A 71,463-nucleotide genomic window follows, 5' to 3' on the forward strand; every position below is an offset into this window, starting at 1 on the left:
ATTTACTGCCATCACCTCTTCTGGGAGTCCTGATGGAAAAATCCACCCAGAGAGTTCCAACCATGCCCACCACATTCAGACCAGCCAGATTCTTCTTCCACCTTCTGGATTTTTCTCTTTGAAACAGCCAAATAGAAATACTAAGTAAACAGGACTCAAGAAACAAAGGGCCTCTTTTTAATTGGTCGCATCACTTTTAGATGCCTCTAAGTACTTGACCCCACAATGGTAAATACATGTTCCCTCAGATGAGGGAAGCTAGGAGGAGGGCACAGAATCAGCTGGAAACAAGTGAAAAAAATACAGCAGAGGGTCCCATCAGCTGCACTGGACATGGATGAAAACGAACTAAGCAACTCAGGGAAGCGATGGCAGGGAGGGAATGAGAGAGGTAGAGGGAACAGCTAACACTAAGCAAAAGGAAAAAAAAATGTGCTTATCACCCGATGTGGAAGACATAGTTGTATTGTCAAAATTTGTAGAGTTCACAAGCTTTATAGACCATGATAATGAAAATTCGCCTTGTGAAAGTTAAAATGTGTTTGTGATTTTAGCTAAGTATCACTACCTCACAATACTGTGAAATTTATCTAATCACTTAATCTCAATAAAGAAATTTTAAAAAGGAACACTAGGAAGAGGACTTAGCCTCTTAAATCATTTCCTGTGTCCCAGACAAACCTATCTTCCTTCACTTTCTGGCAATAAGCCAGGAAGTGATAGACAGAAAGGGAATTGGAATGTCACCTGTACTAAGTGTCCTGTGTCTGGGGGGACTTTCTGCCCCTCCTAAAGGTCTCCAGTGAGCATCAGGACTCCCTGTGTCTGTTACTGCTAGTTCCCAGGCCTTTGTACACCCACCTCGAGTTTTCCCCGAGGACCTGGCTGAATGTGCCTTCCTCCCCATGCCAGCCAGCCCTGGTGTTCCCTTTAAAGGCTCTGCACTGAGCACAGCCATCTCAGAAGGGACCAGGGAGGACCAGTCAGGCAACCTCAAGCCACTTCCCAGCCTGCCTGGGAAACTTCATTTTCTATTTGCAGAAGCACAGATGTTGACCCTTGACCTCTTCCTCTCTCCCCCAGGGCTCCAAATCAGTGATGACAGCTATTTTATTTCTTCTTTTTTTTTTCTTCTTCATTTTTTTTTCTTTTCCCTATAAAGAGAAAAGGTCAGGGGGAATCAGAAAGGTTTTGAAAATATTGGAAGAGTTCCAATACCAACTACTGAGATGAGAAAGAAGAAGTCTCCCTGGGAGGTTGGGGGCAAGCATTCTTTAAGATCATGCGTCTTCCCTTTCAGTACCTTTGTAAATTATCCAGCAATCTTGTGATGGTGCAAACCAGACTCAGCATCTAATGAGCCCCAGATGAGATCCAGGCTGTTGCTCTGGGTGACACTTAGAGAAGCAGGGGTTGAGATTCTCCTTGCCACTACCTCACTGGATCCTGCAGATCCATATACCCTCTGTACCACGGTCATGCAGCTGGGTGTGTGCAGGTAAGCTGCAGGCCAAGCAAACTGTTCTTAGCAAACAATGCCATCTCATTTAAATCCACACCTACTTTCTCCCCAAGGGGATAGAACACAGATGAAAGAGAATTGTAATGAACTACAAGGCAGATGCTTGGCTCTTAAGAGTTGAGTCCTAGGTAGAAAGAGCAAGGCTGTGAGTGGCCAAGGTGTGTGGGTTTCCAGAAGATGTGACACCTTAATTCAGGAATGCAAAACCTTCACCAGTGGCAGAGGCTGAGCACAGATGGTGTTCAGTAGCTCCTATGCCAAAACTTCAGGTAACCAAAGTCAGTCTCTAGTTCTTCCTTCTTCCTCCTCCCCTCCCCCCCCCCCCCCCCCCCCCCCCCCCACTATATTTCTCTGGCCTTGGAATGCTTTGTCCCAGATTCCTTCAGGGAGATTTCCTCCCCTCTCTACCTCTCTCCAGGTGCAGTTCTGCCCCCTGTGCTGCAGGTGGCACTCAGTGGACTTGGATCTCCTTGCAATGAATAGCAGAGCGTGGCTTTAGAAACATAGCACTGGAAGATGAGAATCTGATACAACTGAAGGAGGAATTCAGGAAATACAATAAGAAATGCAAAACCTACAAGTACCAGTCTAAATGAATCCACTGAAGAGTGAAATGAGTGCCAGGCCTAATGGTACACACCTGTAAGCCCAGCACTTAGGAGGCTGAGCTAGGAGGATGGTGAGTTTGAGGCCAGCTTGGGCTACATAGTAACATTCTCTCTCTAGAATAATAAAGGGGGGTAGGAGCAGGTGAAGGAGGAGGAGGAGGAGGAGGAAGAGGAGGAGGAGGAGGGGGAGGAGGAGGAGGAGGAGGAGGAGGGAGAGAAAAACCAAAGAAAGAAAAAGAATTACAGTTGGCTGTAAAAAAGAATTACAGTTGGCTGTAATTTTGACATCATATCCAAGATATACTTGCTAAGCTCATTGTCATGAAGCTTTTTTGACATGTTTTCTCCTAGGATTTTGTAATTTGGGGTCTTATGTATAGATCTTTAACTCATATTTTGAGTGCATTTTCATATGTATGTGGAATAGGGTAAGGATTTGTCTTCATCCTTTTACATATGGATACCCCATTCTCTGTCAATACTGTTTTAAGACTGTCCTTTCCCTCATTTGTCTGTCTCTATGCTAGTACCATGGTGTTTCAGTTACTGTATTTTTGTAGTATGTTTTGAAACCAAGAAGTTTGGGTTCTCCATCTTTTTTTTGTTTTTTGTTTTTGTTTTTGTTTTTTTGTTGGTTGTGGGGCCTGAACTCTGGGCCTGGGTACTGTCCCTCAACTCTTCAGCTCAAGGCTAGTTCTCTACCACTTGAGCCACAGCACTACTTCTAGTTTTCTGACTGGCTTATTGGAGATAAGAGTCTCACAGACTTTCCTGCCCAGGCCCCAGGCTGGCTTTGAACTGTGATCCTTAGATCTCAGCCTCCTGAGTAGCTAGGATTACAGGCATGAGCCATTGGCACCTGGCCACCTTTGTTATTTTTTATCAGAATTATTTAGGATCCCTTAAGGTTCCATATTAAGACACATACAGCTTACTTCTTTTTTCCTTTAGCTTTTTTTTTTTTTAGAAATTTTCTCTAAATTACATTATTATTATTATTATCATATTATCATTATTATTATTTTGCAGGCCCTGGAGATTTGAACTCAGTTCCTGAGCTTTTTATTCAAGGTTAGTACTCTGCCACTTGAGCCACAGCTCTATTTCTGGCTTTTTGGTGGTTAATTGAACATAAGAGTCTCATAGACTTTCCTGCCTGGGCTGGCTTCAAACCACTGTCCTCAGATCTTAGCCTCCTGAGTATCTAAGATTATAGGTGTGAACAGTGGCACTGGCTTTCCCCCTAAACTCTTGAATTGAAAAATTAACAACTGGGCTGGGAAGGTGGTTCAGTGGTAGAGCGCTTGCCTTGCATGCATGAGGCCCTGGGTTCGATTCCTCAGCACCACATAAGCAAAAAGAAAAAAGCCAGAAGTGGCGCTGTGGCTCAAGTGGTAGAGCGCTAGCTAAAGAGCAGAGAGACAGTGTCCAGGCCCAGAGTTCAGGCCCCACGACCGGACCCAAAAGAAAGAAAGAAAGAAAGAAAAATTAACTACAAGAATGTTTCCAAAAGTGATTTGGGATAATCCAACTGAAACCTTAAATAATTAATAGTCATTTTCTATAAATTTTGTTTGTCTGGATACAAAATGCTAGGCTCTGGTCACATGCCTCCCATCTGACCTTAGGAGAGTGCCAGGCCCTGAGGTCACATCCAGATCCAGTGTGACCACAGCTTTCCCCCACCTGGCCATACCTCTTCTGTCCCTGGCCTAGATAAGTCCTAGCCCAGGGGTGGGTCGCCCCCCCATTTTTCAGCCATGCCTCTCTACTATGCACAGTGAGGGCAGCAGTTGGGTAAATAAACTTCTTTTCCTGTCTGAATAGTGCATGGTGTTCTCTTCACTGGCTACCTAATGAAACTTACCTCCTTAATATACCTTACACTAGGGGTTGTTTTTCTCCTGCTGGCTCCAAGCCTTTGCTCCTACCATATGGTCCTCCCTTGCTGAAAAGAGAATCAGCCTTTTCCTGTGGTTGTCTGCTCAGGTCCAGCCTCCTTCTACTGCACTGAAAGGCAGGGAAAGGCCCTACTTTATCTTTGTATCCCTAATTCATCAGTGGCACTGTGCACTGAGTGAATGAATGAATGAATGAAGACAATGAAGGAGGGAGTGAATGTGACCACAAGCAGGAGCAGGAAGAGCTCAAGATGTAGCAGGAACCAAGCCTCCAGCCTGTACTGTATTGTGAGCCCACACCCAGGTTCATGACCTCTATCAGGGTGGTAACCCCTGTAGAAGACCCTCCCAGTAGGAGGGAACACTTGGGGCTGCCACCTAGCCCAGCCTAGCCTAGTCCAGCCCAGCCCCACCCAACCCAGAGTTAAGGACCTGAGGAAGTGCTGGCTTTTTTCACTAGGTTTCTGTTTGACATCATGTATCATTCTGACAGCTAGGCCTAACTTATCCTCTTCTTGAGGAATAAGCGGTTTTCTTAGAGAACAAACCCATTGCTTTGCCAAACTCCCAGGGGCTAAGGGGAAGCAAATGAGACCTTTATGTATTCTATAAATGCAGAGTGACACACAATAGGGATAACTCTCAACACCCCTATGCCAGTGTGCAGTTTAAAGGCCTAAAGAGAAATCCTGCATGCTGATGTGGAGTCCTTGATTTCATCCTGCATCCTGACCCATATTGATCTTTGGAAAAGGCCTTTCTGGATCCCTGAGCCAGCTTTAAGTCAGATGGAGAAGTAACTCCATGGCTGTGATTCAACTCACTCTTTTCCCATCCTCCCAACAGCCCCTCTTCTAGTTTCCCTGGGCCTCCCTCTGGCCTTCCTGACTTAACAAGTTTTTCCCTTTCCCCATTGTTCCCAGCAGAAAGTCTTGTGCTACACTCTACCTTATAACTGGGCTCTCAGCTAGGCCTAAGCCAGGGGATTTAAACTAAGGGCCTCCAAGGTAACAAGGACCTACTCCTCAGAAGATAATTTTTATTTTCTTTTCAATAGGGACATCCAAACTCCTAACCAGAGGGGCCATCAATGGTGGAAATTGAAGCCGGGCACCAGTGGATCATGCCTGTAATCCTGGCTACTCAGGAGGCTGAGATCTGAGGATTGTGATTCAAAGCCAGCTCAGGCAGGAAAGTCTATGAGACTCTTATCTCCAATTAACCACCAGAAAAACCAGAAGTGGTGCTGTGGCTCAAGTGGTAGAGTGTTCACCTTGAGCTGAAGAGCTCAGAGACAGGGCTCAGGCCCAAAGTTCAAGCCCCACCACCTCCACCACCACCACCACCACCAACAAAAATGGTGGAAATTGTTAGGTCTCCTAGGTGCCGAGGGTAGGGATGGGGGACCATGTCCCAAGCACCACAAGTAGCCAGTTAGTAATGTAGACCAATGAGAAATAGTTCATGATTGCTAAGCCAAGGTTCAGACCTTTCTCTGGTAACTCTCTTTAAGACCTCCCACTATCAGCTCTCTAGAAACTTCCTCTCTTGGCTTCTCTTAGCCACTCCCAGCAACCTTTGACCTTGCTTTGTTGATTCATACTATTTTCATCTCCTCAGTTTTTATTTTTCTTATTTATTTTTTGGCCGGTTGTGGGGCCTGAACTCTGCCTGGGCGCTGTCCCTCAGCTCTTCAGCTCAAGGCTAGCGCTCTACCACTTGAGCCATAGCACCACTTCCGGCTTTTTCTGCTTATGTGGTGCTGAGGAATTGAACCCAGGGCCTCAGGCATGCAAGGCAAGCGCTCTACCACTGAGCCACCTTCCCAGCCCTCCTCAGTTTTTAAAGGTCTGATAATCTTTCAATATTCCTCCCTTTCTGATTTTTTCTTTTCTCATTAAAACCCTCCTTTTCATAGATGCTTTATGTTAAGAGGTTTCTAGCATGTAGTGGGATATTGAATTGGGTTACCTCAAGTGTCATTCCACCTGGAGCAGCTATATTGTGGGAAAATGTGAACATGGTTAACACTAACATAACATCTTTTTAGATCGCTAATTATTAGATCTAATATGGCAAGCATGATGCCCTTCTGCTTAAGGAGAACACACAACAGTAACAAGCAAGTTTCTTGTCTAGTAGGAAGATCAGTGCATAATTCTGAAATCCAGTTTGAACATTCAAGCTAAGTATTTTCAGCATGCTTTAGATATCCATCTCACTAATGACAGAGAAACAATACATTGGAGACACCTACAATGAGTCAGACACTGTCCCAAGTACTTTATACATATTAACTTATTTACTTCTCACAATGATTACGAGATAAGTAATATTTTCTGCCCCATATAGTTGGATGGAACTGAGGCACAGGGAAGTTATATAATTTACTCAAGACCAGGACTATGAAAGAGCTGGAATTCAAATCCAGAAGGCTACATGCCAGACATTATGTGTGTGTTAACCACTATACATATTTTTTGTGTGTGTGTGTGTGTGTGTTTGCATGCACGTGCTGGTTCTTGGGCTTGCACTTAGGGCCTGTATGTTATCCTCAAGGCTAGTGTTCCATCACTTGAGCCACAGCTCCACTTCTGGTGTTTTGGTAGTAAATGGGGGTGGGGGTGGGGATAAGAGTCTCAGGGATTTTTCTGTTTGAGCTAGTTTTAAACTGTGATCCTCAGATCTCAGCCTCCTGAGTAGTTAGGATTATAGGCATGAGCCATCAGTACCCAGGCACGTATGTTTTTAAAAAATTTTTGGCACATACGTTTTGAAGCTCAGAAAGGATTTTTTGTGTACCTCTCATGTGTAACTAACTGCCCCTTATACCCTTCATAGGAGACTGCCAGAATGTTCTCCTCCCCTCCCCTCAGTATGATGCATATCTGGGCTTTAGCTTTTGCATACCAAGAATGGTTAGGAGAATGAGGAAACTTTTTAAAGACATTGATGTTGCCATAAAGAAAGATGTTGAAGTTACAATAAGCAATAAAACGTAATGTTTCAGTTGAAGTAATGAGAAGGGAGGAGAGGAAAAGGAAAAGAGGGAAAAGGAGATGAGAGAAAGAGATTAGGAGTCTTATGGAGCACTCGGAAATTATAAGCACAAATTACATAAAAGAAAATAATTAAAGGAAAGGCTCAAAATAATTGTGATAGCATTTCTTCTCAACTTAAACTATAGATTAAGTACAAAGTACAATAGGGTCTTTGTCTTACTTTGAACTGGACAATCTGTTCACAAAATTCTCTTGGAAGAGCAAAAAGTGGCCAGAAATAACTAGGAAATTAATTTGAAAAAGTGCAAGGCCAAAGAACTTGCTCTATCAGATGTCAAAATTTATTCTCAGAATATGTGGTAAAGAAGACAGTACAATTCAGGGACAGACAGACAGACAGACAGAATACAGAACACAGCCCTGGCCCACCCATGCTCTGAAAACAATGTAGGGCAGAGATGATGTTATAGATTAGTGTGGAAAGGAGAGACTATCTGATCCACACATTCTAGGAACAGCTGTGGTCTGTACAGAAAACATAAAAGATCTATACATTAGATCAATCCTAATCAAATGACAAAAATTAAAAAGTAAAATTTTAAAGCATCATATGAAAGTATTAAACATGGGGCTGGGAAGGTGGCTCAGTGGTAGAGTGCTTGCCTTGCATGCCTGAGGCCCTGGGTTCGATTCCTCAGCACCACATAAAGAAAAAAGCCGGAAGTGGCACTGTGGCTCAAGTGGTAGAGCGTTGGCCTTAAGCTGAAGAGCTGAAGGACAGCACCCAAGCCCAGAGTTCAGGCCCCACGACCGGACCCCCCACCCCAAAAAAAGAAAGTATTAAACATTTTCATGACCCCATAATAATTATTTCATTAAAAACCACAACAAATCAAACAATCAAATAACAACAAAAACCCTCAAACACATAAACATAGAGAAATAAAAGCTTCAAAAAGTTGATAATCTTGATTATGTGAAACTTAACTTGTTTCTATTAAAAGCCACTGTAGCAAAGTGGATTTTTAATTATATAGCTGGGAGAAGATATTTGCAATGAATATGACATATATACAAATCTCAAATTAATAAAAAAAGATGACATAGAAGGGGAATAAGCAAAGAAACTAAACTATAAATTCATTGGAGACAATAACATAAAAAGATGTACACTCTCACTATTAATCAAAGAAAAACAACTCAAAGCAACAGTGAGATACTTCACACCCACCAGATCAGCAAAAATGTGTGTCACTCATGCCAAATGTTGGGAAAGAGCAGTTAAATCATGGAGTCTCATTCATCACTAGTGGGATTGTAAGTTGATCCAAGCATGACAGAGAACATTTTGGCAAGAACTAGCAAAGTTGAAAGTGATTGAATCCAGAAATTCCACTTCTAGATCAACAGACAGAAAGACATTTATGAAGGTGTTCACTGCCACACTGAAAACAACCTAAGCATCCATCAACAACAGGACAGATAATGACATTGTATTTTGGTAATACAATGGAATACAACACCAGGTGTCAGCAGAGATAAAAATCTCACTATTGTCAGGCTAAGGGAGAAATTGCACACTGTAGATTATAATACTCTGTATGTATATGATTATGTGTTATGTCATATGAAGTATTATGAAAAGTTCTAATAGTTTTTGTATAAAGTTGAAAAGCTTGCGTCGTGTTTTATAATGTCTGTGAATTCATAAAATGCAGTAATAAGATACATGCAGGAAGGTGATTCAGAACTGTGCTTCGCTATGGGAAGTGAGGGATGGGATGAGGAGGCCTAGAGACAGTCACTCAGCTGTAATTCCAATATTTACTTACTTTCAAGTAAAAGCAATGAAGCAAATAAGGTGATATGTTAATATTTGCTAAATGGATGTTGCCATCATGGATACTACTAATAAATGTTCCTTTCAGGAAGAGGATTGTATCTCCTATCCATTTGGAAGGTAGGGGTAGCCCAGAAGCTTCCTTTGGCCAGTGAAATATAAATGAAATGACCTCAAGAGCCAATTCCATACTGACTGATGTCGCTCAGACGGAAAGCTTAGCCCTGCTTCAGAGAAATGTAAATGGAGTTGTGAAGAATGCAACTGTTGCTGACTCTTGGTGTGGTTTTTCGAAAGCTCATTTTACATTCTCTGATGTGTCTGACCAGCACCTGCTCTCCAATCCCCACTGATCAACAACTGTTTGTCCCACCCGGAGCTCACCTCCCCAGAGAGTTGTCAAGAAAACTTTCCCACACCTGCTAGCCAGCCCAGGTTCCTTTTCAGAGCTGCCTGCAAGTCTCTTCCCCCCCACCCCCAACCCCACTCCAACCCCCAGGGACTAAACGCCCTGGCATGGGAGGGGTAGGGCAGGAAGAGAAGAAAGAGAAACTTGCATCCTCAGCCAGTTTTGTTGTGTGCCCTGTGTAGAGAAACCTAAGTAGAGCCTGACATGCGATGCCTTTGAGAAGTTCTGTGGAAAAAATGACATCATCACCAACCCCTCCCCCCCCCACCCCACCTTTTTTCCAGTGGGAGTGTGAAATAAATAGACTGACACATTTTCCAGTCAGGGAGCGATTCTGGAGAGCAAGTTTACCTTGGCATAAGAGCTCAGGTGGGGCTGTGAGAAACCTTATCTGTGCCTGCCCAGTAAACCAGGAGCTGTAATCTCCCCAGAGCCTTGGCCACCGAGCAGGTGACACAGAGAGGCAGGTGAACAGGGCAGGTGAGCCAGCTTTGGACTGGCCAGAACCACTGTGGAGCCAGACTGGCCCAGGATCACTTGGGTTAGGTCAATATTGTTTTTAATTTGATGGGCAGAACTGAATACTAGTTGCCAAGTGAAACGCTATCAAACATTCCTGTCCTTCAAATAGAAGACTTTCAAACATGTGCATATGGGAATCTCATTGAAAATGTGGGCTCTGATTCAGCAGGACTGGGTGGCCAGAAATTGCCTTCCCATCAAATTTGCCAGCACTTCAGGTGCTGATGGAGGGATCAGTGTGTGGGTCACAAGGAACCAGCAAAGTTGTAAAGACTGTTCAGATGACTGGATTTTGCATAAACGAGTTACCCTTTAGGCTGCACTGAGACAGGATACAGGTGCTGGACCAGGTGTTTTCTATCTTCTCTCTCTGTTAACTCTTCACATCAACTCTGTAAGGTGGCTGTTGTTAATCTCGCCCCCTTGTTGGCAGGCAAGGGGATGGAAGAGGTTAGTTCATGCTTTCTACATGTCATTTTTTGACAGATTTCATTGCTATCTTTATTCCCTTCCTGGTGATCTGAAATAACCCAAAGACAAAGGATAATAGATACTCTGTGGTAGAGATGGGCGTGGCCTTCTCAACACCTGGGCATGAATAATTCCTTTTGTACAGAATCATCAGGGCCAAGCACAGAGATTCAAGGATCCTAGTATCAGCATTTGACTTACCAAGGCCTAGCATCAAGAGACAGTTGCTCAGAAAGGTGGACCTGTCTGTTTTTCAAATGCCTGGTGCTGATGTATTTGGCTCTAGGACATACAGTTGGAGAAAATTCTTAATACCAGGAAGAATCTCTTTGATGTGTCAGCTTGGAAAGAATGCCTGGTGCAGGCCATTCAGGACCACAGGAGAGCAGCAGCAACAGAAGCCTCAGCTTGTGGAAACACCAAAAGAAGGCCACGAAGAACTGACTGACCCATGTGGAGGTATTAAAGTACTTTGAAGATGCTTGTCTCACATGCATGAGGCCCTGGGTTCGATTCCTCAGCACCACATAAGCAGAAAAAAGCCAGAAGTGGCGTTGTGGCTCAAGTGGTAGAGGGCTAGCCTTAAGCGCTGAAGAGCTGATGGACAGCGCCCAGGCCCAGAGTTCAGCCTCCCACAACTGGCAAAACAACAACAACAACAACAACAAACCTTGAAGAACTGCAATATACCTTGCAAAACTCATCAGCTCTCAGCAGGAAGCTTGCATCATTTCTGGACTACAAAGGGGCAGGGGGGAAGGTAGCCTGGTTGGCTGATCCTAGCCCTAGGGTACATTCAGGAAAACTCAGGGAAAAAATGTAAGACATGCTTCCTCCAACCACTGCCCCTCCCCACAAGATCTGGGAAGACCTGAGCTTTAATGACCACTTAGCAAATGGAGCTGTTCTGAGAAGAATTTGCACTGTGGGCTTTGTGCAATACCTCCCCACCTACACTGGCCAAATCCAAAGCTCCCCCCCCCCCCCGCCCCCAACAAAAAAAGGCATATTAATGTTGCATTGTTCCAGAATGGCTTTGAGGCATTCTATATAAAATAAAATATATAAAATAAACAAAGGGATTTTTTGTTGTTGTTGTTTTTAGGGTGTGTGTGTGTGTGTGTGTGTACTGGTAATGGGCCTTGAACTCAGGACTTGGGCATTTTTCTTTAGCTTTTCATTCAAGGCTGGCATCCTACCACTTGAGCAATACCTCCCTTTTTGGATTTTTGTTGTTGTTGTCTTTTGTTCGTTTTTCAACGAGAGGGTATAAACAGAAGGGAAAATAAAGGCAGAGGAGGATCCTAAGTGCTTGCTGCCTCCCAGCATGCTGTGAGCTCCTGTGCACCTGGCACATTAAATTGAGCTTGGATGTCTTGACCCTATAACGCAACCCCTGATCCTCTGACTCTATAAAGCAAAAGCTCAAGGAAAGGAGCTTCAAAGAAACAGGTCGATTTTCAGTGCTGAGACCCCTATGGGCCTCTTAAGGGAGAATGAGAAGACACTTCAGAAAGTTCCAGGGCATGTGCTGCGGCAGCCCTACAGCAAAGCCTAGAGGGAATTATTTTCATGGGATGCTTCCTGTAACTCCTTCAGTGCAGGCAGAAGGTGGTGCAGATGCCCATGTCCAGCAAGAGCAAGTATGAAAGGCTTCAGAATGACCTGCTTTGAGACTCTGATGGTCCCCACCTTTCAGGGAATCTGAACCTGGTTCTCCCCAGGTCTTGTACTGACCCCACTCAGTGCTTTTGAAAACAACTTGCTAGGGCTCTGAGCAAAGCTGCAGACATGGAAAACGGGCACAGAGTAGTTTCCATGGTGGAATCAAGCAGGACTAGCAGGACCCTGAGCTGATCCTGGGCTTGCCATTCACTGACCGTGAACTTAGCAGCAGTTCTCCAAGTTGCAATGTTCTGAGACGCACAGCAAACGAAAGAGATGCAATGAAGGAATACTGCAAAGTTCGGGGTCTGTGAAACACACAAAGGACCATCTAGAACCCTAGGCCCAGCTGTGGGCAACTCTTCTAGCTGGCAGCCTTTCCAAGTCTGCCTTGGTGGCAGAGGACTGCCTCCCTAGCTCAAGCTCATGTCCTCCTCTCCTCTCCTCTCCTCTCCTCTCCTCTCCTCTCCTCTCCTCTCCTCTCCTCTTCTCTCCCCTCCCCTTCTCTCTCCTCCTCTTCTCTTCCTTTCCCTCCCCTTAAAAAACATTTGTGTGTGTGTGTGTGTGTGTGTGTGTGTGTGTGTGTGTGTGTGTACTGGGGCTTGAACTCTGGGCCCAGTCATGGTCCCTTAGATTTTTTTTGCTCAAGTCTGGCTCTCTACCACTTGAGTCATAGCTCTATGTCAGCTTCTGGCTGATTAACTGGAAATAAGCATCTCACAGATTTTCTTGCCCTGGGTTGGCTTCAAACCATAATCCTCAGATCTTTCTTAGCCTCCCAAATAATGAGCCAGTACTGCCTGGCTACTTTTGCCTTTTCAACATAGCCCATACTATGGACTGAGTGAGGCAAGGGGAGAAAGGCCCAAGTATTGCATCCAGACAGGTACTGTTTGCTCCAAACCTCTCCAATGATCAAGGTTCATTGGCCTGCATCTCCAGTGGATCCCTTTATCACCCCAGCTGGCCTCTTTCTTTCTGAGAGGTTGATCCAGGTCCTGCCTCCTCAGCTCCTGCTTCTTCAGAGCCAAGCACCCCCATCACAGGCTTCCGACGTGACCTTTCAACAGAAGCCTTAGCGCTTGAGAAGCCATGGATATGATGATGGTTTGGCCACACGGGTTGCCACGGCTACTGCACTGTATGCTGTCACACATGGAAGTCCCGTGGAGCTCTACCATAGGTGTCACCCTCTTCTTCTCAACCTGCCCTTCCAGACAGCTTTTCCAGCTGGTGATGCTCTTTTCCAGTTACTCCAGATCAAGATCTCCAAGCCTATTTCCCTTCTGTCTCCCTCTGGCTCTCATCCCTACAGTTCAGAAGCATGGTCTCTGCCTTGTCACTCACCCTCACCCTCACTCCCCTCTCCTGGACACTCCCTCTCTTGGGGTCATGTAATGGGCCCTTGGTAGACCCTCCTTCCTCCCTAGTGGCCAGTCCTGTCATGTGATGTCCCCTCTGCTGTCTGCCCTCCTGGGGTCACTGCTCTCTAGAGGGAAGAGCATGCCGTATTGGAGGCAGGCCCATCCTGCATACCCGTTTCATTGGCGGGTGTTGGTTGTTGCTTGCTGGAAACACCCAAACAAACATAAGGTGGTAATGCAATTGGAAGTGTAGAAGTCTCTGTTTCAGTGGAAGGCCATGTTCTTTCCCTAGCTTCAACAGAGAAAACAGCACTTCTTCATGAGGTGAGTCTGTGTGGACATGTGAAATGCCAACAGATCAGGGTGGCCTGTTGACTAGCTGGCACTCCATACTAGGGTAGCCTTTCCTTTTCTCTCATCGTATTTTCCTTTCTTTTCTTTCTTCTCTTTTTTCATGGTTTGAATTCAGTGTCTCCAGCTGTCTTGGCACACTTGCTCACTGAGCCATACCTTCAGCCCAGACATTTGCTTCTTTTTTTTTTTAAATTTTATTTTATTTGAGAGCATACTGTACAGAGGGGTTACAATTACATGGGCAAGATAATGCATACATTTCTTACCAAGCATTGCAGCCTCCTCCTTTGTTTACCCTTCACCTCCCTTCCCAGCCTCCCCCCTCCCGCCACCCAATCCTTCCCCCCTCCCCCCCCACACCGACATTGTAAAGCTCGTTTTTGACATGACATTTTGTACTTCTCATTGTTGCAACAGGTCCACCTGAATCCTTAAATGACTTGTTTGTCCCCATCTCCTCCACAAGTTATACTGACATCAAATATAGTGAAAGCGGGGGTTACACTGTGGGGGAGGGACATACAAAGCAACAAAGAAATAATCTTATAAATGCGTTAGAAACACATGCATGAAAGAAAAAAAACATTAAAATACATATCTAAGGGTTCATTTTCCTAACATCACATTATCTGACCTTTTCCACTTGACTCATACATATACTAGATATTGCAAATAAGGGAAACCATGGGACCAATGTTTCTTTGGGCCTGGCTTACTTCACTTAATATAATTTTTTCCAAGCCTTTCCATTTCCTAACAAATGGGGAAATGTCATTCTTTCTGATGGAGGCATAGAATTCCATTGTGTATATATACCACATTTTCTTGATCCATTCATCTACTGAGGGGCATCTGGGTTGGTTCCATATCTTAGCTATGGTAAATAATGCTGCAATAAACATAGTTGTGCTGGTAGCTTTAGTGTGGTCTTGTTTGTAAGACATTTGCTTCTTAATGGGAGGTGGGATCTTGCAGACTGGCTTCAGATTGTGAACCTCTAGACCTCAGCCTCCTGAGTAACTAGGATTGCAGGTGTGATGCTCCAGCAGTCAGTTTAGGGTATTTTGTTAATATTCCTATTGAACCAACTTTAAGATGCTGAAGGCAATACCATTGGCTACATGTACAGAAGGGCAAGCGGTGAGGGTGGAGACTTCAAGCCTGCCATCAAAAATCAGTGTCACCTCCCTGTACTGCCATACACATAGGTCAGCTCTCACTCCTGCGGGCTAGTACACAAGGTGTCACCAATGTGAGACAAATACACCCGATGAAGTACAGTTATTCTACATGGCATCATTCTCCTCTACAGCTGATTTGGCTTCCTGTTCAGAAATCAAGAAAGAGGGCTGCTTCCTTTGCCCTGTTTGCCTGCTAAGCAGCAAAATGGAGCAGCCAGTGTGGCTTTTACTTTCCCTCTTCCTCTCTCCATATTCAAGTAGATCCAATCAAAGGAAAGTTAGTGCTGCACCTTAGTGCTGCACCTTAGTGCTGCAAGCTAACACTGGTCATATTGTGCCTTAAGCTGAGGGTGGGGAATATCAGGGCCATTTTACAGACGATGACTAGGTAAGGTCTGAAAAGAGAAGGGAACTGCTGTTTCTTGTTAAGAATGAAAGGTATGGTCTGGAGGCATGGTTTGAAGGCAAACTGAGCAAGCACAAGACCCTGATTTCAAACCCCAGTAGAACAAAATACAAAACAAAACAAAAACCAAAAGAAGAATGCCAGGAAATACCCTGTCTTCTATGCAGCCCTTTATTTTTTGGTAGTACTAGGGTATAAACTCAGCACTTTTTTGCTTGCTAGGCAGGTGCTCTACCACTTCATCCACAACCCCAGACCTTTTTCCTTTATTTATATTAGGAATAGAGTCCTGCTTTTTCCCCAGACTGACCTGGATTTTGGTTTTCCTATTTTGGCTTCTGATTCCTGCACAGCCGGGGTGACAGGCATGCTCAGCTTTTTATTGATTGAGATGGGATCTATCTGAATTGTGATTATGGATTGAATCCAAACCTAGACTTTTTCATTTTTTTTTTTTCCCATCGGTCGTGGAGCTTGAACTCTGGGCCTGGGCGCTGTCCCTCAGCTCTTCAGCTCAAGGCTGGCACTCCACCACTTGAGCTACAGCGCTACTTCCGGTTTATTGAAGATAAGAGTTTCATGGACTTTCCTGCCAGGGCTGGCTTTGAACCTCCATTCTCAGATCTCAGCCTCCTGAGTAGCTAGGATTACAGGTGTGAGCCACTGGCACCTGGCTGTGACCTTATCATTTCTTTTCTTTTTTTCTTCTCTGCCTCTTATATGCTGGGATTACAGGTCTGTACCACCATGCTCAGTTATATATATATATATATTTTTTTTTTTTGGGGGGGGGGTCTGGTCGTGGGGCCTGAACTCTGGGCCTGGGCGCTGTCCCTCAGCTCTTCAGCTCAAGGCTAGCGCTCTACCTCTTGAGCCACAGCGCCACGTCTGGCTTTTTTCTTTTTGCTTATGTGGTGCTGAGGAATCGAACCCAGGGCCTCAGGCATGCAAGGCAAGCGCTCTATCACTGAGCCACCTTCCCAGCCCCTATATTTTCTTAAGTGGAGAAATGAGGAGGGTTTCTGGAGATGAAGACAGTAAGATGAAAATAACACTAGGAATGTGCATGAGGGACCCTCAGCAGGATCACGACTGTCACTGGTGTACTCTGCGGCCACCCCAGATAAAAAAGAGCTGGTGACTACACACAGGAAATGACGCCACCCTGGAGAGACTTGTGCACACAAGTTGCTCCTGCTTTTCCAGGACTAACATCAGAAGCGTCAGAGCTAAGGTCCTGGGGACATCACTGTGCTTTCCTACTTTTCCTTTCCTGAGGAGAGCCAGCAGAAGAGTCTAGTGCTCTGTAAGGGCAGGGCCAGAATCCTGAGGGCAAGTACCCTCTGTAAGGGTGGGAGGTGTACATGGCCAGTGGCCCCACCATCCTCAGTACCTAGGGCCAAGAATATTAAACAAGCCCCAAAGGTATTGCATTACTCCTCTTGTGAGTCTGCAACCTGTGCAAAGCCTCTGTTGCCTCCTCAAGCATGAGAGATGCCAGGTGCCTTTTGTTCAGTTGTCACCCAGCTTTCATGTAGGCTGGTGCAGCAAGGCCAGGGCCTCTTCTGCAGGTACACACCTGGACAGGGTAGTAGGCTCCCAGGAAAAGCACTTGAGAGAATCACCTTAGGTCAAAAGCTCCTCCTCCTCTTCCTTTCCTCCTCTCCTCCTCTTCTCCTCCCCTTCTTCTCCCACTCTCCTCCTCCTCATTATCTTCTTCTTTCTTCTAAGAGTTGTTCCCCTCCTCCTCCTGCTCCTCCTCCTGCTCCTCCTCCTCCTCTTTCTTCTCCTCCTTCTACTTGTGCTGGTATCAGGGCAGCCTGGGTGCTGTCCTTTAACTTTTTCTGACACTCTACCACTTAAACCACAGCTCCAATTCTGGCTTTTAGGGTGGTTCACTGGAGATAAGAGTCTCATGTATTTTCCTGACTGGGTTAGCTTTGAACCCCAATCCTTAGATCTCAGCATCCTGAGTAGTTAGGAGTACAGGCATGAGGCATTAGCACCCAGCTGTTTCATTTGTTGGTGGTGGTCATGGGGCTTGAACTCAGGGCCTGGGGATTGTCCCTGAGCTTTTTCTCTCAAGGCTAGCACTCTCACGCTTTGAGCCACGGCGCCACTTCCAGTTTTCTGGTGGTTAATTGGAGAGAAGAGTCTTATGGAATTTCCTTCCTGGGGTGGCTTGAAACTGTGATCCTCAGATCCCCATGCTCACCTGGCCCAGCTGTTTCTTCTTAAAATGAAGAAACATATTTTTTCAGCCCCCCTTTTCCTCTTTAATCTTTGGAGCTAATACACTGAAATATTGTTATCACATTATTGCTAGGGTTAAGGGATCTAATCATCCCTCTCCAGAAGGGCCAGTGACCCATGAAGAAAGTCATCTCCTCCTACGTGTGCCCACTGATGGTGCACATCCCAGACTCTCTAAGGAGAGCTCCCTCCTTCCTGTCTGTCATCACGGCCTATCCCGGCTCCTGCATTGGACAGCCCTCCCCTCTCTACTGACCCTGCCTGAAACCCCACCTTAGATCAAAGCTTTGAGCCAGTGCTACATGTCACTCATTCTCATAATAGTGTGAACTTATTTGTTAGATCTAGTTCTCCACCTAGCAGCTTCAGGAACCCAGGGAGCCACAGGATGGAAGTTTCAGTGGAAAAGCAAAGGGGTGTGGGGGAAGCTTGAGAGGCCGCTAGGAAGGGAGGAACAAGTTCCTGAGGTTATGGTCTGCAGAGAGGTGTGAAACCAGTGGGGATTCAAAGGGAAGTCTCAGAAGACACGGGTCATATAAACTACAGTTGACCTACTTAACACTTCTGCCGAGGCCCCTCCCAGCTGGGAACAAGGCGCTGACATTATCCCAGTGAAAACAGGTGAAAGAAGTGAGATTGGCTGGACTAATAACAGCGACAGATCTTTTTCGGCTCGTAAGAAATTTTTCATATTCCCGTACGCAGAGCACAAGGCCTCTTCCTACCACTAGTTATTCAATTGTGGCTGCAGGGGGCTCTAGTCCCTCTTCCCAGGGTTCTCTCTGCTCTCTTCTAGTTCCTGGTATGCCCCTGGCCTTTCCTACCCATGAGCCTTCACTCACTCCATTCTCATCAACAGAATGGTCCTTCTCCGACATCTACCTATCCTTCTAGGCCCCTCAACGGGCACCCTCCTCCTTTAACTGTTCCTGCTACCATTCACTCAATAGCTATGATGGAGCAACTACTGTGTGCTGGGTAGTAGAGTTACAGCAGGATGCAACCAGCACAATTCTTTCTCAGACAGAGCTTACGACCTTGAGGTCAACACCCCTCTTTCTAGCCTCTCTTCTAGGCAGACCTAACCATGTCACATGACCAGGGTCTGGGTTGTGGCAGTTTGCAGACAGTTTGCAGCTAGCTAGCATCTCTGTCCTGTCTCCCCAGTGTTTGACATTCTGCCAAGAAACAGGGTCAGCTCTTCCTTTCTTTATAACAGGAACTCAGGCAGCAATCCATGGGAAGCCTAGAGGGTGTGACTCAGCTGCACCCTGTACTTGCGTGGTGGCTGTGCCGCTTCTTCCGAACTTCATGATCTTTAGGCATCATTGGAAGCCGTTGAGGGAATTTGTTGTTGTTCTTATTCATGGTGGTGGTGTTTTATTGCCAGTACCAGGGCTTGAACTCAGGGCCTCACTGACTTGGCCTTTTTTGCTTGTGGCCGGTGCTCAACCTCTTGAGCCATGCTTCCAGGACTTTCTGCTGGTTCATTGGAGGTAAGTGTCTCACAGACTTTTGTTGTCCTGACTGGCTTTAACTAGAGATTCTCAGATCACAACCTCCTGAGTAGCTAGCATATAGACATGTGCCAGTGATGCCCAGCTATGATGTGGGTTTTTGTCATTGTTGTTGTTGTAATGTTTTGAGACAGGGCCTTGCTGGGAAGCCCAGGCTGGATTGAAATTCACTCTGTAATCTGCATGGCCTTGAACTCCCTCCTGTCTTAACCTGAATGCTTATGCAGACTATTTGCTTCCTTGGGCTGGGTTTGCAGGTGATAAAGATGGGAGAGAATAAAAGTCCTCCTAACTTTATTCTTTGTCAGCACCGCCTCCTGCTTGGCAGACAGTAGGCACTGATGGATGCCTCCTGGAATTGTTGAAAGGGCAGGGAGGTGTATCAGACACCCAGCTATCTGATTCCAAGGCAGGCGTGTGTGGTGTGATCCACACCACAGACTCCAACAGGCTAGGCAGGCTCGGGTTTCTGTCCAGCTTGCAGGCAGCGAGGTGATGCTCAGGAGGAGCCCTATGTAGGACTGGCCACTGCCTGCTCCTCCAAGGAGGGGCAGGGGTATGAAATCGGCAGAGACCAGCTGTTCCTGGAGGAAGCTGGCTGACATCCTGTCTACCCGAAAAGAAAACTGAAAGTGGGTTTCTCCAGGGGAAACTGTTGGATTGTTTTCTTCTTTCTTCACATCCCCGCAGGTACAGTAGAGTTCGTAGTTAAACGCAGGATGTAGAGAGCAGGTGACGGTGTCTATGTTGTTCTGTGAGCGGGCATACCCATCTAATTTGAAGGAGCTCGCAGCTTTGCTAAGGGGTGCTCTGCTATGTGAGCATGTCCGGTGATAGTAAACCTCTCTTTTCTGGCTGTGGAAACACATTCCTTTGCGGATATGGAAGGAGAAAAGGCAAGATAGAGCCAGAGCTAACGCAGGAATGTACTTCCTTAATTGGACATGAGAGCCTTGAACTGGTTCCAGATGGAGTGTTTTCTTTTAGGGCCTGGACCCTTAAGGTTCCATAGTTTTCTTTCTCAAAAAAAAAAAAAAAATCCCTTTGGTTCAAAGGCCCCTTGATAGACATAAAGAAAAAGTCAGGGCTGAATTTCTTTGATATTTGGGAAGGCAAGAGTTTATGGGCAGTCAGATTCCAGGCTTCTTTTAAGGGCAGGAGGATTCTAGATGGAAAGAAGAAGGCGCCTTCTGAGATGGCCCAGAACAGGGAGCCCCCCAGACTTTGTACTGAGTCCTGAAGCAAACCACTTTTCTGGGCAGTTATAGAAGCAGTTCCTCTCAGCAACCCTATGACCTAAAAAGAGAGACTTCCATTGCCTGCTTTGATTGCGTTAGGAATCCGAGATACAGAGAGGTCAAGTGTATTTATTGCTTGAGGACAAACAGCAAGAGAAGTCAAAGGCTGGCTGGTTTTTGTCCAGTGGGTTTTGGCTGCTTTTATTTATTTATTTATTTTGGTGCTGGTACTGAACTCAGGGTCTGGAACTATCCTTTAGTTTTATCTTCTTGAGACCCGTGCCCTACCACTTGAGCCACAACTCCACTTCTAGCCTTTGCGTGGTTAACTGCAAATGAGTCTCATGGACTTCCTGCCCAGGCTAGCTTTGAACTGCTTTTCCCAGATCTCAGCTCTCTGAATAGCTAGAATTACAGGAGTGAGTTGCTGGCACCTGTCTGCTTTGTATTTTCATCTGCTCATTTTCCTATGGCACAAGATCACATTTTGAGGTCTCTGTATTCATTGTGTGCCTAATACCCAGCTGGGTACTTCCTGGGAGGTACTGGTGGAGGTACAGTACGAAGATGGTAGGACCAGAGCAGTAGCCTGATCTGGGCAGAGCCTCACATCAATCAGTGGAACTGAGAGGTTTGTGTACGAATGAGCAAAAGCCTGAAGTGGATGCAATTAAATCTGCTAAACTCCCCCTTCTCTCCCAAACACTTAAGCCCTACATCTGCTCAGTGCTTTCCCATTTACCAAGTGTTTTCCCATCATTGTCTCATTTCGCCTTCTCATCAACCCACCCACATACATTCTTGCCTTTCACATTTCTTATGTACCCAAATGAGTTTCACCAAAAAAAAAAAAAAAAATTGGACAGAAACTCTTCTTCTCCTACTCACTTCAAAACCAAACCAAACCAACCCCTAAAACTTCAACTGATATCCCAAGAGGCTCCACATCCCCAGGCAGGGTGGCAAACTTGTTTACTGTGCCTGCCCTGCTCTGCTGAATGGAGAGTAGGAGTCCTTAGTCTTTGCTATTGGAACTAACACTTTTGTAATTCACTTCATAGTTGAGCTGTTAAGACACACACACAAAAGCTACAGAGACCATGGTAAGTACAGTAGTGTGTGTGTGTGTGTGTGTGTGTGTGTGTGTGTGTGTGTGTGTGTGTGTGTGTGTGTGAAACAGACTTTGGAACCAGCAAGTCAAATTCTGATCCAACCATTTGAGGGCCATGTGGCCATAGTTAAGTTACTTACCTTCTAAAGTCTTGATTTCTTCCTCTGTGCAATGGAGTAATAATGCCTACCTCTAAGGTGTTGTGAGGCATGAGGTGGCAGCAGATCAGATCAGAAACGCTGTCCCTTTGCTTCCTCTTTTTTCCTCTTTGAGGTCAAACAACCACTTTGTGAAGTTCCTTATAACTAAACCCAAAGTACTAGCGAAAGTACCAGTTTCACCACAACTAGGCAACCTAAACACAACATTGTTTTCTGCAAGCCACAGGGAGATGTCATGTAGGTATAAATGTTGCTGAATGAATTTAGATAGAGTCTTTCTTAACTAGGTAAATAATTAGCTACATAGTTGTAATCACTGCACAGCTGCAACTAAAGTAACTGACAAGTTCTTTAACTTATTTATTTATTTATTTTGTGTGTGCTGGGCTTGAACTCAGGGCATAGGTGCTGTCCCTTAGCTTTTTTGCTCAAGGCTGACACTCTGTTACTTAAGACACACATCTAATTCCATCTCTCTGTGTAAATAAGAACCTCCTGGCCTTTGCTGTCCAAGTTGGCTTAGAACTTTGATCCTCAGATCGCAGGCTCCTGAAGATTACAGGTTATGAACACCTGTGTTTTGGTTGCCTTTATTTTTTAAGCATTTCTTTTTAAAATTTTTAGGCAAAGGGGAGAAGAAATTGCGAAAGTGGATTTATGTGATGTTGGAAAACAAGACAATTCTATCTGGATTTTTACTGAGGCTGAAGCACAAATCGACCCTATTATTGCTCCCCAGTAAAAACAGGTGGGAAGAAAGAGAGAATTGAGGGCTCTGACTGGGTCGGGGGAGGGGTTAACTCAATGGTCTGTATGTAATAGATGAAGTTCAACAAATATTGGCAGTAGAAGTTTAGCAAGACTTCATCTTGGCCTTGATCTATGTTGCTGACTTCTTGGCAAATACAGCAAGCCACTAGTAATTATAGTGGAAAGAACATTTGGCCATTGGTCTGAAGGTCCAACTTCCAGCAATCCTACTTCATAGCCTGGTGACACTGGATGTGCTATTTAATCTCTCTTAAGTGTCTTCTCACCTGTAAAATGAGGAGACTGGACTGGGCTATTTGGAAGGTTTCTTTCAGCTCTAAGGTTCTGGGGCTCTGAGTCACTTCACTCGCTTGTTTCTATTTCTTCATTTAGGGATAGAAATAGTCAGTGCACTTCTTGAAGTCCCTGTAGCTTTAGAGGTATAAGGAATGATGTGTGCAGAGCAATGTAACAGAGGAGAAGACTGAGTGTGAGTACCTTCCGGTTCCAGGCCCAGCGTAACTCATCTAGCCATGCAGTCTGGCAAGACGCCTAATTAATTTCAGCCTCTACTTGCACCTCTGTAGATTAGGCACCAGAAATTGCGCTGCGTGAAGCTCATCATCTTTCAGAAGCTGAGTTAATAAAAGTGCTTTGAAAATTTGCAAGGCACCAAGGAAAAGAGTAAACTGAGAATGGGCATGCTTGGGAAATGCTGTGATAGCTTCCTTCAGCACCGCTCCTCCAAGATTTTCACATGAATGAGTCTTGTGATCCCAGAGGAAAGACTAAGTGTAGATTGGGAGGATCTCAGCCAAGGCTGATTTTCACTGTAATTACTAATAAGTGATAATGCAGCCAAAACAGGACCCCATATAGTTTTCCCAAGGTTAGGCAGCAGATAATTACCTCAGTGTACTCCAGTTCAGGGGTTTATCCTGAGGCCAGGTCACTGCTAGGGGATGGGAGGCCTTAGGAGATCTTGCCAAAAGGAGCTCATTTTGGCAGCACCAGAAATCCTAGCTATCCAGGAGACTGAGATTTGAGGATTGCAGTTCAAAGCCAGCCCTGGCAGACAAATTTAAAAATGTTTATTTAACAAACAACAAGCTGTAAGAGGAAGTATATAGTTTAAGTGATAGAGTGTTAGCCTTGAGTGAAAAAGCTAAAGGATAGCACGTAGGCTCTGAGTTCAAGCACTAGTACTGGCACAAATAAAAAATAAATAAAAGAAACCCATTTTGACTCAAGGTGTGTGGTGGGGGGGACTGAAAGGAAGTGAGGTAGCTTTCTAAGTTTTGAAAGTTTCACTAGGTCAAAATGACAAATATGTAAAAGGTGGCTTGCTCAATGTCAAAGTGTCACGGCAGCTTCTCAACTGTAAGAGATTGGTTGCCTCGATCTCTGGCCAAAAATGTCCTCCTGTTCACCCCGAACCTGGCTCAAACTCTCCTATGGAGGGCCCTGGAAAGCCCCAGCCTGGGATCCAGCTTTCCAAAGACTGGCTTCTCCTTTGGCTCCTCAGATGACAAGTCACACCCAGCAATGACACTGAGAAGTTCCCCTATTCCCTCAGAAAATTCACATTGTCCCTGCCTGTGAAAAGCATGGCCTCCACCTGTATATGGTCCTGTGCATCACACATCTATTTCTGGCTTCACCTGAGTAGTAAAGGCAGGCTCCTGAATTTTTCTGAGTGGAGGAGTCAGCTTATCCTAAGCCTATAATTTATTAGGAAGTATGCTGTTTCTATTCAACTTGTATATGTGTAAATGCAATTAAAAATAGCAATTATTGCCAGGCGCTGGTGGCTGACACCTGTAATCCTAGCTACTCAGGAGGCTGAGATCTGAGGACCAATGTTCAAAGCCAGCTGTGGCAGGAAGTCTGTGAGATTCTTATCTCCAATTAAACATAAAACAGGAAGTGGAGCTGTGGCTCAAAGTGGTAGAGTGCTAGCCTTGACCAAAAGAGCTGACGGACAGTGCTCAGGCCTTGAGTTCAAGCCCCATGACTGGCGAAAGAAGGAAAGAAAGAAAGAAAGAAAGAAAGAAAGAAAGAAAGAAAGAAAGAAAGAAAGAAAGAAAGAAAGAAAGAAAGAAAGAAAGAAAGAAAGAAAGGAAGGGAGGGAAAGAGAGAGAAAGAAAGAGAGAAAGAAAGAGAAAAAAGCACAATTATTTAAAAAATTATTATAGCTTTTTGGTGGGTCATGGGGCTTGAACTCTGGTCCTTGGTACTGTCCCTGAGCTCTTCAGCTCAAGGCAAGTGCTCTACCATTTCTCTTCTTCAAAGACTAGGCCTCACTATATGGCTCAGCATAATCTGGAATTTGCTAGATAGCCCAAGCTACCCTGGAATTTATGAGCCTCCTGTCCCAGCCTCCAGACTGCTAAGCTATAGGTGTGTAATCTTACCTGGCTTTATAGTTCCATTTGCTGCACATATACATGAATTCAATACTCAAGTCTTTTTTTTCTTTTTTTTCAAATAACGGACTTCAAAGCAAATTCAATTTGGTTTAGTTTTTGAGAAGCCCTATCCGATTTCCGCAGCTTCCTTTTCTTCCCGTAGGTCAAGGTTATAAAGCTGTTTTACAGGAGTAATTGAAGCCGAGGCCACAGAGGGGCAGCGCTGGGTGCCCAGTGAGACTCTTCATCATCCGGCCCGGCTCTGGGGGCTGCGCCGCTTCACTGCCTGGAGCTGCAATCTCGGGGCAGTGTGTGCGGCTTGAGCCTGAACCTTTATTTCTGCGGTGAGAGAACGAACCCTGGGGAGCAGCAGATCTGGGGAGCAGCAAAGGCTGGTGGAGCGTGTGCGCGTGTGCGCGTGTGCAATGGAAAAACCCTAGTAAGACGCCACATCCTTTCTCCCATAAACAGACCCCCGCACGGGTCGCAGGGCTGCAGATGTCCCCTCCCCGCGGGCGCCGCGGGCCCGCCTCTCTCCACCTCTCCGACCTTCTCACCGCTTCCTCCCCAGCTCCGTCTTCATCTCCACGCAGAGCATCCCGGGGATGCGCGCTAGGCTCCCGGGCCGTGGAGGGGGTATCGCGATGACGTTGCCCCGGACAACGATCGCGGGGAGAGGCCTAGTTTGGAGGATGAGTGCTGGGGACAGTGAGCGGTGCCCCAGGGGGCCGCGGTGCCAGGCGCCCCCCCCCACCGGGGCGAGGACCGGTCCCGGCCGGGCCCCCGCGGGCCCCCGCGTTCCCTGCGGGGGTGCGCAGGCGCCGAGCGGTGCCTCGGGGCTGGAAGCGGCCGTGTCATTGAACTACAAAGCGGGGCCGCGGGCGCGCGAGCGGGCGGGGGTGACGGCTGGCGCTCCGGCGCGGCGAACCTCGGGCCGCGGGGAGGCCGGGCCGAGCGCGCTCCCAGCCGGCTCTCCGCACACCTCCGGCCGCGGCGAGGCCCGGCCGAGCGCGCCCCCCAGCCGCCGCCCGCGCGAGCTGCGAGCGCGCGCCGCTGAAGCCATTCATGATTTTGGTGACGTTATTCCAGGAGTGGGCGAGGGGGCGGGGCCCCGCGGCGCCAAGCCCCGCCTCCTCCGCTATAAAGGCGGCCGGCCCGGCTCTTTGTGGGACCCGGAGCTCGGTGGAGAGCGAGGCGCGCCGCGTGCTCCGCCGACGCCGCTGGCAGCAGCAGCAGCAGCAGCAGCAGCGGCAGCGGCAGCGGCAGCGGGGCGGTCTCGGGAAGGCGGACCGGCGATCGCGCAGTGCCCGCGCTCGGCTTGCCCGTCGTGCCTGGCAGCGCCCGTGTCCTCCTCATTCGGGACGCACAGACCATTTAAAACCCCCAGGGCGTGGGTCAGCCTCCCCTAGGACTTCATGTCTGTGTATTTCCCCATTCACTGGTGAGTATCCTAAGCCGGTGTGCCGGGCTGCGGGTTCGAGGTCAGCCGGTGGCACGGACACTGCCCGCCCCAGCCCCTGCGGGAGTCACATCGAGGTGGCCCAAGGTGGGGGGGGGGTGGCCCGAGGGCCAGCCAGATAAAGGAAGTGAGCTGGGAGCCCTCCCTGGAGGGATGGGAGGGCTGGGGTGGGGTGCAGGAGCCCAGGGTCCTGCCTGAACCCCCACCCTCCGGGGGGACCCCCTATGCGGAGACGCGTGCCGCCCGACGCGGGGGGGGGGTCTGCTCTCCCCTCCCCTCCCCCCTTTTTTCCTTTTTGTTTGCTTGCGAGCCTCGACGTGGAGGCCGGACGTGGAGGCCGGCTGTCTGCAGCGGGGCTGAGCCGCTGCAGCCTCCGGGTTTGCAGAGCTCTGGGGAAGGGGGGCGGGGGACGCTGTCCTCACACCGAAGCCACCAGCTGCAGCCCGGCCCGCGCGCACCCTCTCCACCCCTGTCCTCCCAGACCCCCTGTCTCCTAGGGGCCGGGCTGGGGAGAAGCCACCCTTCCTGGGCCAGGTTGCCGGGAGCGAGCTGGGGTGGGTAGACGTTTGTCCCTAGCCAGCGTGATCAGGCAGAGGAAGGATGGGGGAGAGAAGGCTCCTGGTCGCTGGGACGTGCGCGCAGGCGGCTGCTTCTTCCTTCCTGAGCTGGGCAGGAGGAGGGGCTGGGGGGGCCGGGGAAGAGGAGGGGGCGGCCGAGGGGGACCAGAGCCGGCCATCTCCCGCGCATGCTCTCAGGTGCCGGCACAAAGAGCTCAGACGGGATGGGGACAGGGGTGGACTGTAGGGAAAAGCCCCCGTCCCCCACCCCGGCAAGTTCATGCTTCGCGCTTCAACTTGTGGGACCTGTTCCTCAAATCCAAGAGAGGACGGAACACCCCTCCACCAGACCACGAGAGCCCCGAGGATGCTCCTCTGGCTATTCGTTTGTTTTGGGGGGATTTTAAGGACCCAGGGGAAAATTGCCTTGCAAGTCCCAGTTCCTGAATCTAAACTTGTTCTCCAGCCCAGCATCTTTCCCTTAATCTCCCCTCCCATCCAACAACCTGGCTGTTTAGAGAGGGGACTGAACTCTCACAACGAAGTAAATTCCCTATCCCTGAGACTTTGGTACCCCTCTTTTCTGGGAGGGGGGGTCCTTAGTTCCTTCCTCCTTGGTACACCATTGGTAGGGTGTCTTGAGGGTGAGGGTTTGAAGGCTGGTAGAGATTTGTGTCTCTTAAAATTAAGTAAGTAGCTGGCATTTAGTAAGTAGATGGCCCCTCAAATATATATATATATATATATATATATATATATATATATATATGTTAGACTTCAAGAAATTGGAAGTTTAAGGTTCTTCTATTGACGAGCATTGGATAGTCTGTAACACTTCCTTTCCATAGACTATGTCTTTAATACAATCATGCCATGCATTAAGATCAGCCTCTTAGTAACAAACAGGGCACCTGTGGCTCAGTGGTTGTACCACTGTTTTCAAGATCACACAGCTCTTGAATGGCAGAGTCTAGAACAGAAACTCTTGGCTTCTGTTTCCAAACCTGATGCTAACCATCTCCCTCCTTCCCTCCCTCCCTCCTTTCCTCCCTCCCTCTCTCCCTCTGACTCCCCCCCCCCCCTTCTCCCTCTCCCTCTATCCCCTCTCATATTTCAGTTTTGGAGGCTTGAACTCAGGGCCTGGGCATTGTTCCTGAGCATTTTTCTCAAGGCTAGCATCCTTCCTCCTGAGCCACAGTGCCACTTTCAGAGGTGTATGTGTGTGTGTGCGCGTGCACACACAGGCACACACACGCACGCACCACACATGCTTAATTAGAAATAAGAGTCTCATATACATTCCTGCTGGGCTGGCTTTGAACCTCAATCCTCAGATCTCACCTTCCTGAGTAGCTAGGATTACAATGAGCCCTGGACACCCAGCTCCAATGCCATTTCTATGTACTCTATGTAGTAACAAAGACAATGAAGAACCTGCTGTCCCTGTTTTCTTAGCTATCATCTCTCTAATGCCCACCTCACCTTTTTCTTAAACAATTTGCACAGACATGATGGTGAAAATACTAGGTGTTACGTAGCTGGTACCTGGATTTGATGTGTTTGGCATTGCGTGTTATGGGAACCCTGTGTGTTCCCGTGGCTGTGCGAGGATAATGGGACATTTGTATCCTGCTTAGAGAGTACAAAGCACTTTCACATGCCGGCCATTGGTGGGCCGGCTTAGCCCCTCTGGAAATTTCCTTTGCAATCAGAGTCCTGGTATCCTTAAGGCTTTTTAATCCAGAGGGTGTTGTTCAAACTATGAGCATGCAGCTGCCCACGCTGAGGCGAGGCGAGGCGAGGCGAGGGGAGGGAGTTGGATGGCAGATAAGAAGCTGGCTGAAAAGCTGACCCCTTGGGACTCTAAGTGGGACAGTTTGCTAAAAGGAGCACCAAACAGACGGCCATATAGGGAGCCAGCATGACTGGGCTTTGTTTCCCTGTGGCTGACCTGTTATTGTTATTATGTAATAATAATGATATGGACTTTCTCTTTGTAAATTTATGTGAGATTTTTATTCTAGGTAGTGGAATGAAGGGTGACCTGGAGGAATTAGCTTTTATATGGACACACAACTCAGCTACCTATTGCTGTGGATTTTTTTTTTTTAGCTCATCAATGGAAAGAAAATCCAGGGTCACCCTTTGTGGGAGGGGATTACAGTGTAGAGGAGAGTAGGGAAAAGGAGGTTTGCAGACCATGGGCTTTGCTAATCCATGGTACTGGAGGCCTGGAAGGTGCCTCCTTCCATGTAAGCTTGTTTTGCTGCTGTGAGGTCTGATTTGGGCACCTCTTTTCCTGTCTTCAGACAGTGCCCTGTTCTCAGAGCCATAAAGATGCTGAGAGGAGGAATGTAAGAGTGTGCATGCGTGCATGCATGTGTGTGTTGACTTTTGGTCTGGGTTTCTTGGCAGCCCTGACTGTCTGAGATCGGCCGAGATGACTGAGGTGATGATGAACGCCCCATCCATGGAGGAGATTGGCCTCAGCCCCCGGAAGGATGGTCTGTCTTATCAGGTAAGTTCAGTACTAGGTTCCCTCTGATTGCTTAGAGCCTGGTGGCTTTCATTGGGATTGGAAGAAGACTTGGTTTTGTGTCCCAGTGACACCTATAAGAGCTATGTGACTCCAGGACAGTCCTTGAATATCAGTAATCCTGGGCTGTACACACACACACACACACACACACACACACACACACACACACACACACACACACGGTAAGCATGCAATGTCACAGGAGTGTGGGATTAAGACATAATGCCTGGGACACATAAGGGTCCAGCAGACATTAGCTGTCATTATTAATTAGCCAGCTTGGCTCTGAGAAATCTCATTCCCATTGGCAAAGGTGTACTCAGTTCAGACCAGAACTTCCCTCGCCAGCCATGCCTGGGGAGGAGGAACATGGCAATGGGAAGGCCCATGGGGGAGGGCAATCTGATGGGAGAATGACTGTCAGACCCTCTCTGCCTCCTCAGGGTTGTGAATGAGCTGCTTAAAATAACAAAGGAAGTTCTCTCAAGGTATGCTGCTACTGGAATCTAGCAGAGAGAACATCTTGAATGCCAGATCCAAACTGCAGAAAGATCACAAAAAGGGAGTAAAGTGACTTCTCCACACTCCTTTTCCAGTGCTCTTTCAGGCTTGCCATGCCTAGCAGGCGACAGGGCACTTCAGTCATCTCTGGGGTAGAGAACTGGTTTTGGACTGTCAAGGAATGTTTTTTCCAGGTGCCAGTGGTTTATGCCTATAATCCCGGCTGCTCAGGAAGCTGAGATAGGAGGATCACGGTTTGAAGCCAGCTGGGGCAAGCAAATCTGAGAGACTCCTACCTCCAAGTAACTAGCAAAATTATGACCTCTCATCCTGCGATGAGGACCTAGACCCAGCCCTAGGGAAGAACATGGGTCTTTCTACCCTCAAAGCATTGTTCTTCTGCTGTACCATGCACCTGCACCTTAGATTGGTTCTGATTGTAGTCTAGAGCTATCTGGTTGGTTATTCCCAAAAGTAGTTCCAGGGGCATTGATTTCATAAAGATAGAAACAAGTAGGAAACCTGGAATGATAGGAAGAAGGGACTCAAAAGGAGCAAAGATGAAAACTAAGGTTGGGAACATAACTTCAGAAATGCTTGGGAGGATCAAGGAGGCCCCTTTGTTTTGTGTCAATATAGTCAGTCTTGCTGGTTGCTAATAAGGATCCCATGAAGCTATAGAAGTAGGAAGCTGAGGGTGCTGCTTTTTCCTGGGCTGGTTGCATATTCTCCTCCATCAAAGTAGGTCAAGAAAGACAGTCAAGGGCCTCCTGGCCTAGGGGGAGGTACAGGACTTTCCTGGTCAACCATCCAGTGTGTTTTTGTATAGTAATTTCCAAGCCTCTGAGTCACATTGAATCTCTTAATGGTTATAGGTGAGGTTTTTTTTCAGTTCTGGGTTCTAGATTTCCATCACAGAACCTTTCCAGACATAGTCATCAGTAAGTATTGCATGTACTTCTTGTATTCTTTACAACATCAGCCAGACACTGCAGGGTAGTCTTTTAGAACTTTAAGTCCTTCAGGCCCTTCTTCTAGATCTGAGGGTTATTAGCGCAAGTGACCAAGGAATTAGAGGAGTTGAGTTAGGGCTGCAGTGGCCAGAGAAAAATAAGATCATGTCTTTCTGGCCTCATGATGCTGGCTCTAAATCCCATTCCCACAGTCCCCAGGAAATCTGTCCCTGTCCTCTGAGTGGGGACCACTGCCCAGTACCATAAGACCTTACCTGGAACTTTGGATCACTATTTTCATGAGAGGATTTCAGAAAGGGCTCTTGGTTACCTTGATGTGGCATGAAGCAACACTTATTGGGCCTTGTCCATGTGAAACTTGCTCTGTTGGCCACTTCCACAGAGTCTAGGTTTGGGTTGGGGAACTAACATGCACATGAACTTACCGAACACAGGCAGTGTGGTCAGTCATTCAGGGATGGGCTGTAGGAAGCTACAGTCAATCTCAATAGAAGCCGTGCTGATGCAATTTGATGGACAGAAGCTGAGTAAGTGTGGGGCAGGGAAGTCAGGGTAGGGCTTCAAAGGAAAATGAGGACCTGGGAGGGATACTACCACCTTTTCTGTAATTTTGTTGAGGCTTCAGATCCCTCTTGGCTAGCTCCTGTTTAGGCTAAATGAGGGGCTCGGAAATGAGCAGGTAGAACAACTTTTAGTTGACTCTCTGGGCCCCTTCAAGCTAGTGATATCCAACTAAAAGCTTTTCCACTAACGTTCTGGGGATTGTCTGGGCCGCCTCTTGAGCTAAGTCTATCACCATGAATACTTGGGCTTGGCTCATGGCTAGGAGTCTCAGAGCTCTGTTCTTGGCTTTACTCCTGAGGATAATAATAGTATGTAGCTTTTTCTGAGACCTACTTTTCCAAGGAACTGAGAGAGGCATTAATCCTGACTTGGCATATGAACAGAATCTCAAGCTTGTGATTTGACCTTGGAACAAGGTCATCAGATATATATGACCCATTGGAATTTGTCAATCCTTGCCCCCACCATCTAGCCCTACTGAGAATGAAGCTTTTCTGATTTCTTTCTCCTGGGCGTGACCTGTCTATCAGTACCTGTGGCATTTTGTACTTCTCAATGATACCTCACCGTCTCCTTACCTGGTCATTGAGAGCAAGGGATAACTTACTGTTATCTTTATCCCTCTCCCTCCCTCACCCTGGATGCCCAGCATCTTCACATGGCAGGTGCTGGGCATGTAGGCACCCATTATTACTTCTTCGCTAGCCTCAGACCTATGTCTGTCCAGGTTACTACAGATAGATGCATGTTTATGTCCTGAAAGATTTAGGTCGGTCTACTACTGTCCCTTGAAAGTTAGTGCCATATTGCGAGCATATTTAAAAGTCTACAAATCCTCTGCCTTGTTTTGTCTACATCTCCCGTGAAACAAGTGGAACCTATGCTTGCACATTTACTTGGCACAAATTGTGACACCTCATGGAGTGGGTGAGTAAATGGTTACTAGAAAGTCTGAGGACATGTTGAGCAGGCTGCAGGCAGCAGCCAGCTCTCAGAGATGAGTGGGAGGATCATTTGTGTCCACCAGAGCCGTAGCATTTTCTTCTGCAGTCTCTATCTGTCTGTCTGTCTGTCGGCCTGCCTGTTTGTCTCTCTCTCTGCACCTTGTTCCTGAGTACCAGCCTGGGAGACAGGATGTCTACATCCATCCCATGCAAGTCACTGGTTTCTTGGTGGAGCCTGCTCTTTCCACGGCTCTAGGACTCTTTAAGAATATGGTGATTGGGGCTGAGGTAGAGTCTTGGTAGATTCTTGGTCTAGGATGCCCAAGCCCTGCATCCAATCCCTAAGCACTGCAAAAAACAAATAAATAGAGTTTGGGAAATTGTCTCTCTCCGAGGGACTTTTTCCATTCTATACCCACATTGGCCTGGGCTCTAGACAGAGAAGAGTCCTGGGGATTTGTCTGTGGAAACCCAAGGGGCCCTGGGATGCTGGCCTTGCTGCCTAAACTCCCCTAGCATGGCATGCGGAGGCTTACAGTTTTATGCCCTTGGTGATATCTGGTTTTCATTTCTGTCTGTCCCTTCCTTTGTATCTGATACTGTCATCCTTTCCTGGGCTCTTTAAATCCTTCCCTTAGCAGCACCTGCGTGGCTGCACTTGCCTTCCAGCCACCATTACTCTTGGTCATGTAGAGCTGTTACTCTGGGTCAGGCAGGAATCGGGTCTCTCCTCCAGGAGGCCCCATGCAGGGCTCCCATGCCCAGTGTATGGAACAGATCACAGATCTCCCTTTTGATCACAGAGCTAGTGCTTCCTCTGCTAAGATAGGAGGGAGAGAAATTGGGCAGGAGGGAGAGTGCTGGGCTGACCTTTCTTTATGTCTGCCTATTATTTGCTTCTTCCCGTACCAAGAACCTCAGTTGTGGCTGTGTTCCTGGGGACAGGACTGAAGGATTTGTGTGGCCTGAAGAGCAGCTTCCCAGTACCAGGTCTTAGAGTCAGCTGCTGCCTTCTCTGCCCCCTTACTCTATAAGAGTAGTGGCTTCTCTCTAAGGAGAGGCTCCCTGTTATCACAAACTTTCCTCCCATCTTTGTAAGTCTGTCTGCATGAAGTCTTTTTTTTTTTTACCCTAATGTGCTGGTACTGATGCTTGAACCCAGGGCACGAATGCTGTCCTTAGTTTTTGATTTTTTTTTTCCACTTAAGGCTGGTGTTCTACCACTTGAGCCATACCTTCACTTCTAATTTTTGGGCAATTAATTGGAGATAAAAGTGTCACAGACTTTTTTTGTTTGTTTGTTTTGGCTGGCATCACACTGTGATCTTCTGATCTCTGTCTCCTGAGTCACTAGGATTATAGGTGTGAGCCACACCAGTGCCCAGCAGTAGGCATGAACTCACTGTGCATTATTGTATCTGGAGCAGCAAAGTTCAACACTGTTATCTTCCCCCGCCCCCCCCACCCCCTTAGTCATGGGACCAGAATTCTGGGCCTGGGTGCTGTCTCTGAGCTCTCTAGCTCAAGGCTAGCACTCTATCACTTGAGCCACAGCGCCACTTCCGTTTTTTTTTTCTTATGGGGTACTGAGGAATAGAACCCCGGGCCTCATGCATGCTAGGCAGGCACTCTACCACTGAGCCACCTTCCCAGTCCAACACTGTCATCTTATAAGTGCCCCTCTAATCCCACGCAGCACAGCCGGGCTGCCTAACAGTAGAATCTGCTTCCTTTATCACTGGTGAAGCCCTCAGGCAGGTTCTTACTCACCTTCCTGTCCCCACCAGGAACTCCTCCTCCTCCAGACTGGACACAACTTATCAGCTACATTTGTGTCCTCCTCCCCACTCCCCTTGTCTCCTTGGTTACCCCCAGCCCATCATACCCCACATGGAGTCCAGAGTTTCTCGGAGGCTGCGATGAGCAGCTGTGCACACAAGTCCCATGGTCGTCAGGAAATCGTCTTTCACAACACCAGACTTTAAAAAGCCTTCGTTGTCCCTAGGGAGACATAAAGCTAAAATTCCAAAAGCCTTGGCAGGAGAAGGGCAGCCATAGACACGACAAGTTACTGGAATTGGGACAAGTTTTCTTTCTCCTATCCTCCTTATTCCCTCCACCCCTCTCCTGGGTAGAAATCATAGTGAAGGGAATACAGCAGGCAGTTAGGACCATGGGGGTCAGAATCACAAGGTGCCTACTTCTCTCAGTGGCATTGGCCCTTACAGAGCCATCGCCTCTCTTCTTTCTACCAAGTCCATGTTGTCTGAGGATCTAGCATCTTCCCTCCTGTGCTGAAAGCCTCAGCACAAAGTCATGTTCATTGCTGTGGATGACCCCTGGATTAGGGCCTATGGAGGGCTGGGAATTGGTCCCCTAGGAGACTTCTCCCTCTCCCCCTGTCTCCTGTGCACACAACCGTGGGTCTGTGCGTAGCCAGCAAGAGAACAAGCGTTCTTCACTCTCCAGCCAGTCTGCACACTGGAGCTATACAGCTAGCTGCTCTCAAAGAGCCTGTGTTGGACCTATCGCCTCCCTCTCGCAGTGGCTGTGCATCCATCCATCCCGCTGCAGAGCCAGGGGCTGTGTCTTAGACTCCACTTTGTTCCTACAGTGTTGAGAACACAGTCCCTTAATGATTAGGTCCTTCCCCTCTCCCTTTCCTGTGCTGAGAACGATCCGGTACTCTGGATATCCCATGGCAAATGTTTTCATAGAATCAGATATTTTTTTCCCCTCCAGTTCACCCAGTCTCTTCCATTGGATAAGAAAAAGGAGGATTGTACCGTGAGGAAAAGGGATGCTTTTGGGTGGTGAATCTTGTGATGGAAGCCAAGTGCTATTCCTGGGTGTCTAGCAAATGTCCTGAGCTGATCTTTCAGGGCCAAGTGCTGAAACAGTCCTCAGAGGATATGAAGACAAGCCCTCATTCATGCAGGGTGGAGGCTTGTGGGGGGTTTCCTTCTATTCCAGTCTTCTGCTAGCCTCTCCCCTGTGTCCATAAATCAAGTCCAGTGTCTACTGAGTGCTTCCCTCTATAGTCTGAAGATGACTCCTTGTGGCTCAAGCCCACCTTGGACAAAATGTAAATGTGCCTACAATTTCCCCAAAGTGTTGTCAAATAAGCATCCTGGCCTCGAGGGGAGTAGGCTGGGTGTGGGGACTTCACTGAGTTCCCTGTGGCTTGTTCATTTTGATAAGTTGTTTTTAAAAGGCCCTTAAGCATCTAGCTATACACTGGACATTGGCCTCTCAGCCAGGAGAAATGATGGTATCAATGGGAAGGAAGGTTCTGGATGGACCTGAGCAAAGAGAGTGTGATGAATGTCACCCAATCATCCAGAGATGGTTGATCTCCAGGTCTGCTTACCGTGGTTCAGGGGGTAGTTTTCTTGGTAAAGTATGTATTTTATTTAAGAAAATATTTGGTAGTACTGTTTTTTTAATTCACTGGCTTGCTTGCTCTGCTGGTGCTCTCCCACTTTAGTCATGCCTCCAGCCCTCATTTGCTTTAGTTTTTTTGTTTTTGTTTTTGTTGGTGGTGGGGCTTGAACTCTGGGCCTGGGCGCTGTCCCTCAGCTCTTCAGTTCAAGGCGAGCGATCTACCGCTTGAACTACAATGCCACTTCCGGTTTTCTAGTGGGTTTTATTGGAGATAAGAGTCTCACAGACTTTCCTGCCCAGGCTGGCTTTGAACTATGATTCTCAGATCTCAGACTCCTGAGTAGCTAGGGTTACAGGCGTGAGCCACCAGCGCCCAGCTTGCTTTAGTTTTAAGATGGGATTTCTTAGTTTTGCCCTGGTCAGCCTCAAGCCAAGATCTTCCTGCCTCTGCCTCTCACATAGCTAAAATTTCAGACCCTTGCCACCATGCTTGACCTCAATTCATTTTTTATGGCAATTAGAAAAGCATGCAGTAGTTCAAAGAGAAGAAGAAGGAAAAATAAAAACACCGTGTATTGCTCTCTGAATACCAAAACATTTGTACATCTATTTTTTACATTTTTCTATTTTTAAAAATCTGCTGTAGTGAATCCTTATTTTTCATTTAATATAATATTGTGACTGTATTCTTTGTATTTTGTTTCCTTTGCAAAATAGTATTGCATCTTGTTACATGCCTTTCTAATTACTGAATATTTAAGTTGTGGCATATTTTGTTCTTACAAGAAACAATGTTTTGAACACTATTTTACATAAATTTTTTGCACAGGCTTGGTTTGTTTCCTTGAATAAATTCCTGGAGGTAAAATGTCTGATTCAGAGAAATTCAACATCATTAAGCCTCTTGATTATGTATTACCTTAAAAAAATAAAAGAGCATATCAAAACATTAAGCTCCTAGCATTGAAAGCTCTAGAAAACAACAGCTCAGGGGGGTAACATCTACTGAGATAGGGTAATGATTGAGGAGCACTGTGTACTGAGTCAGAAAGGTGCTTGTTTTTGCAGTGTGTTTCAACATTATTTATCTTTTCCTGTAGTTCATTATTTATTCCAAGCATGATGATAATGATGATGTTGAAGCCAAATTTAGCCATGATAGGCACACTCTGGATTACACATGTCCATGGGCTGGCCATGGCTCCAAGTGTCCTTTTTATTCCATTAACAGCATTGGAGTACTATATGACCTTGGACAAAACCAGGAAATCCTTTTGACTTAGAGACCTATGAAGCTGGGCCAGATGCATGCTTAGTCCAGTAAACTACTATGAGGTCCTAGGGGTTCTTGGCCTGGGTCATGGAATGGTCACATTTGAGAGATACTGCTTCCCTGGCAGTAAGGCTCAGCTGGATGCTTAGAAGTAGATTGAAACATAATGGATATCTTGAACTCAGAATCCAGGGGCCTTCTACCCCAAGTCTGCTGGACTCCAGGTGCATACAGACAGCCTAGCCAAGCATTTGAGTAGAGGCTACAATCCTCTTATTGGTTTATAAAGTAAATTCAGGCATTACACAGACAACTTTAGAAATGTTAGTACTATTCTGGTTACTATCTATGACACCTACACTAGTTTTACATTTTTGTGGTCATGGAGTTTGAGTTTTACACACCTATGCTTTTCAACAAGTGAGTAAAAAAAAAAAGCAGGTATCTGGATATAACAAGAATTTGGAAGGTTGATACTTCAGCTTCTTGAACTGTGAAATTATACAGTACAGTTCTTCTAGGGGACAGTACTGCTGATATCACAAGGGAGTTTGCTTTCTTCAGAAGTTGCTTCTATCCTCTCAGACAGAAGCATTCAGAACAACAGCTACTATGCAATTATGATTTCTGTATTTGTTTGGTCTTTCGCTCCCTTGGAGGAGGCAGTTGAAGCATCCGGATCCTTTCTGGCTGTTTTGCTTGGCACGTTAGTTTCAGAGAGTTTCATGCCAAATAACTTCTTAATAATGCTTCTGTGAATACACTACTCCGCATTTGAACAGTGTTAAACAGGAAGATGGCTGGCCCAGGGATTCATAGAAACTTTCCAAGAGCCATGTCAGCAGGAAGGGTTCTCAGGAAATTCATATCCTCATTTTCAGCTTCCTTCTGTGACTTTTTCAAATTACAGTTCCTGAAGATAGGCTTCTGTGATTTCCTTTTCCTACCTTTCTGTCACGACTGCCCTCCCTCTCTTTCTTTCTTTCTTTCTTTCTTTCTTTCTTTCTTTCTTTCTTTCTTTCTTTCTTTCTTTCTCTCTCTCTCTCTTTCTTTCTTCTTTTCTTTCTTTCTTTCTTCTTCCTTCCTCCCTCCCTTCCTCCTTCCCTCCCTCCCTCCCTCCCTCCCTTCCTCCCTTCCTCCCTTCCTCCCTCCCTTCCTCCTTCCCTCTCTCCCTCCCTCCCTCCCTCCCTTCCTTCCTTCCTTCCTTCCTTCCTTCCTTCCTTCCTTCCTTCCTTCCTTCCTTCCTTCCTTCCTTCCTTCCTTCCTTCCTCTTTCTCTCTCTCTCTTTCTTGGTTTAGCAGATTTATTTATTTATTTTTATTGTAAAGGTGCACATCACAACGGTGATACACACAGTCACATATACAGTTACATAAGTCAAGTAATGAATACAATTGTTTTTGAACAATGTCACTCCCTCTCTTGTTTTCTCCTCGTTTTTCTCCTCCTGACCCCCCTCCTCTACAAGCTGTGTAGTTCATCTTCAATAGAGCTGTCTAGTGAGTGTCACTGCTGAGTTAGTTCACCCTTTGTCCCACCATTTCTGTGCTTCCCCTTCCCCTCCCCAAATCAGATAAACTTACAGATAAGACAAAAGGTACAGAAATTAAAAAAACAGCGACAAAAGGGAAAAAACAAAAGAAAAAAAAACAACCGCAAATAGTGTGATTAAAAAAAAAAAACCCTTGTTTCCATTTCTTGGAGTTCATTTTGACAAGCATCATTTTATATGAGCATATGCACATAGCTATTGAGCTTTTGTGATCCTCTCTAAGGAATATCCTCCTTTGCTCTCACTGTGTGAATGTTTGGAGTCTTGTGTAATTTATCTTGTCTACGTATAAGTTTTTGTTTTTTACTATTCACTGGGATTACTTGTAGATTTATAGGCACATTCTAATTATTACAAATGAGGAAACCATGCATCCTATGTTTCTTTGGGCCTGGCTTACTTCACTTAATATAATTTTTTCCAAGTCTTTCCATTTCCTTACAAATGGGGCAATGCCATTCTTTCTGATGGAAACATAGACTTCCATCCTGTATATATACCACATTTTCTTGATCCATTTGTCCAGTGAGGGACATAGGGGTTGATTCAATATCCTAGCTATGGTAAACAATGTTGCAATGAACATGGTTGTGCTTTAGTGTGGCCTGGTTTGCGGTCATTGGACAAATGCCCAGGAGTGGGATTGCTGGGTTATAGGGAAACTCTATGTTTTGTCTTTTGGGGAACCTCCATACCATTTTCCAGTGTTTCCTCCCTTTTTCTAAGAGAAGATCTGCTTTCTACCCTTCTCTCATGATGCTACCCCACGGTTTGAAACTTTAAGAATGTCAAACAAATGTTGTGGTCTAGGTATCCCTCTAAGGTCCATCTCTCCTCCACAGTAAGAAATTAATCCACTGAGAATTTACCTTTGTGTTTATTAATTATTGTGATATATTCCTTGATCACTTAGGTACTATTAGCTACAATAAGTCAACCCATAAGTTTTTGTTACTTGTTGGGTTTTTACATTTTTTTCTGCATAGTTGTACAAAGGAGTTGCCATTTAACAAAGCAGTTTATGAATACAATGCTCCGCAGTCAGTGTCATGCCTTTCAATATTCTCACTTACTCTTCCCAATGCACCTCTTCCCTTACTTTCCTTAATTGTGTAGTATATACATTGAATTCTTGACTACACCACCCCTCCTCCTTCTCTTCATTCATCTATTCCTCTTCTCTTGGCCCCTTATTGTTGTGTTGTAAGATATAGTCTTGCTGTGAAGTCCAAGCTGCCCTCAAACTTATCATCTAGCTGAGGCTGGTTGAACTACTGATCTTCCTGTTTTAGCTTCCTAAGTACCAGTACTGGGATTATAGGAATGCACTGGAATGCATTACCACACACAGCTTCAGAATTATGTCACAGAATTCTTTTAACAAAACCTTAAGGTCACTGGACATTTGAATATATCTATTTATATACATAATAGATATTCTTATTACAAAGAACCATGGAAAGCTAATGACTGAAACTTATGTATATATATATTATATTAAGAAATATATTTCATTAAGGAAAATATCTATGGAATAAAGGAGAAAGTTTCTGGTAGAGAAATGATGCTTTAAGACTTAAGTATTAGATTTCATGAATTTCTTAGTAGCTGATGTTTGATCTTAAATTGCTATGGTATTTATAACCTATTGAGTTCATTAATAAGAGTGGTGCTTGATGCCAGTGGCTCATGCCAGCTACTTAGGAGGCTGAGATCTGAGGATCATGGTTAGAGGCCAACCTGGGCAAAAGTCCATGAGGCTAGAGCACTAGCCTTGAGCAAAAAATCCAAGGACAGCATCCAGGCCCTGAGTTCAAGTCCCAGTACTGACACACACAGAAAGAGAGGTATACATGTTTCATTTTGCAGTGTTAATATTTATAATATAGTGGGAAGTTTAGGACATGCAAATAGAGACACACTTCTTCTGGAGAAGCGCATAGACTAAGAGTTTAGGAACACTGGATATACACTCTTCCTGGAATCAGTACTCTGTTGCCTCTCAGAGCAGGATGCAGCTTTGAGATTGGACCAGCCATCTGAACATGGGTCATTCTCTACAGAAGTGTGACATTAGGTCACCCAAGGGTTGCTGGGACACCACCAGTGACAAAGAACTCAGGATTCCCCAGCTCAGGGAGTTAAAGAACTGCAACTCTGGATAGCTGGCTCCTGACCTTGGCTTTGCTGATCTCTCTGCCATCATAGGCAACTTATGTCACCTCTTTGGACCTTCATTTCCTTACCTACAGAGTTCCTCTCTCTCATTTTTATTAGAAAAATAAGTAATAAAATGGAATCCTTCAATCTGATCCTAGATTTTCACATTGGATGGGAGGAGAGTATTTCTTATATCCTCCTTTGGACAGGTGTGAAGGCACCTCATTTGATTTTCCACTTGTTAATTTTTGTGCTGGTAGTAGAGGTTGAACTCAAGGCCTCATGCTCTTGCTTAATTTTTTCTCTCAAGTCTGGTGCTCTACCACTTGAGCTACACCTCCACTTCAAGCTTTTGTTGATTAACTGATTAATTAATTAATTGGTGGTTAATAACAATCCCTCAGATTTGTCTGTCCAGGCTGGTTCCAAACCTTAATTCTCAGATCTCAGCCTCTTAAGTAGTTAGCATTATAGGCATGAGCCATCTAAAACCCCTGGTAGGTTCCGCTTAACTATTTTCCAGTTTTGAAATGTTGCCTTTTAACCTTGACTTACATGTTTTTCTTCCTCAGGGTATTTTTTCCCCCACTAGACCAAGAGATCTCAAACTTTTGGTCTCAGTACTTTTTATGTTCTTAATAATTATTTATGATCACCCAAAGAGCTTTTGTTTATGTGGATTTTGTCTCTATTTATTGTTTTAGAATTAAAACAGATTTTTCCACCATTACTAATTCATTTAGAAGAACAATAAAACCATCATATGTTAATATAAATATTGGATTTTTATAAAAGTAACTATATTTTCCAAAACAGAAGATGTGCAATGAGAAGAGGGACATTGCTGAACATGTTTGTAACTCTCTTTCATGTCTATTTTAAGGGGAGATAGCTCAATCCTCACATGTGTTTCCCATAAGCCAGTCAATTACAATTGTTGGTTGAAGTTAGGGGAAAAAAACCTGGCCTATATAGATATGTAGTTAGAAAAGGAAGACATATATGTTCACAGCTTTTTCAGGTGTTTTGAATTAGATACTTCATCAAACCCTAACTGGTAGTGTCTTTTCTTTTCTTTTCTTTTTTTAAATCAGTTGTGGGACTTGAACTCTGGGCCTGGGCACTGTGCCTCAGCTCTTCAGCTCAAGGCAAGTGTTCTGCCACTTGAGCCACAGTGCTACTTCCCATTTTCTGGTGGTTAATTGGAGATAAGAGTCTCCCGGACTTTCTTGCCTGGGCTGGCTTTGAACTGCGATCCTTGGATCTCAGCCTCCTGAGTAGCTAGGATTACAGGTGTGAGCCACCAGTGCCCAGCCAAGTGGTAGTTCCTTAAAAGTCATATGATATCTGAAGTCTATGAATGAAGTTTTCATCTTTTACATTGAAATTCATTGGTGCAGGTTGGAAACATGATTTGGTGGTACAGTGTTTACCTGGTATACATGAGGCCCTGGACGGTCTCCAGCACCACTAACAGATAACATTCATTCATCTGGATTGCCATTTTATTGAATCTTTTACCCATACTTTGTTTTATAGTATAATGCACTGGTTGTTTGAAAAACAAATCAACTCACTGAATTATGCAGATGTCTCAGTGTTGATATATCTCATTTTGTAATAGTTAAAAATTCATATTTGTTAATATTTCCACTGGTCTCAGCAGAAAGTCTGTAAGTATTATTAAGCTGATACAAGTCTAGTTGTCATTTGAAAGCCCAGTTTTTCAAATCATCAGTAACAAATGCAAGCAATCATTTTTCTCAAAGTGACAAGTTCACTTGGTTCACTTTAAAGAAATTGGCTACCAAATACCAAGTTGGAATAATCCATTTGCTAGTCATTCTTTCAAGTAACAATGGTACTCCATCGAGAAAGTGACTAATTCAGCTGGCCACTCAGTCATACGAGTGCTTTGCTTGTCTTAGGACCTCGACACCTGAGTAAGCAGAAGAATATTTCAACTTTTCTGTTTTACCATTCCCTATGATTAAAAATTACCTGCATGTAAGATCCAATATTCAATGAAGATTATCTTTGTTGATGCATTAAGGACATGAATGGACCTGAAAGGACATTACATTTTGGTTTTCATTTTAATTGTGGAGTTAATGCTTGTGGGACCTGTACGATTTACAGCAACTGTATTCGTTAGTGTCACTAATCACTAGTGACACTCCTTGTTGCTTTTTATACTATTCATGCTTGGGTAAGGTGCTGCTAATGTCTTTGGAAGTCAAACAGTGACCATGAGATAGAGCTGCAAAGAAGGCCTAAAAAAAAAGAGTTATTTCCACTCAGGGTGATTTTGGAAGATATGGTAGGATTAAGAAGGGTACTCTGGGCAAGGATGGGAAGGCTGTATGATGAAAGAAGGAATCGGGTCTGATCATGGGACGTTTGGGTAGTATGAGTGTACAATAGAGAGAGAAAGATCTGGTAGACTGGAGACCTGTCTTCTTTCAGTGATGACATAGTCAGATGCGGGTATCTGAAATCATCTATGTCAGATAACTTTATTCCTTTTTTTTTCTGTCCTACCTAGAGAGCTTTGGGAAACCTCTCACATTTCAAAAATACTCGTCTGTTCTCTGGGTCCAGCATTATTAGTAGCAATTAATATTAATTAATTGGAATCTGGAACTCTTGCCTTGCAGGATGGGTGTGTGTTTGAAAGATGTTTATGACAGATGGTGTTTATCCCAAGGATTTCCTTTTCTTTCAAGTTTCCAGGCTAGAGGCTTAAGCATCTTTGATCCAAAGGAAGGAGGCTCAGCAGTTGCTCTACAGCCCAAATCTCTGCTCAAGTGCCCTGAGGATTAGAGGCACCAAGGAAGAGCAGGACAGAGTGAGGTAGACTTAGTCCCAGCTCAGGGAAGTGGGATGGTCAGCGAGTCACTGGCATTGGAGCAGAACTGGGTTCTCCCCTCCTATCCCTGACTGCCCTGCTACTCCGGTGCTATAATTCTTTCTGCTCTTACCAGTCACATACCACATGAGAAACCACTAAGGTGCAAACAGTACAAACACTATAGTGATTAGAAAATAGTAGAAGGCAAATGTTCCAAAGATGGTCAGGGGCAAAGTGCAGGATGTTCTGTTCATCTGAATCAATGAGCTGCTGCTCATTCATTCTCCCCTTGGCAGAACAGGATGCTGGGAGAAATCTGATCATTGTTACAGACCAACCCCCTCCTAGGAAGCAATAAACATACAAGGCCAATCCATTGTTAATCTCTAGAAAAAAATAAACTCAGATATGGGGCACTGGGAGTCAGGAGGAATCTGACCTACCCAGGTGCAGGTCCCTAGAGTGACGAGCTGAGGGTTGGAGTAGGAGACCCTCTGGCTTTAGGGTCTTCGCAAAGAGTCCAGGGGCTGCACAATCCATGGACTTATTCAAGTGCTGAGGAAACAGAAGCACTGGGAGGTAGACAGTGATGCCACAGTCATTTCTCCAGTGAATCTGGAGCCCAAACTGCTGTTCATATGCTACTATCCCAAGCTATGGCTGTTGGCTTTCCAGGTCCCTCCTCACTCTAAATGCTCTGTGGGGACGCCAGCTTGACTAAGTTAAGAACCAGGCCTAGGAACTCAAGAGTTTACACATACCTATATTAGATTCTCTCCAAGGCCCTACTAGTGCATTCATCTGAATTTATACAGGGGGAGAAGAGGGGAATGTCTGCCTCTTAATAGCCAACATCAGTATCCACTCTGAAAACACTGCAAAGAGAGTGTGTGTGTGTGTGTGTGTGTGTGTGTGTGTGTGTGTGTGTGTGTGTGTGCATGTGCGTGTGTGTGTGCGCCAGTCTTGGGGCTTGAATTTGGGGCCTGGGTGCTGTTGCTTAGCTTTTTCACTCAAGGTTGGTACTCTACCACTTGAGTTACAGCTCCATTTCCAGCTTTTTAGTAGTTAATTAAGAGTGTCACAGGCTTTCTTTCCCAGGGTGGCTTCAAATTGTGATCCTCAGATCTTAGCCTTCTGTGTACTAGGATTACAGGTGTGAGCTGCTGAGGTACCCGGCTTTCATTTCTCCATTTCTCTCAGGAGGCCACTGAGGTTCTAAAAAGTCAAAATGACTTGATCATGGTTGCATGGCTAGGACGAGATGGAACAAGGTAAAAACAGAATTTTTCCTGGCTCATTTGTGGGATGGTGATTTTCCATAGCAGCTTTGGGGTTGATTCTTTGTTCTTCTCTGCAATTGGAGAGGGTAGAGGCTTACTGTGTGGTTTTGTACCCAGTGCCTTGGGGAACTAGCCAGACTGTTTCTCCCAGGCTCTCTGCCCTCCTTCCCCTCCTACTGCCCCTCCTCCATCACTCCTTTCCTCTGTTCCTCCCCAGCAAAGAGGAGCAGGGTGTTCAGGCTGCCAAGGTCTCAGCTTGCAGAGCTGGTAATTAGCTCTTTGTGTCCAGTTAACCACCTTTCATCTCCTCCACCTGCTGGTGTCTGCTTTCCCTATCAGCATCACTTAGCCCTCTGTGGAGCCCCTCCAGCCTCTCTGTGGCCAGCTCGACTTGCCGACTGAGGGATGCACACACGGGCAAGGGTGGCTCTGACCAGAATCACTCACATTTTCCACACGAGATGCCAAGCATCTCTGTCTTCTGTCCCCATCCCAGGGGTAGCCAGCTTTCGGTCACCTGGCTTAGAAGCAGACAGTTGATAGCCAGTCCTCCAAATTTGGGGCCTTTGGAGACTTGGTGTTGCCTTTCAGTTCCCTTCCATGTATGAAATGGGAGCTGGCTTACCTGGGACTTTCATACCCGAGCAAAACCTTGCTGATGAACTAGTATTCTCCAGAAGCTTGTCCCCAAGCCCCTAGTTTTCAGTTGTGAGGTCACCTGTGTTGGTCAGCCAAGCAAATCACCTGAGTTTTTGGGACAGCTCTTCCTTCGTTGTCTTCGTAATTATGTCTCCAATGTAGTAGTCTCTAGTCACAGGTAGCTTTTAAAGTTTTTATTATATTTATATTTATCTTATATTAAGCCATATGTAAATTCATCTCAATGAAATTCAGACATACTAAAAGTGCTCAGGAGCCAGCACGTGACTGACTAGTGTCTGCTTATTGGACATTACAGAATATTTTCATTATAACAGAGCATTCTGAAGGACAGAACTCACTTCTGCTAGAAACTCCAATATATTAGCTTCTCAACTCCATCTCACAGGCTATATCCCTCCTCGATTATCCTGAATCCCCCTTGACCTTTCACACGAATTCATTTGAGTACTCCGAATGTGATGACTTACTGGGATTGGGGACCACCTGACAAAATTTGCCTCTCCAGAGTTGGCCCTGGTAATGCCTGCTACGCTTGCACAGAGGGGACACACACACACACACACACACACACACACACACACACACCTCAATGATTTCTTAGAGTGTGGTTAACAAGACTTTATTCTATTTGCAAAGGAAAGGCTTGGTGCCCATTCCTTATGTCCAAGCCCTCCACCCAGGCAGCCCATATGACAGTTGGATGCAACCAGCAATGGCTATAGATGTAGGGCTGGGAGAATCACAGCTGGGGATGGCTGCTTCTAGATCTACCCTGCCCTGGATGAGGATAAAAAATGCTCAGTTTCCAAAAAAAAAAAAAAAAAAAAAATCCTCAGTTTCCCCATCTTTATTTCTGACCCTCTTAGAGAAGTGTCTGTGCTGAGAAAGATATTCTCTCTCTCTCCCTCCCTCCCCCTCCCCTCTCTCCCTCCCCTTGACTTTCTGCAATTCAGAAGGAAAAGAAGGGGCACTCTGGACTAGGATGTTGACCAGAAGCAGTTTCTTTTTGGAACAGGAGTCATTCTTTATTCCCTGCCAATTCCTGCAGGCAACCGACATGCTGGGCTGGCCTCAACCCTACCTGTCATGTGCTTGGCAAGTCTAGCTCAAGTTCTTTTTTTTTCTTTTCCACTCCCTTCCCCACACCATCCAATTACAGTTGCAACCTCTCATTTTTCTGCTGCCTGGATGATTAAAAAGCATGACTTAGTGGAAAAACATTGACCTCCTTAGGGTCAGCCTCTTAAGCAGCTGTTGGAGATAAGATTGTTCTAGCAAAAGACTTAGCAACACTTTGTAAGACTTTCTGTCTTGTTTGCAAGGAAACCGTGAGGCTGTTTGTGTCTGGGCACCTTCTGTTTAATTTTGAAGAGAGCAGCAATTTTTCAGAAGCAAAAATTCATATAATCTGATAATAAAATCTCTGATTTTATTATTATCTGAGTAATTATTATAATGGTTTTTAAAGTACAGTTAACAAGCTTTGTCTAGTCACTTTTTTTTTGGGTCCAGTCGTGGCACCTGAACTCTGGGCCTGGGCGCTGTCCCTCAGCTCTTCAGCTCAAGGCTAGCGCTCTACCACTTGAACCACAGCGCCACTTCCGGGTTTTTTTCTTTATGCTTATGTGGTGCTGAAGAATCGAATCCAGGGCCTCATGCATGAAAGGCAAGCGCTCTACCACTGAGTCACCTTCCCAGCCCTGTCCACGCACTTTTTAAAAAGAAAATGGTTCCTATTTTGAGCAATTCAGGGAGCAAAGTTGTTCGGCAACTAAGCAGTATCAGAAGTTCATTGCTCAGATTTCCCTCCAAGGAGTTCAAAGACTTAATTGTGGCATGCTTGGTATGAAAAGCATATTTGGAGTTATTTTAATTGCTGTCTCTTGCTTAGAAACTGGCTACTTGCTATCGTGATGTTGAAATTGCTCCGGAAAAGACATTTGAATTTTGTTTGTGTCCCCAAAGCATCCCACCATCTCAGTATTTGTCAAGAACTTGTAACCATGTAATGAGACCAGAAGGTTACTTGACTCCTCAAAAGGAGAAATTAAGCCTGGAATTGAGAGGACTTGACAGAAATCAATCAATAGCAATCACAGTGAGGACCTCTGTTCTGTGGCTCAACTGAGTATCCTCAAATGAATACTTCCTTCAAATTCTACAGTCACTTTCCAAGGATATGGCCTTGAGCAAGGGACATGCCCTCTGTACTACAGGGTTTTTTTTTGACCCATGCAATAGGAATCACTCAACCAGGTGCTGGTGGCTCACACCTGTATTCCTAGCTACTCAGGAGGCTGAGATCTAAGGATTGTGGTTCGAAGCTAACACAGGCAGACAAATCTGAGAGACTCTGATCTCTAATTAGCCAGCAAAAAAAAAAAAAAAAAAGCTGGAAGTGGAGATATGGATTAACTGGTAGAGTACCAGCCTTGAGCAAAAAGCCAAGTGAGAATATAAGGCCCTGAGTTCAAGCTGGCAAACGTGCACACACACACACACACACACACACACACACACACACACACACACACACACAGGGATCACCCAGTACAGACTTTGTGGAATTATTATTTATGAAGAAAGGGTGCTCAACACAAACTGATCCATCAGCATCAGCATCGACATTGTTTTACCTAAAATCCAAATGAGAGATATTTCTTCCCAGCTTGCATTGAAATCAAATGCTCTCCACTCCTACGGTCTCGTGCCTTTCTAACCTTGTCGCTCCCCACTCAGCACCTTCCAATCTGTGCACATAGCGCAGACCAAGGACACAATTTTGGGGTTAGCTCACACAGGAGGAGAAAGCTGCGGATGGTGTTCAGCTTCCCTCCTTTCACCTGCCCAGGCCTGGCCCCCCCCTGGCTTGTCTTTCTTCTGGCTGCTATTATGATATTTTTTATGAGCCCTGTTAAGTCTTTAATGATGCCTGCTTGGGCAGCTGGCTTAAGGCTTAATCCCCAGCAATAGGCCTTTATTGGATAAATGGTTAATAACCACTGGTCTGTAGGGATTGGGAGGCTTCTTGAGGCCTGTGATTCTCAGAAGCCCCATGTGGCCTTGACATGGTCAGACTGTGACATGGCTGGGGAAGCACCGTGTGTATAGTTGGGGTACAGTAAGATTGGACACCCTCAGTGCACCATGGAAGCTGGGAGGTCCTGAGCATTTCTTCTACCTCTTGGGGACGGAAGACCACTGTCTGTTGCCATGGATCTATCCTCATCCAGATAGGAGCAGGCAGCCTTCTGGGAACTCTTCATATGTGTCTGCCAACTGTTCTCTCGCAATGAACAAGCTGGTGACCTTGAGCAAGTCCTCTGGTCACTCTGGACCTGAGTTTCTTCTTCTGTCAGTGAAGAGCTGGAAAGAGGTAGCTTTAAAGGTGCCAAAATGTCTGTGATTGGGCGAGCCCCTGCTTCCCAGATCCAGCCTCCTTTCTCCAGCTCTTGGGTGTGTCACTGAGGGCTGTGAAAGGCAAGGGAGCAGCAGCCCAGCGGATTAAGTACTTAAGCGGTTGGGCAAAGAATTGGGTCAGCTGTAGTCACAGGGCAGTGTGTGCAGAGGGAAACCACAGAGCCAGACTTGGCCCTTGATTTTATAGCTTGGCTTGGGGTTTCTGCCAACTCTAAGCAGGACACACAGTAGGCATTATAAAACAGACTCACTGATGGAACTCTGGAAAGCCAAGTAGCTTCTTCCAGATGTAGAGCTGCCAGTAAGCCTGGAGTTACTCACAGGTGATAAAGGAAGGTACCTTGGATCTTGTTTCCCGCTTGCCAGTGACTGGGAGTCCTGCGTTCTGTCTGGGTCTGGACTTGGCAGCTATAGTGGGATCAGGACCTGTCTACATGAGGGGCAGGGTGGTCTTGGAGGATAGACAAGAGTCAGACAGACCTGAGTTGGCTTCTCATTCCATCCCCAACTGTCTGTATGGCTAACTTGTCCAAGCCTGAGATTCTTCCAGGCAGCCTGAGAAGCACCGTTTTTTGACTGCCTTGGTTTGAAATGAGCTATGTAAAGAAACTGCTAGGTGCCAGTGATTATGCTGGCAAGAACTTAATACTTCGGTACCTGTTGCATGCTTTGGACTCCAAGAATAAAATGCTTGCTGGCAAGAAAAAACATGGCTTACTGTGATGACATGATTTTTAATTCTTTTTATCTGGAAATAGGAAATAAAATAAACCAGGCTTTACAATTCGGTGGCACTCCTTCCAAAACTTGCAGCTTCAGGATTCAAAATGAAGTCTGATTGAGGGACAGTTGCTCCTAGAACTTTCTTCCCTGGTTTCTGTCTCATGTATCCACAGTGTCTGAGAAGCGGAGCTTAGTCTCCTCTAGACAGACAATATGTGTGTATGAAGAGAACTGAATTTCTCTTTTTCAGATATGCTTGTGACCCAGGTCTGTGCCCTGCTTTGATTTCAGATCTTTCCTGACCCATCGGACTTCGACCGCTGCTGTAAACTGAAGGACCGCCTGCCTTCCATAGTAGTGGAACCCACGGAGGGAGAGGTGGAAAGTGGAGAGCTCCGATGGCCTCCTGAGGAGTTCTTGGTCCAGGAGAATGAGCAAGACACCTGCGAAGAGACAGCGAAAGAAAACAAGGAGCAGTAAGAGTCCCTGCAATCTCGCCTGGGTCATACCAGCCAACAACTTGTACCTGAACTGTTTTTTTTCCCATCTCGATGGAAGAAGAGAGTGAGCCACAAGCTGAAAATATCAAACGAGGCTTCCGTTTTACACCTGCAAATCACCCAGTTGGTTTTGAGTTCTTTTCTTTTCTTGACTTTTTTTTTTTAAGTCGTTGAGCAGCGGAGCCCTCTGGTAACTTGCAAAGCCTTGTGAGAAAGGAAGCTGCTGAGAAAGGGGTGTGGGGTGTGGGGAAGGGGTACAGCTTCTGAGATCAGTATCTGAGCTCCACTCCCCGGAAGGAAGCAGTAGTGTTTGCAGGAAGGGGTCGGAAGGGGAGGCAGTGGGGCTAAGAGGGATGGGCAACTGAACAAGGAACTTTGTGTGTGGGGGGTAATCAACAACAGGCAAAAGCCCAAAGTACGTGTTTTTAAGAAGCTATCAAACGGAGTGCCACAGCCAGGAAGTGCTCAGTCAGCCTTCGCTCTGGCTGCAAGAGCACCAGACACCTGCGGCCTCATCTCCAGCTTTGTCTTACCCAGAGCCAGCGTTTGCTTTTACTTCCGGTGGTGTGTTGGTCGGTGGTGGAAAGGAGGGGAAAGGGGCCGTGTGCAAAGCTGGCTGGCAGGGCACCCTGTCTTTCCCATGGATTTGTCCCCATTGCCCCAGGTTCTCAGAGACCTCAGACACCTGGAAGTTGCTTTGCTTTGCTTTCTTTCTTTTTTAAAGCAGTACTTTTGAGCTTTTTGCCCCTGATTTATCCATTCTGCTTCCCAGCACTTTGGGAGAGTAACGAGAACTCTTCCCACCAACCATCGTTGAACTCCAAGGCCACTGCCTGAGCAGGCAGGTCCTTCCTTCCACTGTCCCCTTCCCCAAACTTGCTCTCAGAGTCCCAGGAAGCAGAGGGATGGAGGAGCTGCTCCACTAGGTCTGCCCATCCTCCTCTAGCCCTGACAGCCAGGCAGTGGTTTCCAGTCCTATTCTGGCTCAAAGCCTACCTGACCAGCAGAAGGAGAAGCAGCAGCAGCAGCAGCAGTAGTACCACACCCCTATGGGTTCTTGTGGGAACTGAGAATACAGCAAGTTTGTTGGTGGGGAAGGGAGCTTCTGTGCAGGTCCTAAGGACTGGTGCAGTCAAGGCAGGACTGTACAGAGATGCCAAGCCCCTGTGCTGCGGGTGTGGGTCAGTGTGAGACAAAAACCGTCACCGTGTGTCTGCTTCTCCTCTTCACTGTTCCTGGGCGTGGGTTGGAGGACAGCACGGGGCACACAGTGGTGTCCTTGTAGAATGGTGGACCTCGTCCATCCCCACCGCCCTCCCACCTGTTTCCAGCAAGGGCTGCAGTGGCGTGAGGAAGACACCTCTGGACTTAAGAGCCCCCAAACTTCTGGAGCAGCAGATTGCAGAAAAGACTCTTCCATTTCCATTTCAGAGCGGGACTCTGTGGGCCCAGAAGCATTCTTCGAGCCTTCCTTAGACTATATCCTGCCAGTTGTCCCCTGTCCACCCCCCCCCCCTCTACCCCCTCAGGTCTCTGATAAGTCCAGGTTGACCCCCCCGGGCTTTGGACTTGTGTGTCTAGCTGTATTTAATACCTCAAGGTCAGTGTGGCTGTGGGCCATGTCGGGGCAGGAGGGTGGAGGTGTGCTGTTCACCCAGTAGGCAGCCGGCTTTGGTTCTGGGATCCCCGCCTCCTGCCTCTTCCCTCTGTCGTCTGCCAGTAATGCACACACCAATGGCAATAACTTCTTCCAGGCTCCTCAAGGAAGCAGGAGAGGGCTGCAGCCGGCCATGCAAGGAGATCTGCTCACCCCATTCTCCTTCCCTTGCAGCATTTCTCATCCCTTGCCTCCCGACATGGGTGGGTGGGGGGGTCTTGCCTTTGAAATCCCTGTGTTTTGGTGTCTCCCTCATCCCTGACCCTGGATTGTTTGTCCCAGTCTTGCTGTGTGACGGGAACGTGCTTGTAAACTGAGTATCCAATTGACTTTGTGTATATGTATGTGTACGGGGTGGTTTCTTCTTTTTGCCGGTCACGTAAATGGCTCTGTACAGCCGTTTGCAGTCTGAGCAGGCCAGGGGCTGACAGCTAAGGCCAGGCCCCTCAGTGGTTGAACCTGCTGTCGGGGACCCAGCTGCTCTCGGACAAGTGGCTGAGCTCCTGTCTGGCCTCCTCTTTTTTTTTTTTTCTCAGTAATTTGTGTGTATTTCTAATTGATTGTATTGAAAAAAAAATCCTAGTATTTGAGTAACATGCTTGTTGTCAGATGAACCTCCTGTAACTTCTATCTGTTCTTTTTTGAGGCTCAGGGAGAAACTAGCATTTTTTTTTTCCAAACTACTTTTTGTCACTGTGACAGTTGTAAATAAAGTTTGAAAATGCTTTCCACTCTGGTCTGGTTTCCTTCTTTTATCCTGCTCAATTTGGGTGGAGTCAACTCAGGAAGAAGGCAAGCCCTCATAATAGGCTAAGTTGGGGATGATGGAGCCCCGTGAGGTACCTCATACATCTCACAAGCTGGCCCATCACTTAGCTGACTGAAAGCAGTCTTGGTTTTTGCTGTTCCCTTCTCTTCCCTTCCCTTTCCTTTCCTTCCCATGCCTTGCCTTCCCTTCTCTCCTCTTCCTCTTCCTCCCCTCCCCTTCCCACCTCTTCCCTTCCAATTTTGTTTTACTGTGTCAGTGGTTCTGTATTCTGGGTTCACATCAGAAGCACCTGGACTGGAGACTTTTAAAGACAAACACTATAGCTACTCAGATGACTGACCTCTGAGGATTGCAGTTTGAAGCCTTCCCTAGCAGGAAAGTCCATGTTTTATCTCCAGTTAGCCACCACCCCCACCCTGTGCAAAAAAAACTGGAAGTGGTACAGCACCATTGTTGAGGGAAAAAGCTAATGGACAGGCCCTGAAAATATATGAGTGCAAGGTAGGGGAAAGCCAGGGTTCTCTGAAAGCACACATTAGTTAGCAAGGTCAGGAAGGGTTTCTAGAGAAGTGACTAGAAGGAGGTGAACAGATAATGAGTAGCAGGAAGAAGAGGGATTTGGAGCATGGGGAATGGTGTGGGCAGGGAGACAGCCTGGAATCAGCCTGATGGAGGAGATTTTAACTGTGTTGTGTCTGTAGTTTATAGATCAGTTGGGAAAAGAAGTCGGGTGCAGAGGGCTACTAAGGCCTGGGTGAAAAGTCTAGATCTTAGTCTAAGTGCAAGGCCTATCCAGTATGAGATACATTTTTATATGGTATATCTTGATGGTGATGGCTGGAGAAGGCAAGATGAGAAACCAGAGACTGGGAAGAGGATTTGTGAAAGAGTGAAAGGTTGTGTTTAGTAAGAAGGACTTTTTGGACATTTTTTTAAAAATCCATGGCTGAATATTTTTACTTACATTCAGTCTTTGGGTTCTTAACCAAGGTAAGTATGGATCTGTACTGAGGAGGTCCTCCAATATGATTACCAGTCCATATTATCATTAGCCTTAATGAAGCCACCGGATCCACAGAACTGCTGTCCTGTAGACAGCTTGCAAGATCTGTCCATCCTTCTATTGGACTGCCCTTTTCCTTCTAACAGCCTGAACATAGAGTTTATTGTGTGGACTCGTACAGAAATCGAGCTTTATCTCTACATGGCATCCTCTATGCAAAAAAAAAAAAAAAAGGTAAAACTACCCCCAAAAAAGTTATGAGAACTGATATGGAACTTTCTATTTCTGGGTACTGGATAATTGAAAGTTGAAGTGTAAAATCTCATTTGTGTTAGCATCAGGAATACAATTTAAGAAGAGGTAAGTCTAACAAAAGGCCTATGAAATGTGTTCTACGGAAACTGCAAAACACTGAGAAATGCTAAAGAAGAGGTGTATACATGAGTGCTATACCATGTTCATGGACCCTCGACCTGATGTCGTTAAAATGTCAAAACACACTGAAAATTCAGCAAGAGGACTTGGTTTATGGGTCAAGTGGTAGAGAAAGAAAAAACATTTCCTAATAGGAAATGAGGCCCTGTCTCAAAAAGGACTAGTGCAATAAGGGTCTGAAGTGGCTCAGAAGTAGAGCACCTACTAAGGAAGCTCAAGGTCCTGACACCACACCTCATGTAGACTCAAGGGAAAGACACTCTATCCTCAAATGCAACTCACTTGGTCTACACCTTGTTGTTCACTATCCAGAGAGGGAAAAGGCAAAGAAAACAAGGAAACATTAAAGAAATATTGAAGAAAGGAAAAGGGGTAGTCTCTCACTTGGGAGGTTATATAATGATCCTTGAGCAGACACTTGTTTGAAGTGATGATGGAGCTTTGTGTAGACTAGGGAGAAGTTCCAGGTGAGAGAGACAGCAAGTACAAAAGTCCTGTGTTAGATATGGCCTTGGAGTAGAGAGAAAGAAGCTGCTGAGGTGAGCCACACATGGCAGCGCCTTGTGAGTTTGCATGAGGGTGAGAAGTGTTTAGGGAAGGAAATGTGCTCATCACAGAATCCTAGCCCTTGGAAACCTATCCCAAATTAGTGGTATATAGTGGATGACCCTGAGGCATTGTCATGTCCTGAGGGGATTCTGGATCCTCACAAGAGGATTGAGTTAGGGAGACCTGTTTGTGTAACTGTCCTCAAATGAGTGCGATTGTAGTAAGGACCATAGGCTCTGCTGTTAGAATCTTGGATCTACAATTCAGCCCTTCCTCTTACTCGCTGCGTGGACTTGAGCAAGTTAGTCTCTCCACACATCATTTTCCCTTTTCTGCAAGTAACCACACATGCATACATGTTCATGGTATGGGGTGAGGCTATTAAATCAACATGCTTAGAATTGGACCAGGTACTTGATAAGTGCTCAAAGTCACAGAAACCTGGGGCTGTGTTATGTGATGTGGTGAAGCGGTATTAAGGTTGCAGATAATGAGCTGACCTGGGCTTAGGGGGGATCCTGAGTTAGCCAGGTGAGCTCAATCTAATCACCAAGGCCCTTGTAGTAAAAGAGGGAGGCAGGAGAGTGTGAGAATCAGAGATTTGCAGATGACATCCTCTTGACTTTGAAAACTGAGGAAGCGGGCATCTGGAAAAGCTGGAGAAAGGGGAGGAAGTGATTCTTCTTGGAGCGTCTAGAAGGAACACAGCCCTGCCAATTCCTTGATTTTAGCTAGTGACATTCATTTCAAACTTCTGCTCTCCAGAACTGTAAGATAATACATTTGCTTTATTCTATGCTGCTCATTTTTAGGAGATTGTTACAGCCACAGTAGGAAACTGGTATATCCCTGGTCCTCGTAACTGGTAATGATCCTGGAGCTATCATCTATCTGTGTGGCCTTAGGCAACAGGGTGACAGTGAGTAGAAGAGGGCTGAGGCTGCTTGTTGTTAGCCAGGGACCATAATATTCTGAGGCTCAGAATCTTCTGTGGGTGTAATGAAGCAGCAGCATCTGTCAGACAGTGGGTCTACGTTAGCTGGGGGTTTGAGTAACTCTATAGCTATAAAACCCTCCTTGTAGACTTGAGAATGAGTGATTCATGCATGGCATTTTCATCATTCTAGTTTTTAAATTAGAGTATCCCTTAAACTGCTTCCGTCTCTCTGTTTACCTGGAGTCCTGCTTCGAAATGCAATTCATTTACCACATTTCCTTTGCCATTTCCAGTGAGAAAAACACAGATTCATGCTGTTCTACCACTGACTGCCATTTACAGAGAGCTGGCTTCCCCTCATTTCTTCTCATTCTCATCCCACTTCTGCAAATTGTGGCCTCCTATCTGTTTTGTTCCCACACAAACTAGCAGTAACAGAAATGATAAAACAGGGTGGAATTTCGGGGACTCTGTCTTTCAAATCCCATCATGATAGTAAATCAATTATTTGCATTTTGGTTTCCTTCCAGTCAGTGTCCCTCCTACTTACCAGAAAATACTCAATGCATATATTTTCCCCTTGAAGTAGGCAGTTTTATAGACAAAGAAGCTGAAGTCAGAGGGCTTCATACTATACTGCATTTGGAAATAGGACAGAATTAGAATCAATTATGTACTGGTAATATGGAACAACCAATTCTCTGAAAGACAAAACAGAACAAATGAACTGACTTAAAGCATTTGCCCATTTCCATGGTATGAATTCTTCCACTCTGGCTATTTTTGTGAGACTGATCAGAGGTGGAGCCAGGATGAGCCTGCTGGGCATACTTCTAGTACTTTCTAAACCTCCCCCTTTAAGCTAACTTATCAGTAGGCTCAGTTTCCTCTTCTGTAAAGTGGGTATAACCTCAAAGCAGGGCTTAGTTTATAGGGCCCCTGTAAGTTCCAGTGACCTTCCTTCAGGCAGAAAATTATCTGGAGCTGAATCATAACTCATTAATGAGTTATGAAATCAATTTACTAATGGGTGAAAACCAGAAATTTTTAAAGAAAGAAAACAAATAAAAATGATAAGTATAGAAGTGAAGGGATCCAAGTTCAGCAAATAAAGGAAGGGAGCAAGTCCCTGAAGTTTTTGTTTTACCCTTAGATATGGGTGAATATGTACACTGGGTCATGGGGAAAGTACTTTTCTTGCTGGGTGCCAACTTGGTGAATCTAGTTTTCTAGAAGGCACTTAACAGAGTTGTGAGTGGGAGAGAGACAACTAGGAAAAGTACCTAGGTAGCCTCTCTGCAAAGGAAACTGGGTGGCAACATCCAAGGGTAAATCTTGGGTGGACAGTGTATAGGGGCTAAGCCTGGGAAGACCATTGTGCCCTTGGTCTCCTCCAAGGCCAAGGTTAGATTCCAGGAAGCATCTGCCACATGAACCCTGGAGGGGAGGGGCAGCAGTGTATGAGAAGGAAGAAGCTGCACAGGAAATCTCTACATGCTTGTTGCCACTGCAGCAGCTACCACAACAACCAGCAATAGCACCATGGGACAAAAATAGCTCCGGGGTCTCAGCCTGGTGTGCAGTGGCAGGAAAGGGCAAGCTGTCTGGAGGACTCAAATTCTGCCAGGCTGGGTGGGGGCAGAGTTTTTGCCACTTGGTGTTGTGATAGGCCTTGCTTTTCTGATTGTTGGAGGGGGGCCATTTGGACTGGTACCAGGAGGCAGGTGACTTGCCTGTGGGGTCTCACATGTTCTGTTCTCTTGTACAGGGTGATAATTAAGCCTCACTCATGCCAAAATCTTGAGGTCTGATTGCACACCCACTCCAACATGGATTTCATCTTCAAAAGGGGCGCTGCGGTTTTTATAAGAAGGATTGCCTGGTGCAGTTATGCAAAGAACCATGGGAGTTACAGGCCTTCTAAGCAGCCCTCTTCTTGGCTAAGATGGGCTGACTCCAACCCAGGCTTGTTGCTGTTCTTCAAAGGTCTCTCTCCAGAATGAAGAGACAGGCTCCATGTGCCCCTGATACCTGGGATTGGCCAGCCAGCTTGTTCTCCTGAACATCAGGCAGCCACTAGGGTGGTGAGGGTCACATCAAATGCCATTTTGCTGCAAGAAAACCCATCAGGAATCATCAGCCAGCTCTGGAAAAAAGAGACAAAAGATCTCTGTTTACCTCTGGTCTCATAGTTCCTTAGCAAATAAACAATGCAGTTTGAGCCCAGTTTTGTATCTTTCTAGTAGATTCTAGAAACAGCCTCATCCCTCAAGGACTAATGGTCTTCAGAAGGACATTGCCCTTGACAGTTGGCAAAGCACATTTCTTATCTCTCATTTGCTTGTACTGCAGTTCTTAAACTGGAATCTGCAGAATTTAGGAGTGCATGTGAAACTGGAGTAAAAATGACATCTATATTTTGTACACTCCCAAGTGAAATTTAGCATTTCCTGTTATTAGGAGTGTAGGAAACAAATCATAGTAATGTCAGCAACACCCTCCATTTGTTACTCATAGAAATCACAAGTATTTTTATTTTCACAGTACACTTGTTGCAGGCAGGTATCATGAGCTATTACTTACAGCATAGCTACCTCAAAGTATACATGCTGCTGGATTACAATAGGCAAAGCTTTAATAAAGAAGGGTATTGGGCTGTGGAAGGTGGCTCAGAGGTAGAGTGCTTGCCTCGCATGCATGAGGCCCTGGGTTTGATTCCTCAGCACCACATAAGCAGGAAAAAGCTGGAAGTGGTGTTGTGGCTCAAGTGGTAGGGTGCTAGCCGCCTTGAGATGAAGAGCTGAGGGACACTGCCCAGGCCGAGTTCAGTCCCCATGATCAACAAAAAAAAGGTATTTAGACCTGGGGGCATTGTTTAAGTGGTAGAGCACCTATCAAGTATAAGGTCCTGAGTTCAAACCCCAGCACTGATAAAGTGGGGGGAAAAGACATTATGATTGTTTACAAATGTATATGCTTTTTTTTTTATTATTGCAAAGATACTATACAGAGGGTTACAGTTACATGAGTGAGGTAATGAGTACACTTCCTCTTGAACATTGTTACCCCCCTCCATTGTTTTCCCCCTACCATCCCCTCCCTCCCTCCCTTCCCCGAGGTTCTTTTTTTTTTTTTTGATTGTGATTAAGTGATTACATAATTTCAAAGTCACAAGTTCATTCTAACTTTCCTGGAGCAAATTGTCTATCACAGTCTGTAATATATAACAGTGTTCACATGTTATATACCATATTTGTGATCAGCAGCATGGGGATATTTAGTAGTGGTTCAACCAGATGAGCGGGAGTTCTTTGTTTCTTAAGTCCTGTTAGTTTTGTCGTATCACCTAACATTTTGGATTTAGCATCCACTTATCAGGGAGACCATGTACCGTTTGTCTCTTGGTTCTTGGCTTACCTCGCTCAACATGATTCCTTCTAGCTCCATCCATTTCCCTGCAGATGCCATTATTTTGTCATTTCTAATGGCTGCATAATATTCCATTGTGTATAGATACCACAATTTTTGGATCCATTCATCTGTGGTGGGGCATCTAGGTTGTTTCCATATCCTAGCTATTGCGAACAGTGCTGCAATAAACATGGAGGTGCACGTGTCCTTGTATATTGGTTCCTGTTGTTCAGGGTAGATGCCTAGAAGTGGTATGACTGGGTCATAAGAGAGGTCAATATTTAGCTTTCTGAGGACCCTCCAGACTGCTTTCCAAAGTGGTTGTATAAGTATACATTCCCACCAGCAGTGTAATAGGGTTCCTCTTTCTCCACATCCCCTTCAGCATTTGTCGTTGGCTGATTTGTGGATGTGGGACATTCTGACTGGGGTAAGGTGGTATCTCAGGGTTGTCTTTATTTGCATTTCCTTCACCACCAGGGATGATGAACATTTCCTCATGTGTTTCTTTGCCATTTTTATTTCTTCATTAGAGAAGTCCCTCTTTAGTTCTCTTGCCCATTTAGTAATTGGTTTGTTAGGTTTGGAAGGGATTAGTTTCTTGAGTTCTCTGTATATACAGGATGTTAACCCCTTGTCTGATATATTGCTGGTAAATATTTTTTCCCAATTAGTTGGTTGTCTTTCTAGCTTAGTTGCGATAGATTTAGCTGTGCAGAAGCTTTTTATTTTAAGGTAGTCCCATTTGTCGAGTCTCTCTCCAACTTGTTGTGACCCTGGGACTCTGTTCAGGAAGTTCCTTCCTGTGCCTATTAGTTCAAGTGTCTCTCCTACTCTGTCCTGCAGTAGTTTCAGAGATTCAGGTTTAATGTTAAGGTCTTTAATCCATTTTGAGTTGATGTTCGTGCATGGTGATAGGCTGGGGTCCACTTTTAGTTTTCTGCATGTGGCTGCCCAGTTTTCCCAGCACCAGCGGTTGAAGAGGCTGTGTTTCTTCCATTGTATGTCTTTGGCTCCTTTGTCGAATATCAGCTGGCTGTAGGCCTGTGGATTTATTTCTGGATCTTCTATTCTGTTCCATTGGTCTTCGGGTCTGTTTTTGTGCCAGTACCATGCTGTCTTTGTTATTATAGCTCTGTAGTAGAGTTTGAAGTTTGGCATGGATAGCCCTCCCATATTGTCTTTATCCCCTAGAATTGTTTTGGCTATTCTAGGTCTTTTGTTGTTCCATATAAATTTTTGGACTGTTTTCTGTATTTCAGTGATGTACGTCATTGGGATTTTAATAGGAATTGCATTGAATTTGTATATTAGTTTTGGAAGTATTACCATCTTTACTATATTAAGGCAGCCTATCCAGGAGCATGGGAGGTCTTTCCATTAAAATGTATATGCTTTTAAACATTTAAATATCTTTAAGTAGTTGTACAAAGGAATTGCCATTTAACAAAGCAGTTTATGAATACAATGAGTCTTGATCAATGTCACCTCTTTTGACAGTTTTTTTTAATTTTTATTTATTTTTATTGTGAAAATACTGTACAGAGGGGTTACAATTACATGGGCAAGACAATGAGTACATTTCTTATCAAGCATTGTAGCCTCCTCCTTTGTTTCCCCTTCCCATCCCTTCCCATCATCCCTCACCCCCCCACCCAAACCTCCCCCCACTTTTGACAGTTTTATCTCAGCAAAATTGACTTTCTTTGCAATTCTCTGTATATCATGTTATACATTTAAATAATTATTCTTTTTTGTTCTGTTTTTATTAGCATCAATTTCTCATACAAAGGGGTTTTTTGGGGGATATTTGCATACATGCCCTCAAAGAATTTTGATCAAATTCTCCTGATCGATCTTTCTTAATCCTTTTTTTCTTGCTCCATATTTTACCAGTTTCCGTGAGTTTCATTATGTTAGTTTGTGTGTGTGTCACTCAAGGCTAGAGCTCTTGAGCCACAGCTCCATGTTTTGGTGGTTTACTCCAGAAAAGAATCTCAGAGTGGCTCTGGGAAGGTGGCTCAGTGGTAGAGTGCTGGCCCTGCATGCATGAGGCCCTGGGTTTGATTCCTCTGCACCACATAAACAGAAAAAGCCAGAAGTGGTGCTTGGCTCAAGTGGTAGAGTGCTAGCCTTGAGCTGAAGAGCTGAGGGATAGCGCCCAGGCCTAGAGTTCAGGCCCCATGACCGACAAAAAAAAAAAAAAGAATCTCAGAGGCTTTCCTGCCCAGCTTGGCTTTCAAATGAGATCCTCTCACCTCAACCTCCTGCATAGCTGGGATTATAGGCATGAGCCACCAGCTCATTCAATATTCTATTTTCATACATATATATTCATATGTATATATATATGGTGATTTTGATCATATTCACCCTCTCCTTTCTGCTCTCCCTCCCCCTCCTACAGGTTTTCCCACAATCATGTCATAGTATTAAAGCATTACACTTGAAAGGGGATTAAAAATTCTTTCAGCTGCCCAAAAGATCCACTGCACAAGATGCATTGTATGCACAAAGGGACATGTCAAAAATGAGACACGCCCCCTCATGCATAAGTAATTGATGGTAATGTTTTTTTTAAGACAGCTAAAGGGAAACAAAGAGAGAAAAATTGCAGAAGAGCTGGCCTGAGAGCCCTGAGCAGAGCTGCAGTATTGTGGGAAGGTAAAAAGGCCTCATCCATATCCCCAGGGGCCTGAAAGAAACACCCATAAGCAAATTTCACATTGACTTGATGAGCAACTGTGCAGGAGACTGCAGGTCAGAGGTCAGGCTTGGAGAGCCTGGAAGGGCTGCTGCAGTCTGGGGCTGAGAATCAGGTGGCGATTGCCTCCACTAGATTCTGGATTCCTGACCCCACTGCTGGCTTCCTACACCAGCATCGACTCTCGTGAAGAGCTTGGGAACCCTTTATGGAATGGCTTTTTTTTCCTGGGCCAGCTCCATTTCCTCCCTAAGAAGTCCAGACACCACCCACAGCCCCAGGCCTGTGAGCAGGGTGGTGATGAACTGTCCCCATTCATCTTGGCTCAAGAGGACAGAACTTCCAGTGCTGAAACTAGGACAATCCCAGGTCAGACCAGTAAGATTGGTCACCCTGGTTGGAAGCTAAGCTCTGCTATTACACCTGGAACTGATTCTGCTGCCTAGAATCAGGAGGCAAGAATACCATTAAGTGCCAGTTTGTCTGTCTCTGTCCATACTTGCCTATCTGGGTCTCTGTATTGCTCACCTTTCTCCTCCCCCCCCCCCCCCCCCCCAGTTTCTGTTTAGCATTCAAGCTTGGCCCTAGCTCTGTGGGCCAAGTGCATTGAGGACTTGCCTTTCCCTTGTGGGGGCCTGCTGAGCTCCACTGATGCTTCCTTCACAGAATGAAGTTTAACATAAAGTGCTCAATTCCTAACTGACCAGCTCAGCCTCCATTTATAAACCATGAAACTATCACCCAGCTCAAGATGCAGAATGCAATCCCTTCTAGAAGGTTCTTTTTTTTTTTTTTGGTTGGTTGTGGGGCTTGAACTCTGGGCCTGGTGCTGTCCCTCAGCTCTTCAGCTCAAGGCTAGCGCTCTACCACTGGAGCCACAGCACCACTTCCCATTTTGTGAGTGGTTTATTGGAGATAAGAGTCTTACAGGCTTTCCTGCTCGGGCTGGCTTTGAGCCGTGATCTTCTGATCTCAGTCTTCCGAGTAGCTAGGATTATAGGTGTGAGCCACTGGCACCTGGCCCTAGAAGGTTCTGTAATGCCTTTTGTTGTACCACACCTTTGACTTCTGTCACCAGAGCTGAGTGTGACCTTTGTCCATGGAAGCAGATCCTTTGTACCTCTATATATGATAGAAGCTGCAAGTGATCCTTCTCTTGAAGAACCACCAGAAGGAGCAGGGCTGGGAAGGTGGGTGGAACACAGGATACCTTGGCTGGAGGAAACGAACAGCCTCATTTTCAATGAGAACACAGAGGATCCAGAAAGGGATGGTTCACTTAATCCTTTATTTCTTTGACCAGCATCGATTGGACTCAGTTGGCAAAAGCAGACTTGAGATTTGAACTCAGCTCTCTGGGGAAAGCCAGGGCTGATTTCTGTTGGCTAGAAGGGTTTGGCCTGGGGAAGGCTGAGAAGGGACAGGTGTTTCCTTGCCTCACCCCTTCCAAATGCTTTTCCCAGCTGACAGGAACTACAGGAGTGGGTCTCAACCCCGGCTGTATAGCAAAAGTAAGATTTAAAACCATTGCAGTACACAGGCCTCACTCCAGACCACAGAAACCATCGCCTCTGGGGATGAGCCAGGTTCCGACACTTCAGGTGACTCTTATTCCCAGCCGTGGCTCGGAAGCTCAGACATCAGTGCAAATGAATATTCTAGGGACTTTTGTTCAAAGGCAGGTTCTGTTTCAGCAGGGCTGGGTTTCGCCTGAGAGTTCGATTTTCTGACAAGTTGTGGCACTAGTTGTGACACTACCTGTTCATAAGTCATACTGAAGAGTAGCAAAGATCTAAAAGGCCTGTCCTCTTCCTTCTGTCTATCCCGATTGATCATAGAAATCTATTTGCAATGACTTGCTGTTCAGTTTGTCTATCAAGCATCCGACTCCCTGCCCACTGTAATCATGTGTGTTTGGCTCTCTTTACCAGGAAGGGTTCACTGATTGATCATGTGGTTTCTTTTTTTTTTTTTTTTTTGCGGGGGTAGGGGGAGAGTGGGGTCTGGTTGTGGGGCTTGAACTCTGGGCCTGGGCGCTGTCCCTCAGCTCTTCAGCTCAAGGCTAGCGCTCTACCACTTGAGCCACAGCGCCACTTCTGGCTTTTTTCTTTTTGCTTATGTGGTGCTGAGGAAACGAACCCAGGGCCTCATGCATGCAAGGTAAGCGCTCTACCACTGAGCCACCTTCCTAGCCCAGATCATGTGGCTTCTATATGACAAAGTTTGTCCTCAACATCGATGAGGAGTGGCATCCTTATGTTAACAATGAAGGACAGTAGTCTCCCCTCCAAGCCCTCCCCCTTCTCCCCACTTCCCATATTAGTGGCTCTTCTAATTCCAGTGCCAAGACTTTGACTAAATCAAATACCCTTACTCATCCCTCTTATATTTATGGATTTTTTGTTTATCTCTAAACTTATACCTTACTTAATTGATTTTGTGGTACCAAGGTCTGATCTGTTTGAATTCAGAACTCCACGCTTGCTGGGCTGATCCTCCCGCACTTGAGCCACACCTCCAGCACTCACCCCTCTTTAAACTTGTGCCTAAGTTTTAGAATTAATTACAATCTTACTGTCTTTACTTATTTTTAGCTCAGTGCAAGTTTATTTAGAAGGGGAAGGAAAGCCGTGAAATAGATTTTCCCCAAAAGAGCACCCCCCCCCCCAGAAATCCAATGGCAATTTTTACAGTATGGGGCTCCTCCCATATCACCTCTCTTAGGCTGTGTTGATTGATTGATTGATAGCTCCTGTGCCTACTCAGGCTCTTTTTGTTCGTTGAGTAGACACCCAGAGCATTATGGGAAGAAATGACCCAATCACGGTTTTAGCTTGGAGAGCCAAGCTCTACTTGGTCTTTTGCATGAACTTAACTGGAAAAAGTTCCTTCCATCCTAATCTCAGCTTCAAATTACTGGCTCGCTTCTGATTTCCTTAAGACCAGTCCATCTTTGCCAAAACATCTTTCCCATTGTGCTTCCAACTGTTCCTGCTGTCTCAACCTTCCTTGTCATCACTGTATAGAAGACTCCGGCAGGAGTCCTCGAGAATTGATGAGAGAGAGCAGCTCAGAATCCTTTTTACCAGCCCCCCAAAGAATCACCCCAGGTCTGCCCTGCTTCCTCATCCTTCTCTTAGTACCAGCAAGATTTGGGCTTTGGCATCCTGGCATGGAGCTCTCCAAGAGTCCTGTGTATTTTTGATTTCCAAATGCCACCAACAAGAGAATTTCCCCATAGAGGTGAAGGCTGTGTCCCAGCTTTGCTGTGCTAGTAAACTATGTCAGCATGACTGGGTTTTACCACATAGGTGATAAAACTTTATTTCTGGAAGAAATAAGCATTTGAATTGATTGAGCTGAATAAAACCTTTTCCCAGTGTGGGTGGCACCCTCCTAGTCTGGGAGGAGTGCAGGCGGAGGAAGGGTTGATGCACTGTCTCGCTTCAGCTGGGCATCCATCTTCACTTGCCCTTGAATGCTAAGCTCTTGGTTGTCTGGCTTTTGGCTCAGTGCCCTAATTCTCAGACTTTCAGCTGGGTTTGAATGATGTGTCTGGGTTAAACCTGTGCTTAGTTTGCACATGGAGGGGGAACTTTATGACCTTCACAACCACATGAGTGTGAGTGAATTACTATAGAGCCAACTGATAGGTACATATAACAGTTTCTCCTGGGCAGCCTGTATACATGTAGTTGGTAAAGAGGCTATCTGGGGGCTCTAACACATCACCACAGCTGTTTATATGAGACTGACTTCCTCACATGGCCACTGGGATTAATGAGGCCAGAGCCTGATGCAAGACAGTTCTCTATCAGGCAGTGAAAAAAAATAGATTTTACAATAGACAATCCTAGTTTCAAATCCTGATTCTCCCATTACTCACCAAATGGTCACATACTTTAATTCCCTGCATTTCAGTTTCCTTGTCTGTAAATTAGAAAGGACAGTAATTATCAGATAAATTACTGTAGAATAAAAGTTTTTTTTGTAATCTGTATTATACTGCAATACAATTGTCCCTCAGAGTGTGCAGGGAACTGGTTCTAGAACCCGGGCCCCTGCCAAGATATCAAAGCCCTCGGATGCTCGTCTCTTATATAAAACAGGATAGTATTTGAACATCACTTACACCTCCCCTTTGTAGGATTTAAGCCAACTCTTGATCATTTAAAATACCTGATATAATGTGAGTCCTGTGTAAATATTTGTTGTACTACCTTGTTTAAGAAACAAAAAGTGTGCACACATTCAGCTCAGCCGCGATTTTTTTTTATTGTGACTGTACAGAGGGGTTACAATTACATGGGCAAGATAATGAGTACATTTCTTATCAAGCATTGTAGCCTCCTCCTTTGTTTCCCCTTCCCTTCCCATTCTCTCCCTCCCCACCCAACCCTCCCCTCCCCCACCAAAGTTGTAAAGTTCGTTTTCGACATCCGACTTGTACATCTCATTGTTGCAATGGGTCCACCTGTATCCCTATTTAAATGATTTGTTTTTCCTTTCCCCTCCACAGATTATACCAACATCAAATACAGTGAAAGCGGGGGTTATACCGTAGGGGAGGGACATACAAAGAAATCATCTTATAAATGTGTTAGAAACAATCGTATGAAAGAAAAAACAGTTGAATACATATTTTAGGGTTTATTTCCCTAACATCAACTTATCTGACCTTTTCTGCTTGAAAATGTGGAATATATACACAATGGAATTCTATGCAATTTCTAAAAATATTTTCAATCCAGAGCTGCTAAATCTGAGGACGTGGTACCTATGGACAGGACAGGGAGGCTGTGTGTTGTTGTAAAGCCAGACATGAGTGGGTACCAAGCGTTTCATTTCTCCTCTGCTATGGACTGACGTGGATGTTGTTGAAGAGTTAGCTAGCATGCCTGCTAGTGATCACAGGGTGCTTACCAAATATCATCTTTGGTCTCTTTTCTAGTGACCACCTTTTTGCCGCCAACAAGCCATCTCTGTACTCTAGCTTCACCTCAGGTAACAAGAAGTGAAGGCTGGGGAGATCAGCCCAGTGCTTCCAGCCCCCTCGTTGGCATAGCAGCCTGGACCTTTGTTAAAATACCTGGGGTCAAGAAACCACCAGGCTTGAGTTTTAAGACGTTAGGGCAGGAGAGAGGAATGTTGGCATGTGGACTGTTTCTGATGCCCCGGCTCACAAGCTGGCATGCCTAATCATTGTTTACCCACTTGTTGGAAAAAAATGATCACAATTACATTTCACAGATCAACACAAAGGAGAAATAAAAGCTCATCTGGAATGTCTGAGTCACTCTTGCAGAGTCTTTAAATGACCAGTTGGTTCATTCTGACCCTTCGGTTCACCCTGTCCCCTCCCTGCCCAGGGGATGGGCAGGGCCATGAAAGCTGCCATTTTCCTACTGCTTGACAACCTGGGAAGACTCTGTACACTACCTAAGACTCACCTCGTGGCATGAAAGAGACCCAAATGGGTTCTTAAAGGATAGGTGGCTATTGGAAGGCTGGCCTCTAGATCCTGCATGCTCAGAACTGAACTGGTGACCTGAATGTGTCATTCACACATCTACCAAAGCCAGGCAGAATGAGGAGGAATCATGGTCAGCAATGAGATAGTGCTGGCACTTGCAACTAGTGTCTTGGTACAGGTGTGAAATAACAGCTTCACTCTTGTGGTTTGCTTGTTTCAAAACAAATGGTTCTGCTTGGGAGGACAATGTCACATGAGTCAGTGGTCAGTCCTGACATCATGCATGCAGGCCCTCATATACATAGAGAACACATCACTAAAGCCACGCATATGGCTTAGCAAACACTGGACACAAGTTCCATGCTGATCTCAGAGATCGTAAATTCCAGGAGAGCATTTTCAGTCATTTCCTCTGAGAATATGATAGAAGCTATAGATGACGTTCTCCCTACAAACTTGTTTTACAAAGCTCTAGGGGGTTGGGAGTGGGTAGGGCATCCCTGAAAACCAAATTATATGAGACAGAAACATATATGAGAATTGTTTGCGAAATGTCCTTTTCTCCCTGGAGCCTCTCCTGCCAAGTCTCCATTCTGTGTGTTGTTAAACTTCATGTTTGAAAGTGGGTTCAGAGTGAGAAGCAACGCAGATGCGGAAGCTGATGGGTACAAGTTCCAAGTCAAGACCTCCACAATTCTCCCTTGTCAGCTTTTTCAAGGACTGAGATGTTCTTTCCAAACTGGGAAATCTTATCAGGCCCACCCCAGCACAAGTGCCCAATGGTCAGGGCCTGGTAGGTGGCTTTATCTCTTACCAGTCACTCCTGTTCGCTCAACATCACTGTCTTAGATAGCTCTCTAGTGTCTTAGACCTCTGGGCCCAAACCATAATCCCTGGTTTCCAAGGGGCATGCTGTTAAAGAGCAAGGGATGACAGGTTTCCAGGATGAGCATGCTTGCTCTGGGATGCCCAGGCCTCCAGAATCCTGGCTATGGGCCACTCATTCTTCCACTTGGTCATCAAGTCTGTGGGTTGAACGGAGTGGGTGGTGAGCAACAAGTCTGGGCTGGAGGAGGCTCTGTTTACACAGCAGTTTATGCCTGCCAGTCTGTCTGAACTTTGGAACACTCATTTACCATAGCAATATAGTAATTATCAATAATGATTTGTCTGACGTTTTACCCCATATAAAGCACTTACATAGGTATTTTCCTTTTTTATTGTGGAAAATGTACATAAAAGTTACCAGCCTATTTTTAGGTATACGATTCAGTGACATGAAGTATATTCACAAAGTTGTTCAACAACCATGCCTATCCATGTTCAAAAGTTTCTCCTCCTGGCAAACAGAAACGAAATGATTTCTCATCTATATGAATTTCAAAGGAATGAAATAACATAGTATTTGTCTTTTTGTGTATGGTTTACTTACTCTTAACTCAAAATGCTTGTGGTTTTCTATATTGCAGCACATATTAGAACTTATTCATTTTCTATGTCTAATGCATACTCTGTTATAATATTTGTGTGTGTGTTTGTGTGTATGTGTGTGTACAATACTACATTTTGTTTGCCCATTCACCTGCCCATAGATACAAACATTGATCTATACAAGTATCTTCTTTTGGGTATATACCTAGGGGCAAGATAGGCTGGATTTCATAGTAATTCTGTTATTCTTTCTTATTTATGTTGAAATGAAGCACCATCTCTTCTTCCCTTCCTTTCTCCCTTCAAACACAGATTAAACCCAGGTTTTTATATATGTCCTGCTCTACAACCAAATTATACCTCAGACCAAGAACTGCTTTATTGTAGTCATTTTGAACACAAAGACACTGAAACTTGAAAAATTAAGGACATGGATTCACTCAATGAAGGCTGTTCACTGGGGTTGTTAATATTTCTGTGCCCAGGGCTGGGACATAAGTGAGATATCCAGGGTGTGAAATGTGGGAGACTCCTTTCCAGGTTTGTGTGCCCCTCCAAAGGGTCCAAATTCTCCATTAGGAAGCACTTAATAATTCCAGGATGCAGGACATTTTGGGATAGATGGATGAAATGAAGAAATAGATCATGTCTGGCTTCATATCAATATGATTTTAAAATGTAACTATGCCTACAGTGGACTACAAAACCAAAAGAACCCAGGGGCCCTCAGTGTCTTACTGACTGCCATCCTAAGTGAGCATCCTATTAAGTATGAGGAACCAAGCACACACTCTTAAGGAGGTTCTTGTTTTCAGGTTCCAGCAAGTATGAGTTCATGCTGTTGTGACTGAGTTGCTTCCTTAAATCTGGAACCCTAGGTACCTGGCCTACTTCATCACCCACCATAGGCCTGCTCTGGCTGAATGGTTTCTCCTGGAACACTGGGCAAAATCTTTGTGGACCACAAGTTGCTCACTTTGTAGAATGCTCTGTCTTACCAAGGGAAACAGTCAGACAGAGACAGGGCAGCGTTAGTCTTTAAAAGGCTGAGTGTTGCCCATGAGATGTCCTTGGAGAGATCCAGGAGAACCCCACCCCCATGTCAGCCAACACTCAAGGCCAAAGCACGCAAAACACTTAATCCATTTCCTAGAGTGTCCTACATCTGTTGCCTTTCTTATTTTACTTAGAAAGTCTCTGCATTATTTCCCCAAACCATCAGCTAAATCTGCCAGCCCATAAAGTCCAAAGGAAGAAACATTTCCCTTCTCAGAGTGGATTAAGGAAAATGATGAGAGGTGGGATAGGGAGGAGAGATTGATTGAAATACATTCTATACGTGTGTGGAAATGTCACAATGAAATCCCATCTTGAATAGTTAATGCACGCTAACTAAAATGTCATTACTTTTAAAAAATTAAATTAAAAAAGTCTTTTTTTCTTTGTTTCACACTGGATTCAAAATCTTTCTTACTTCACCATCTCCTCAGGAAATCACACGGATTCCTTTCCCTGCTGCTTTTCCCCCTAACCTACTTCATGGGGCAGTCTTTGTACACTGTCTTCTCATAGGAGGAGTTAGACAATAAAACATATATGCATAGCAAAATGTTTAGCAGATCGAATTGATACATAGTGGAGAAAACAGAAAACAGGGATTACAAAAAATACCTAATGGAGCTGGAAAGTACAATTTTCAGTTGAGTCGTCCTTAGCCTGGAAAGCCTTGTGGAGAAGCTTCCATCCTAGCAAAGATGGGAGTTAGCTAGAACACTTGGATAATCACTGGTGCAAAAGCCCCGAGGCTGGAGCACACCAGGTCTTGAATCAGGCCCTATTCCTCCTGCGGAATACTATAGTTCTCCTGTTCCAGTTCACAAGGATCCCACTACCATGACTGCTGCACTCCATCGTTCACATCAGCAAGGGCTGTGGCTTTCAGAACGCAACACATTTCGCCTCTCATCACGTCACTTCCTGGATCCTAGAATAAAGAACTTCATCAGCTCTTTTTGCTCACCAATTGCAAGCCTGAGCACTCTGTCTACTCTGGATCATTCTCAGCAGAGTTGGCCAGGCCATTCTGGATTGTCCTCCTGGGCCTCTCCAGACAAAGCAGTTCTTTGAAGCATGCTATAGGGTGGACTGCTGAAAGACAGAGGACTCTACTTCATGGCGGCTGTTTTTCTGCAGCCCAGCCTCCCTCCTCTAGTCCTAGAATCATTTGCCTTGGGGAGCTAACTATTTTTAAGCCCACATTGGAACTATTGGTTAAAACTAGAAGCCTCAGTTCCAGGCAAAGAGTGGAGGGTAGACGAATGATCACAAACAAGACCATACTAAAGTTACCAGCATAACTATGTTTATTGCAGAATTATTTACCATAGCTAAGGTATGGAACCAACCCAGATGCCCCTCAGTAGATGAATGGATCAAGAAAATGTGGTATCTGGGGCTGGGAAGGTGCCTCAGCGGTAGAGTGCTTGCCTTGTATGCATGAGGCCCTCGATTCCTCAGCACCACATGAGCAAAAAGAAAAGAGCTGGAAGTGCACTGTGGCTCAAGTGGTAGAGCGCTAGCCTTGAGCTGAAGAGCTGAGGGACAGTGCCCAGGCCCAGAGTTTAGGCCCCACAACTGGACACCCCCCCCCAAAAAAAGAGAATGTGGTATCTATACACAATGGAATTCTATGCCTCCATCAGAAAGAATGACATTGCCCCTTTGTTAGGAAATGGAAAGACAGAAAAAATTATATCAAGTGAAGTAAGCTAGGCCCAAAGAAACATAGGTCCCATGGTTTCCCTTATTTGCAATAACTAGTATATGTCTGAGTCAAGCAGAAAAGGTCAGATAAGTTGATGTTAGGTGAAATGAACCCCAAGATAAGGATTCAAATGTCTTTTCTTTCTTGCTATTGTTTCTAACATATTTATAAGATTATTTCTTTGTTGCTTTGTATGTCCCTCCCCCACGGTATAACCCCCGCTTTCACGTATTTGATGTTGGTATACTTTGTGGAGGGCAAGGAAAAAAAAATTGTTTAAATAGAGATGCAGGTGGACCCATT

General features: G+C 45.5%; 1 protein-coding gene across 1 annotated transcript; it reads left to right on the plus strand.

Moving 5' to 3' along the window:
• Positions 1-25,861: 25,861 nt before the first annotated feature.
• Lbh (LBH regulator of WNT signaling pathway) lies at positions 25,862-52,415 on the plus strand. The gene is made up of 3 exons (XM_042696718.1): positions 25,862-26,124; positions 29,115-29,217; positions 49,819-52,415. Exons 1-3 carry the CDS (start codon positions 26,099-26,101, stop codon positions 50,005-50,007), a joined length of 318 nt encoding a protein of 105 aa, XP_042552652.1. The 5' UTR covers positions 25,862-26,098; the 3' UTR covers positions 50,008-52,415.
• The last annotated feature ends 19,048 nt before the right edge of the window (positions 52,416-71,463 follow it).

This window comes from Dipodomys spectabilis, unplaced genomic scaffold (genome assembly GCF_019054845.1).
Source record: "Dipodomys spectabilis isolate Male_0828 unplaced genomic scaffold, ASM1905484v1 ptg000210l, whole genome shotgun sequence".
NCBI classification, from domain to species: domain Eukaryota; kingdom Metazoa; phylum Chordata; class Mammalia; order Rodentia; family Heteromyidae; genus Dipodomys; species Dipodomys spectabilis.

What these genes read in the sequence shown, in the direction of transcription:
- Lbh (XM_042696718.1), top strand. Translation starts at nt 26,099, where the DNA reads ATGTCTGTGTATTTCCCCATTCACTG. An exon ending in GTGTATTTCCCCATTCACTG is followed by an intron (nt 26,125 to 29,114) that starts GTGAGTATCCTA and finishes GTTTCTTGGCAG; the next exon opens with CCCTGACTGTCTGAGATCGG. An exon ending in AGGATGGTCTGTCTTATCAG is followed by an intron (nt 29,218 to 49,818) that starts GTAAGTTCAGTA and finishes CTTTGATTTCAG; the next exon opens with ATCTTTCCTGACCCATCGGA.